The following is a 59130-nucleotide window of genomic DNA, read 5'->3' as shown; positions in this document are numbered from 1 at the left end:
TGAAGACAATTGTGTCCTTTTTCACAGCAGACGTTTTGCTCATCATAGAAGGAAGAGAACAGGTGTTACTGATGAAACTAATGATATCTCTGTTCTATTTAAGCATTCCTGGTTAATTAATTACACCTGTGCTTTGCCTGCAATGAGTATAACTTCCTGCTGTGAAAAGGACCTATTGTCAAGATGAACTAAAATCTATTTTAATCCCAAAGTTGTTTCTGTTTGGAAGATACCTGATGTACAGTACACCTGATATATGTGTATAATTTTGCCATCCTGATTTTCTATTATGTCATTTTGCTGTTTTGGTTTATACACACAACATGTATTGTAATCATCCTCTGCTGTTCTTCCTGAAGTCTCGTCTGTTTTTTCCCCCCGTAAGCTTTATCTAAATTGATGGTGTAGAGATAAAGGCTATTGTGTTTACGTATGTTTAAAATTTGATTTGACTTGGCACTTGATATGTATTGAAGATGTGATATTGATAAGCTGTAGTAAAACTGCTTTCAACTTCTTGACAATCAATCTGATACAGTATTGGAACGTGCATGCATTACAATCTAGCTTAACCTTCGTATTATCAAACATGCATTACCATTTAACAGTATAAGGTATTAGCATTTTATATTTAACGATGATCAACTAGTGTGAAAATGATTCATTTGGATCTAAGTATGAGTTTATGTATCCTCCATTTGGCTTTCTTTTCCTTTTTTCTGTACACCTATTAGGCTGTTATGTTTTGACAGATAAATCAGGCAGAATATTGCCTGCATGTGGTTTAATTTGTTCCCATTGGGAGGGTGTGTCCAAACTTTTGACTGGTGCTGTATATGTATATGATAATATCTCTGAATGCATCCAAGTGAACACAAAGGTTACATTCAAAGCTTTGCTGGAAATCTTGTAATGTTCTGTATGTTGTCAACAGTGAACTGATTCACCAAAGTTTCTGCTGTTCCAGCACCATGGACAGAGTTCTGCCACTGCCTGTGGTTTGTCAAAGCTCAGCTGACGGAGTTATTTCCTCATTACCTCATATTAGTTAATCATTAATAAGCATTCCTATGTTTTTCATGTAACCTTTACCTCTTTACACATTTACAGCATGGTCAATACTGTTGTTTATTGTGGCTGTTCGTGCCACCTGGCAACTGGATTGCTGAAAAGCCTTGTGTTAAAATGTATCCACCATCTCGTCAACCCGCAACGACCACATATCCCTTCCGGTGATTGACCCGAGACTGGCTCGAGACTTCCTGCCATTTCTCCTCTCTCTTCTCTGAGCTGGCGGGAATGTTGGAGTTGTATCCTGTTTTGCTGTGTGACCATTAAAACCTAGAGAGTTCAATATTAGCAACGCAGATTGCAGAGACAAGAATGTAATGTTAAGTGTGTTTTTTTGTGAATGCCATGAAATATTTTGATGCCATTCAACTTTGAAAGAACTTGGAAATTGACATCAAATAAAAACATTGTCCTGATTGATAGAACATAAGTCTCTGAAATTGCATGTATTTCATTCTGAATTCATCCACTAAGTTGAGATGTCAAAGCTGACTGAAGCAGACTGGAGACTCTTTTGGATGCAGAGCAGAGTGTTCTGCAGCCTGTCTGCGATACTGTCTGAAGTTGAGCTGCGGCTGCACTTGGGCCTGTTAGGAAAAGATGGCTGCAGGCGCTCTCTCTCTCCCCCCCCCCCCCGAAAAAAAAGTTGAAGGAGAAGTATGACAGGAATGAAATGAAATGAAATGAAATGAAGCAGGAAAACCTACTCCTGAAATCAGAGCCACATTAACACTTGAGTCTTATCGTTCATCAGTGTTGTTAGATCAGACCAGCAAAAGCAGGTCAGTCAGCTGCCGCTTTAATTCATTAGATGACAGATGAATTATCTCCCGAGATTGTTTTTCTTGGGCTCTGGCTCTGTCTGCCTGCTTGCATATTCACGCGTGCGTGGACGGTATGTACAGTAAAAGCAATCAGAAAGGAACATGGGGTGACAAGACCACATTGTACCTCTCTCTCACCCCCCTGAGCAAGGTTACAAAACACTGCATTCTTTCCACAGATCCTTATGATAACACAGGCTGCACTGCTTTTGAATAGCAGGTAAACTTATTATTGATTTCAGTCTTGAATTCCTGGATCATTCATCCATCTCAGGCCTCCTTTTGAACTCAGAAAGGTGTTTGCTAGTCACACACGGGATTTGTTTTCTCTCATATTATTCTTCCCGTAGGGTTTCTTTACAGTGATTTATTTGTTTACTCAGTACATTTTCCCTAAAGCAAACAGAGAAGGCATCAAGCCAGAGTCCCTGTTTATTTTAATAATCAAGAACCTTGAAAGAGTGACACAAGCAAATATCGTCATGATTCAATATTTAATTTATTCACTTCACACACTTGCACACAATAATTCTCGATACAGAGATGTTCTAATTCAAAATTGTCACTCTTGGTAAGTTGTCTAATATAACATTAATAAAATAAAATATAAATATATATGTATATAAAATATATTCCTAAAATGTCTTCTGGGTCACCCATGACAAAAAATCTTTAACTAAAATTATTTAACAAAAGAATAAGTTAAAAACATGTTAAGAATGTCAGACATTCCTGTACATGTATGTACAGTATGTCTCGCTCTTTTACATTCTTCTTTATCAGTGCTGGTCTGGTCTCTCTGTACAGTCACAGACTGTCCAACTCTTTGACGACAGGAGGCAAAAATGGCCACAGGCGCAGCATTCTCCAACCCTGATAGTAGCCCCCCTCGAAGCTGATCCTCCACATCTGCTTTCCATGATGCGTCTGCGGACCTCTGTCATGTTTTCCACCCTTTATATTCCCGGGTTACAAACAGACATCTTTGTGGTGCTTCGGCCTTCCTGTGTCAGACATATCTTTCAGCAGCCCTTTGTTTCTCTCCTTTCTGTCAAAGGAGCATCATTTGTTCAGGTGCTCGTTGCTCTCTTTCTTCCTCTCTCTCTCTCTCACTGCCTCAACAGCCACATTGTTTAGCGAGTGCTCTCTCTCTGAGCCTCGGAGGACTCGTCTTGGACTCTCTTGGACTTGCTGGCCACAGCTCTGAGGAAAAAGTCACATAATTAAAAAATATGATCAAAATGTAAGTGAAATCATGAGATCCCCTGTTTTTCTTGGGCAGTAGCAGTATATGTAATCATGATATTCAAAACTCACCTTAGGATGCTGAGTATGAGTTGACTTCTCTTCACAGATGTCTTTGGGGAAGTGATTTCAAGGCTGCACACAATGAAACAGTATAATTAACAAACAGTGACCACTTCCTTTGAAATAATCTGACATTGCAGTTTGACCGCTTTAAATGCTTTATTGTTATTGCTGCTGTTAAAGAATACCCCACTTACATCACACTCTCAATAACCCAAAATGTCCTATCGTTAGCACATTTAGCTCACTAAATGTTTTATGTTACAACATCAAAAAAACAATCGCTCCCACTCAGCAAATATCATTTCTGTTTAAAAACGCTTTCATGTGATGTCTCGGCCTGTCGCTCACTGTCTTTGCTGTTTCTAGGTGGTGACAATGTTTGTTTTCCATTTCCAGGAAATGTGAATTCTCCACTTTAGCTTTGCCTCCAAACTCCTACACACCTTACTCCTTGGTCCCTCACAGCCAATCAAAAACTGAGTTATGTGAACTTTGTGCACCAGTCTGAGATTATTCTACTCCCTTAAACCTCAGCTGTATTGCTTTCATGAACACACCTTAAAGGACAAGTCAAACTTATGGAATACAGTAACAAAGCATTAGGCTAACAATAGCACTTCACCACTCCTTGTCATCCACAAAGGGAAATAATAGCTGCAAACATAACCTCCTAACAACCCATGATGGAAACACAAATGTAGACTCATAAGGGCCTTTAGGTGATGCTTGACAGTCTGCTGTGGGTTTTGTGTGTGGGATGCAGCAGCCTTGACTTACCCGTAATAGCAGAAATTGGTGCAGGTGCGATCATCAGGGTTGGCACAGGTGCAGCGGCCAGCAGACCTTCGGAGTCTCCCGAGACCATAAACTGTTGTCTTACTGCGGAGAGAAAAAGAGACTCAGTGCCATGCTCATGATATAAACACAGACTTTGCTCTCTGATATGTTATGAACCACTGCCCATAATTAGACAGTGATAATGACAAAAGAGATGGTGCGCTGTCTTACAGGATATGATAGAAATAATTCTGACCTAGATGCTTATCATGATAAGAATTTCTGTATTTTTTTCACTGTACAGGTGAGTATACTGCATTTGTGGGTGTGTCCAATGCAGTGTTTTTTCCCATGCTCACCTAGGTGTATTGATCCAGATGATATCCAGGTGGCAGAAGTAGTGGCACTCAGAGTCCAGCGGGCTGCTGCAGGCACAGCGTTTGGTCCTCACTCTATGTGTTGCCTCCATGTCCTGGGGTTTCATTGCAGGAAGACCAAAACCTATCCGAGATGAAGAAGCTCTCAGTGATCCAAGGTTCAAAGCATCAACTCCAGCAAAGTCAAACCAACTAACTGCCTGTGCTGCTTTTCACTTTATGGATATGTCACATCACTAGTTTATAATATATAGAACGCACAAGTGAGAACATGAACAAGACTACAAGACTACTCATCACTCTTATATGTTCACTCTTGATATTTTACACTGAGCAAACAGGATGGTAATGCTATGGTTATGTCAAAAAGGCTCAAAGTCTATTTCTTTATGGTTTTAGATAAAAGCCTGCATGATATAGAGAAAGCACAGCCACATTCATACAACTTGTACTTGAGGTTTTACAAACTGTAGCTCATATAGCAACAGGAAAAGTCTCCTTGAGATAAAATGAGCAGCTGTTGTGTGATAAATGGTTCCTATTAAATGTTCTGTGCTCCTAGGGCTTGCCAAAACATGTGTGTGCACCGACATACAGTGATGACTGCTGCTGCTTGATGCAGCATAAAGATTAATGCAAATACAGTATGTGAGGCACAGTCTACACTGCTGTTTAACAAAAACACAGAGGTATAGCAATATGTTTCTCTCATCTAGCATAACTGAGAAAGTTGTTGTTGTTGATGCAAAGACGATGGACTTACAGCTTATGGCATGCACATCCCTCTAAAACAAGAAAAAACAACAAAAAAACAAAAAAAAGTAAACAGTAGACTTACCTTCCTTCATAGAAACCCAAAGAGTGATGAGAAGAAGAATGCTGGTGTAAAAAGACATAGTTAATGAGAGATCGATGGAGCTCTGCAGAGAGACTATTATCCAAAGAGTTACAGCTGTTTTCTTTATGTGCTGCTGCTCTGATTGTGTGCAGGTGCAGAGCTCTGTCCCTCTCTTTATACCTCACTCTCTCCCTCTGCCTCCCATGATATCATGGTAGAAGCTCCACCCACGGCTTCCTGCCGTGGAACCACAATGTACGACCCCAGGGTGTTCATACCTGTCAAACATTCCAGGAATCATTGCCACCTGTTAAGTGACCTGTTAAGTGACTGCACTGATTTGCATTTATTTGAATGAGGAATTGTCTCTTTCCTCTTGCAATACATGAGGTTTGAGGGGGAGGGAGAGAGACATAGGAGACAGGAAGTCTAAATGGGTTAGAGAGAGGACTTACCCACATGACAGAGGTAAAACCAGTGGGAACAGTGGGAACACAAGTGGGAGGAGATAAGAGGGGAGATACTTATGATATTCATCGGGTTTTCCCAAGGCCAGTTTCTCCATTGGAACAAAAATTAAATAAAATAAAGGTTAATAACTGATATGGAAATCACAAGACCAAAAGCTTTGCATTTTCAATATTAAACTAATGTGAAGCTCCTGATTTAAAGACTGACACGATATCGCAGGTATGGGTGATTTTTAAATGTAATATGAAACTGTATCAACTTTCTTTTTTTTAATTACTGAAGCTGTTTTGAGCTATAATGGATTAATAAATGTCCTATTGTAATGATAAAAAATGTATAGTACAACCTGTGGCAATTCAAATTAAAATCAGTTGACTAGGTGTGCTGTTCAAATTCCCTTCTATTTTAATGATAAAAAATCTGCATTGGACTGTCCTGAGTGGCAGAATGATAATCATTTTTGATTTGATTTGATTTGTTTGCACATACTGCATGCAAAAGTTGATATACACAGAAACAATGAAAAAAATGTGATGGAAGAGGTGCCAAAAAACACTTAGAAGGGCTTGATCATCTCTCTGATGCATACCTTACTCAATTAAAAAAGAAGTAAAAAACATGGGAACAAACAAACCATTTTAATAGTGACTGTATAATTTGTTTTTTCTACTGATTCATCGAGCTGTAGACCCAGAAATCATGTAGACTGAACTTTAGCAATGATAGTAGTATTCATTTTTACATTTATTTTATATTTCATTATTACTTGGCCAAATACGAAAGTAAAAGTTTTCCTAATATTGACAGATGATTTGTTGCAGTTAAACCAACCACTTATCTTAATGAGGTCTTTATTTAATAATTTAGCTATTTCATCAAGGTCTTTATGTAAGTAAAAAATTGTTGTGTCATCCGCAAATAATACCTTAGACAATTTGTTTGAAACATTACATAAATTATTAATTTAAATTAAAAATAATAATGTCCGAAGGACTGATTTTGGAGTTCACCACAAGTAAAGAATTAATATCATTGTAAGAGACAAACTGCTTTCTGTCTTTAAGGTAACATGAAAACCAGAGAAATGCAGATTTTTTTTAAATACCAAGATGGGAAAGTTTATGAAGAAATATGGGATGATTTACTGTATCAAAAGTTTTAAATAAGTCTAAGAAGATTCCAGCTGTGCTTTCCTTTCCTTTCTATCTCAAACTCTACAGATTTCATTCACAACATATTGACATTTAATATGCACACACTAAAATTTTAACTTTATTAACATTTATCAATAGATTTTGACTCCATGACAAACAGTGTAATGGTCACAAAAGAAATTCCAATGGCACAGTCAACTGAATTGATGCCTTCCTGATTGGTGGTGAAAGCCCACACACACACGCAGATAAGCTAACTGCTCTTCCCTGCCCACAGGCAGTGAAGCTGCTGGTTATTTCCCTCCCACATGCTGCACAGTATGCAGTTCAGACATGCCATAGCCATGCAAAAAGCCATCACTCATGTAAATGTAGTAAATGCACGCTCAGATTACCAGCATGGATATTATCTTTACCACAGTCATTATGCTCAAGCTGACAGGTTTAGTGTCAGTTATCCGATAGAGAAATGGACTAATGACTATGCAAATTTGGAGTAGATTATGATGTAATTGTTTGCAACTGTAAGCTCTGATTATTATTATTTTTTTACATTATTATATTTGTTGTGTGCATCACAATAATACACACAACATAATTACAGTGCTGATTGTAGGCCTGAACTAGAGGAGAAAGAAAGAGGCAAAAATAAAAATGAAAAAACAATGAAAACATAAAAACATTTTAAGACACATACACACATAGACACAAAGGTAGTGGGGGACCATTGTTCCTCTACACTGTAAAGAACTTACAGGACACATTTGGTGCACATTTACACTAAATGTTCGAACTGTCCCTTTGGATTGAGTCACTTAGATCACTGATGAATCTACTGGAGGCCGTCATGTATCCATAGAGCTGTTGCCATTTCCCTTTATTTTGGCAATGAGCCTCTCCAATCAAAAAAAAAACTCTACACTCTCTAAAACACTGTATTACTGTGGAAGATTTTTTCGACTCGGCTGCTCAGGTGATTTTTGTCCAGTGGAAACATGTGAGCAGATGAAGCAGGCAGTGTTTGACCAAAGATCAAACATGCATATGTGACTTTACAGTTTGTTTGTTCAGTAGCTCTACCTATGAGGATAGATAGAAACACATTTTCTACCTATTTGTCACTGTGTTTACTTAAAGATGCTTATAATCCACTTTCCATGAAACCTGATACCTTGACATATAGAACGCAGCAGAGAGCAGACAATACTTTACCTCCGAGCAGTGGGAATGTTCAGCACTCACAAAAACACAAGTGCCGATGAGAACAGAGGAGAGGATAAATTGAAAACAAAAAAGGAAAAGGGGACGGACAGAACAGAGCATAGGACAGTCTTTTAGATTATTTTGCTATACAATAATATACAACACAGTGTTTAATACATTCAAAACACATTTACACAGTGTGTTGTGTTTAAACTTTCATTCAAAGAGCGTAATCATAAACACTGCCTCAATCTATTTCTAGAACCTTTCTTCCCAGACTCTCAGGGGAAGATATAGCCAGAATTCAATCAGGATACTCCAGTATGTAAAACATAATCTACCAGACTTCCGGTGGGGAAGGGAGAACATGTTCCACTTGCATATTAAAGATGTGTGGAATGTGTGACACGGTGATGAGATTGCCACATAGCATCATGATAGCATCGATTTTTACAACACATTCTTGCACCAGAGGTCATAAGTTCAGTTCCCTCAGGAGCACAGATGTGCCCCTCTCCACAGGCATCACATCACATTAGGCAGCCCGGTCTCTGAGAAAATGGATAACAGTGAAGGATGCAAGTCAGAGGACAAGACAGTCTTTTCTTAAGCCAAATCCCACTATTAACACTCTCAATGTGTCTGCTTTTGTCCTAGAAGCAGGTGTTTATTTTTAATTAGCAGCGTTACCTCCTCAGTTTACTCCTTTGAAAATGTAATCTACTAACCCTGCACAGCTCTTTGCTTAACTGTTGTCAGCATGTGAGGGGCTTCGGAGGAGGAAGAGGGATCATTCACTCCAGACTATTTTTGATGTGGTGTTTCTAAAAATACAGGTGCCTCCCTGTAGCCTGTTTTGTAACATTTTCTGTGGAATGTCGAGTCACAGCAACAATCATCATTTGACTCCTTGTCAACACTCTCGCTGGCTGTGCCTGAGTGAGCTTTATGTAATCCATGTCTTGCTGTGTTTAATGTTGTTGTGCAAAGGGACCAGAGAGAGTGAACAAGAAAAACTGTTGGGGTGTGATAGGAGTGATACATTTTATATGAATATTGATTTATGAGTGGATGTGCCATATAAGAGTGCTTTGAATAGCCGATGAAATTACACTGGGTCAATGTATATCGTCAGCATAAAAGATATGAAGGTGTTATCAAAATCAGTCTGACGAAAGTTATAAATGTGTGTCTACCTAATAAAAATGGGGCGGTGTTTTCAGGAAACAGAGTTACAGAATGTAGCGAACCTATAAATAGTTAACGCATAATGATTACCATAGTTGAGAATTTATGGCCATGTTATTTGAGCTTAGGTTGGTTCAGATTTGATAAGATGAAGTTCTTAGGAAAGGTGTGTGAATGTACTCTCCTGACCCCAGTCAGCACTAATGCCAAAGAAACCAAGATGGCAAATGACACAAATGTCACTGTATGTCAGGTTTAAAAGCACATCACATATCAGCTGCATGGATGAGAAAAAAATATTTTGATGGATACCTGAGGGTTAGTGACTAAGTAAGGACATCTAGTGGTACAACTGAAGACATACAGCTGTAAAAGGGGAAAAAAAACCTATTTCAATTATTTCAGATGCTTCTACTGTGTACAAGGTGCAAAGGGTTGAGTCATTGAAAATTTAATATATACTATGGCTTTTGCAGTCATCAGAACTCAACTCATATAACCACCTGTGGGGAATTTTGGACCACTGTTTTAGACGGCAGACTCCCATCATCAAAACTGGTGTACAATCACTGTAGCAGAGCTCAAGTCTTGAAAAATCTATGCCAAGAGGCATTAAAGCTGTTCTGGTAACTTGTGGTGGCCCAACACCTCATCTGTAGGTGCATCTCTGTCCCAGTATTGTTTTTGTTATCTCTCCAAAGAGATATAAGAGATGTATAATCATATAATCTACAGTCTCTTATATGTCACATTATATAATAATCTTTCTTTAAAAATATGCATAAGCAAATAGTGTTTTAGAAATGTTACAGATCATCTACAAAATACTACAATTTGATTCACCAGAAGATACATCAAAGAAAGTGGGAATTGGAAGCCAATATAATAATTATAGACAAAGATTTGGAAGGGATGTGCTTGAGTAGTCATAAAACCACTAAAAGCCCAACTTAGAAAGAATTTGATTGGAAGACCAGAACAATATTTTAAGTGACCTCTACATTCACTTGGCTCATCACTATTATGTTGTAAAGGCTGTGGTCAAATTGGTGACCACACCCACATTTTTTGGGACTGCCCAAAAGTATTGGGAAGGCATACATGCTGAGATCAAACACTGATGTACCTTCAGAACTGTGTTACTTTATACTGGGAGAAGTACCAGCTGGTAGAGTTAAGAACTCTATTGTTAATTGTGAGTAACACGATTACTCTTTGATGGGTACAAAACCAGCCACCAAAACCAGCAATGGAAGGAAAGACTAAAACAAGTATACATGATGGAAAACATGACTGCAAATTTATGTATGAAAATTGACTTTTTGAAGCAAAACTCTATGAGATTACTACTTTAACTCAATCTGTTTTTTTTTTTGAGAACCCTGAAAAGAACTAAATAAAAATAAAATGTATTATTTTTATGTATGAACATATGTGCATGTACATGCAAGTACAATATGCATGTATGTGTCAACATCTTTTGTATTTCTATGTGGACACTCCTGCCAGAGTAAGAACACTGCCTTCCCATTTTCCCTCTATTATTTTTACTAATAATTACTATCATTATTTTAATTTCTCTAGTTAAAAAGTAAAGAAAGAAAGAAAAAGAAATGCTAAAGATGAGACATATTTAACATTCTAAGACAAAACCACTACTTGTTTTTCGTAGGAAGGAAACAAGAAAAACTATCTAAAGGGAGAACACATGAAATTTAAAGTTGTTCTGTAGCCACCAATCGCCACATATTATCACATGGAGTCACACAGTTCAACTTAACATATCACAAACTACCATTTACTGGAAGAACAAGGTAAGACCACAAAGTTCTACAAGAGATGTGACAACATACTGAAAAGAACCACACATAACAAGAGTGCATTACAAAGTAGTGCAATGTGCCACATGAGGTTCTGCCTCATAGTACAAGAACCACTAAGTGGGACAATGTGTATTGTTTGTGACTGTCTCTAGCCTCGGTCATGCACCCAGCAACAACTTGTGTTCTTCTAAAAGGAGGTAAACACTTGTGATCCAATATCCTGGACGCTGTTGTAGGTGTTTATGATGTAGTTTTGATATTTTCTTTATCCATGTTCTAACTTCACTCATCTCTTGTGGAAAACCAATGTTGTTAACAATCATTAAACATGTATGGAACAAGATGTCCTAAACCTCTCACTGTAATTAAAGAGAACTGTGGTACAAGCTCAATTTGAGCAAAAACTATATTTATATTACGCTATTGTACACAAAATGGAAGAAAGGCACAACCTCATGGGAGTCTGGTGCATTTTTTTTTAATTTTTTCAATGACTAGAAATTTTGCTGTGTGTGAAATCTGCAGGGCACTTGATCCTCCGGTACCAGCCAAACTCAATCCCTCATCTTTGTCACCAATTCAAGTCACAAAAACATCATGTAAAAGACACACATATGTAACAAAGAAAACGTCATTTTTTTTCCAATAACAAAAAAGTAAAAAAAAAAAAAAAACAACAACTTCCAAACAATGATCATTGTCATCAAATAACAATAAATAAGGAGCGCTCTTCCCTGTACAGAGATATATTCTAATCTAAAGTCTTTTGTAATAAAAAATAGAACTTCAGTGCATTTCCTTTCACACGTTTCTGCTGCTCCTTCAATATATCCTCGATGCGACTCTTGGTTACCCTGGCATTAAAGCAATGGCCTGAAGAACAGAAACAATAAGAACACCAAATATAAACCCTCCTTGACGACACAAAAAGCGGATATAAAATTTCACAGCCTTCTCTTTGTCAATGTGTATTGTACACCTCAAAACACAAACCTGGACAGAAAAGGCACAAGTAACTACAATTTGAGTAATACTGGACAAAATTTGGACAAACAAAAATGGAATTATTTTTGATTTAAGATTTTGGTCATTTACAAATGTATTCATATTCATTTTACATGTATTTAAACAGACATTAAGATTACCAGTATCAATAGAGATACAGGAGGGATATATTCATATATATATATATATATATATATATATATATATATTTATATATATATATGTATATATATGTATGTACATATATATATATTTATATATATGTATATATATATATATATAGATTTACAGAAACATTATTTTCACAAAGAAAAAAGTGCTTTTTTTTTATAACAAACCTGAATATTGCCAAAGAACAAACATTTAAGTTAACAATTGTATTGAAAACTGTATAAAAACAAAGCAATTAAAAAACAAGACTAGTGTAGCAACCAATAAAGCAAAAATGGGATGCATGATGCATCAAGGTGTAGACACTGTTAAGTTCTCTGGTCTGCTCTGGCAGAATCTCCTTTAGCTCCTCCCTCCACCAGATCACTTCCAGGTAGTGGCTCCTCCCCCTCTGACTGCTGTTCAATGACACGCGAGGCTACGTGGGCTGCTAGACTGAGGGGTGCTCTGGAAAGACTGTCTCTGACGCAGCGTTCGGTGGTCTCAGTAGCAGACCTGCGGGTGTGGGCGGAGCTATGTGAGCTGCCATATTGCTTTGAGTCTGTGGTCTCCAACTCCGGTTTGGAACATGTTAGTGCTGCGCTGAGACCGCACCGCCCTGACTGGCTGGTTCCTGCTTCCTGGTGCTCTGACCAGTGGTCTCCAGGAGTCCTAAGCCCTTGAGTTCTGGGGGTCCCGCCCCAGTATGATTCAAACCTGGCCAGTGACGGCCCCTCCATGGGGGGAGACGTTGGGGACGAGGGGGTGGTAGGATGGGACCTTGGTCTGGCCTGTACCATTTGGATCCCTCCAATGGGGATCATCAGATAGGGGACCTTGGCTTGTTGGGAGTGCATGGGAAGATGGCTGAAGATGTTGTCCGCTGCTTGGTGGCCAGGATAACCCTCACAGGTGGAAAGACGAAAAGCAGGTGGAAACAAGCTGGTTTCTGATGTTTGCCTTTCCCCTGCTGTACCACTTTTCTCCTGTAGGGTGAGCAAAGACTTCATCATTACAAATTATGAACGGTCAGCAGGGCAGGTACTGTGCACTGGGAGCCTTCACCGGAGGAAAGTGCAGAGAACATGCATTGTAATGTTGTCTGTTTCTATAATTAAATTTCTAGGCACAGATGCAAACTAATAAAAAAGACTTACTGGTTTGACATGACTGCCCTTTGTACTGGGGCTCTCCCAGGGCAGGTATCCAGGGGTCCTGTGCTGCAACCCGAGAGGAGAGGGAGGGGTCTGAACTTGTGATGACCGGTAGCAGCTGGGAGAGATGGGACGAAGAGGAGAAAGGGGTCTGATGGGAGATGGTCCTCTCTCAGGTGAAGGTGAGACATGTCGGCCAGGTGAGGACAGCTCGGTCCTGGGGGAGAGGCTGTGAATGGGCGAGGACAGCTCCAGGCGTGGGGAGAGGCTGCGGCTCGGGGAACAGCTCTTGCTGCTGGGGGAAAAAGCCCTTTGTGATGCCTTCCAGCCCCGCTGGGAGAACAGTGCTCTCCTGCTGCCTGGTGAGGTGGCTCGTCGGCTGTGCCAAACCCCCCTCGGGGAGGGCTCCTGACCAGGGCCCAGGGGCTCGGGCTCAGGGGTGCCCTGCTGAGAGTGTCTGCTGCAGCTGGAACGCCCCCCTGTTGATGGATGGGTGTCTGACGAACAGGAGGATGGCGGGTCATCATGAGATGCGGACTCCTCTTCCTCATCATCGTCGTCATCGTTATCGTCATCATCCTCAGACTCCTCCACATCGGAAAACTGATGTTCCTCCTGTTCTTCTGAGCCACACACACGTTCATCACTTCCTACTGAAAAAAAACATACATTCTTCAATTTACATCCCTTTACATTCATTTTGTAAAATTTAAAACTCCTGCACTGACAAAAATCCTCACACTGAGAGACATTAACAGAACAATTTTCAACAACAAAGGGTTAGGACAGCGTGCTGTATCTTTCTGACAAACCTCACCCACCACCCATCAAACCCATGTTATAAATAGACCGGAATTTAATTGAATAGCACCATGCCTCTATTCACAAACTATCTCAACAGCCTTGTGAATGGAAAGACGGTTTAAATGGCACGTCCTTGGCTGTGATGAGTGTAGTCTGTCAGCAAGAAAAGGACGGCAAGGGGAGGGGTAGTAGAGGAAGGTTAGGAAGCAGATTGTGAGGTGGCTGGCTTTGAGGCTCTTTTGTGGCTTTGACGGAGGGGCAGACGTAAGTGTTGGAATGTGTATTGTTTTATGCCAGCGACACATCCTTGACAACAAGGTATACTTGCCAGACTGCCACAACTACATCAGGAGACTGTGGAATGCTCTGTATTCTTCATTTATTTATCTTATACTTTTTTTTCCATGTTTCTTATGCAAGGCCAAAAGGGAGGAGAATAGTACATGGTGTTGCATAACCTGTCAGTGCTGAGCAGCTACAATTCTTCACAGGCAGAAGTTCATCCAGCTGTGTGCCAATATTTCTCTACAGTGGAAGGGAAATATGTGAGATGGCTCCCCATCCCCTCTTAAGTACCTGTCTCCTCACTCTCTGGCTCGTCCAGGGATGATTCAGATACTCCCATTGCCTGGCATTTTTTCCCATGAGCCTTTGACTTCATGTGTTTAGTAAGGTTCCCTTGGAAGGAACAAGAAAAGCACATTAAAACTGCCCTCAATTTACACAGGGCAAGGAAAATGAGGATATGTCAACAACAGAATGTTGCTGTAAAATGTCATCACCACACAAAAAGTAGAGGAAAGAAGAGTAATAAAAATCATGTTTGAAGTGTAAATTGTCCCCTTACCTTTGGTTTTGAAGGCAAAGTTGCAGTGTTTGCAAATGTACGGACGGACGTCGGTGTGTGTTCGGATGTGCTTCTTCAGCATGCTGGGCTTCTTACAGCGGATGCCACACTCTCCACATATGTACTTTCCCCTGCCGCGACCTCGCACGTAAACATACTCTTCATTAGATTTATACCTGAGACACAGGGAGACGGAGAAGACGTGAGCAGAGAAACAAACAGAAACATAAGATTTGGTCACAAAATCACAAATTAGAGTCACTTTAATATAGACCACTGATCTCACTCCCTGGTAGAATGTGGCAGCTGAATGTATACTGTATATCCAGCTTCTCCAATGATCAGAGATAACCAGATGTAAGATTTATAATCAATTGAACTAAATTGATTTGCACTATTAAAAATGCATTAAATATTTTTATGACAAACATCAGGTTACAGTTGGAATTGTGTTTCTGGCCTCTTGGTGAATGTTCATTCAATATTGGTCTCCACTAACTCATTTGAAAAATATCTGGCTGTTTAGCTGCCAAATGCTCCACTATATTCACTAGCTTTTCTGTTAGTCATGGTGCTGGGCAAGTTATGTACAGTTGATTTATCAGGGCTTTTTCCCTGAAAACTTGGAAACAAGGTTATGAGAAGGGAGTTTGTGGGCCGAAAAAACCAAAACAATGAACTACAGAGTGGGGTGATAATTGTCTGAGGCTTTGTCCCTGCGAGCGTCCCCTCATTTGACCTGTTGTTCTAATAAAAATATTGATTTGTGCAGCTTAATAATAATGATGACTGTGGATGTGGGTTTGTGTTTTTTTGGCACAAATACACGCACACACATGCACCCAAAACGCACACACGTACACAAGAGAAACTGGGAAACAAGGCTCTCTTTATGGAGGCGGGTTAGGGAAGCCCCACCAAAACCCCAGCAGCACTGAGTCCCTCGGTTGTTCCCTCCACTACACCCTCGGCACACAGAGAATACCAGCCATTCTGCTGTGTTCGGGTGGCCCTGCCAACAACAGCAGCAGCTAAAGAGAGGGAAGGGAAGCCTGGCTATGGCCAACAACCTAAAATAGACACTATATATAAAAATCAACAGCACATTTGGGTCTATTCTATAAAAAACATTGTTTATACACAATCTTGATGTTTACCAAAAGGCTATATGTGGACATAGTGGACCACAGACATTTTATATTTGAATGAATTGTCCTCTATGAAAAACTCCATCTGCTCTCACTACTTATGAAGAGACATACAATCCATTCTAAATTGTAAATATCCAATGTGTGCTGACTGTGTTTAATTACAGGATATGCACCACATCTACAAGAACCCAGTCTGTGAATGCTCCCTGTTGTACACCAGAACCAATAACAGGAAATCATAACAAATTGTTACACAAATGTAAAATAGTCTCAGCAGTGGCATTATGTTGTATTCATTCAGGAGCTGGCTACTGTTCACTGGCATGTATTTCTTGCCACTGCTAATAATATCCACCCACATCTCAGGCAAAACAAGGCAGAAGTTGCACTTCACACATTGAGCATTAAATCAGCAGCACGTCTCTCGATAAACTCAACCGACAATCTGCCCCCGCTTGTACTGTAGCTTTACGACCGCCATGGCAGATTGGTGTCGAGAATATCACTTCCAACCAGAGTGTGATTGATTGATAAGGCAGTTGAATTTAAAAGCAGCTGCAACTGAATGACATTAAAAGGCATTTCAATCACCATTTGGCAGGAAACAAGTTCGACACACCTAATCCTCTTGACAAACTCTGCTCAAAGGGAATGGTTATACTCTTTAACCAGTGCAGTTAAATTGTTATGACAAATCTGCAATGTTAACCACTTACACCAAGGAAATCAATCTGCACGTTTTAACAGAATCCAGAGGAGAGACGGTTCAGCTTGTGCTCTCTAAGAAGGATTAAAGCTGATGTTCCATGGACTTTTGCTGCCACCAAGAAGGAACAGCTATGCTTACTTAATTGTTGAGACAACTGTTATTGAGGAGAAAGCTGTCTGGATCCCACATTGTTTTCTTTAGCTACGTGATACTAATAAACTCTACAGACTCCAGCAACCCTCTTTCTTAAAGGAATCTCTGAAATTGGATCAGAATTCAATTGTGCAAGTAACTGGAACATAAAAAAAGCTGCATGATGCATATTTATATTTAAAAAAGTGTTGCTTGTTCTCCACAATAAAATGAGCGGCACACAGTCATGATTTCAAAGTGTCGACAAAAGGGAGATTGGGATAATGAGTCCTAACAGAGTCAGGGTACAAAGCACTCTGTTGTGTTCAAAGTGTGGTTAGCTGTGCTTATTTGCATGCATGAAGAAAATACAGGACATCAAGGGACGCAGGTATGCCGAGAGAGAGGAGACAGAGGAAGTTGGGAGGGTGTAGCATTTATTTACTTTGTATTTTTATATCCTTTCAGAAACACACCCATCTACAGTATACATCCACATACTGTATGGAAGAATGAGTGACATTAAGTGACAATGAAAGAAAGTGACATTTGGTTTTCTCTTATCGTACACCCTTCAGTGGACATGGATTTTGTTACTAACCAGCTATAGCAAATAGTACTAGGGTAGCACCACCTGTGTCCCCCATTTTTGACAGAGGGAATGAAGAGAAAATAATAATAAAGTAAAACTGGAAGAGCTGCCAGAGAGAAAGAGGCAGCATGAACAGAGGGAGAAGGGTGTTAAAATGAAGACAGATGAGCAGAAGAAGGAAGAGAGCTGTAGGCTGTTTATGGATGAAAATGCACTTCCTGAATATGTGTAATGTGTGGCTGCAAATGATAAAGACTAGTAATTAGTGCCTTATCTACTGTTAAGCAGACAACTCTTTCACACTCAATCTGTGTGTACATAAGCACAAAAACCAGGCCTTAATTTGTACGTGTTGACGCACACACACACACACACACACACACACACATATAAGCAAAAGCCCTCCCTATAAATCTCTTATATCTCCTCCTGAATATCCCTCTAAAATATTTCCATGTCCATCAAAAGGAAAACCAGTGTGTTCTCATTAATTTGGAACATTTTACTTTTCTCCATTACACTACAAATTCCATCTTTTCTTTCTCTTCCTTTTTTATTTCTTATCTATTTCTAGAATTCATAAAGTTCATGGAGTTCATTGAGAACAGAATCAGCTTCTGGGGAAACTTTCAGCTCTTAACACAGTAAACCTTGGAAATGAGACAGGCTCCACTGGAAAAGCTCACTCAGACATTTATGGAAAGCACACACAGAGTATGTGTATATGTGAATGCAGAGAAGTACACAAACACGTACAGGTTTGAAGACAAATACATTGCACCCCTACACGAAAATCTTGACTATGACTGTGATTACTTGCAGATTTCTTCATACTGTGACTCTGTCTCTTCTTATATAAGTGTAGAAAACAGGTATTAATGAGAGCCTCACAAAGTGAAGTTGGCGACAACCTTTTCCCCTTCACACATTCACATGCACTCACACACTGCCATCTCTGCAAATTAACACTTCTAAAACACAGAGATTCATGCCAGCAGTAAGAGGAAAAAGCTTGGCTACAGGTACAAATGAAGTCCCTGCGGGCTCCACTGCCTCCCATCTGTTACTGTAATTTTCTGTGCACTCTTGTCTGCTCTCCATAGTTACTGTTTTGCTGTCATCAGGCATTGGTTTGTGACAGAAGAACAGATTACTTGTGTAATGAGGCACTGCCATTATTCGCAAATATTGAATGTTGAAATTAAAAGATGTGCGTTTAAACGGTCTGACTCTCGTAGCTCTTACCCGCCTTCGAAGATGCGAACACGAGGGGCCTCACTCTGTTTGGAGGTGGAGGGTCCTCCCTCTTCTCTCATCTCTTTGTTTTCCTCCTTTTCATGGTGTTGCTGATCCTTTACTTCAGTGAGGGTGCTGGGTGGGGTGGCATGTACCTACACTCAAGACACACATAGGAAAATTCAAAACAACTTAAAATAAAATGTTATATTGTTAACTGTTTTATTGTTGAGCACATTTAACCTAATAGCTAATTCTATAGAGGTTTAGTGTCTCTTTAACAGAGTCGCCTATATCAACCTATAAATACAGTAAGTGTATATTGTGGTTATGTTTACCTCTGACACACGTGGGGTCCTGCTACTGGCAGGGGGCAATTTGCTTTGGGCTGGGATCGGGGCCATGGCCATGGTGTACGTCTCTGAGCTGTGCTTCTGTTTGGAGCACAGTAGAGACAAGGCCACCTTAGTGCTGAGGCCCGGCAAGTTAGGGTTGTGAGCACTGACACTCCAGGTAGAATAAACTGAGGTGCTGGGGTCCCTCTGTGGAGATGGGTTAGGTTTGACATAGTTCCGGTAGCACCAGTTGACTGACGTGGCGGTGTGGAGGCTGGGGTATGAAGGGGTGCTTGGTCTCTCAACCCCCTTTTCCACAACTAGCACCTCTTCCTTTTTTTGACTTGTCTTCCCTGTTGACTCCTCCTCCTCCTTTTCCTCCCTGTTAGGTTTCCGTTGTGCTTGCTCCTGCTCCCCCTCCACTTTAACAGCTGTCACCTCAGCCCTCTCTGATAGTTTCTTCTCTCCTTCTTCCAGTTTTCTCCCAGTAGCTTTACTTTCGTCCTCCTCTCGTACCTTCTCCTCTACATCCTCCTCCTCCTCTCCAGCCTTATGTTGCTCCCCCTCCTCTTCCTCTTTTACCCTTTTCTGGTGACGCTGGGCCTCTGTACTGAGCTCCAGACTGGCCGCAGGAGAGAGCATGCGTTTACTTCCTCCAGCCCCAAGTGGACCGTATCCCTCCCCAGATCCTGAGGCCAGCTCCACAGGCAGGGACAGGGGAAGGAGACTCTTGATGTCTGGGGAGGGGACCTTCAAATAAGACCTCTGCAGTTTGTCCCTCTCCACCTGGCCCATGATGACCATAGCTGTGCAAGAAATGGGCTCCTGTGAGCAGGTGGAGGCCAGGATCTGGGACAGGGTGGTATACATGGCACTAGCATAGGTAGGTATATGGGTCTGGAGGCGTACTGGCACCACAAAGGACACTGCTGGTGTAAGCTGCGCTAGGCATGTGGCGATGACTGGCCGTGGGTGGTGGTAGGAGACTGTTACAAGGGATTGATGGGTAAGAGCAGAAGACATGGAAGAGACAGAGGGTCTGCCCTCTGTAGTGGGAGGGGAAGGAACATGTGCACTAAGTCTTGGAGGAGCAGGCAAGTACAGAGCCGGACTAGCTCTAGTCCTTGAGGAGAACTGTGGAGGAACCAGAGCAGGAAGCTGATGGAGTGGTATACCCAACCGCTCTGCCATGTGGAGCTGTGCTGGGTGTACCTGTATAGGTGGGGGTGCTGTCTGTGAATGTAAGAAGGCTCTGTGGATGATTTGGGTGGACAGCACTTCAGAGATGGCTGTGGTGACTGGGAGTAGCTGGGATAGTGATCCTGGAAGGAATGCCTGCTGGCCTCTGGGCTGTAAAGGGAGCACATCCTGAGAGAGGATTCGTGGCTGTAACAGTTGCAAGCATTTCCCTGTGGCTTCCAGGCTGAACCGGGAGCTTGCCTCAATTGAATGGAGAGGAGGATGGCTGGAGCGGGAAGGTCCAGGCTTAGGACTCTCTGCTCTGGATGACATGCTGGCCCCCTCCTCTTGCTCAGGTTCCCCTAAGGTGGCATGCTTCACAAGGAGACACTTTCTCCTTTCCTTCCAGGAAGATGCAGACTGCTGAGGGGACAGGGAACCATAGTCAAAGGACTTACTTCTGGTCTCTGAGATCTGCTCTGTTTGTTGGGGGCTGGCTGGGGCCTGCTCTGAGGCTGAGCGCCTCATCTCCTTGTGGCTTTGGTGGTGTTGGTGGGAAGCGGATGGCACCATCAACATTTGGGAGCTTTGGCTACTGGAGGCCCAGACGGCAGGCTCCGATCTTGCTGTATCCTCAAAAGAAGTAGAAAGGCTTGAAGTGTGTGAGATGTTGCTCTCTTGACTGGGGCTGCGAGGCAGAGACACAGACTCAAAGCTCGACTCCCCAGAGGACTGGGCTGCTTCTGCCAGGCGGAGTCTCTTCTTCTTTGGTGGCAGCTTCTCTGCAGGAAGCTGGGCCAGAGTCTGGCTACGCTGAGGCCACTGGAACTCCTCCACTCTCTCTGCCTCCTAGGACAGATAAATAGTTTACCAATTTAACATCCTATGTGAGATGAAAAGAAATTGACTGCTCACCTGCTCAAAAATGTTTTTAGGACATTTAAGTTAAAAACAGAATTTAAATCAAGAAGGAAAACACCCTTAAGTCAATGCATGTTTCACATTTATTTAACATGAAACCTGCAATGATTTAAAAACCTTGCGTTCTGTGGGGAGGCGGATGAAACAGATGAACATTCAGTGATAGATAAAGGCAAGGTGGCGAAATTGAACAAAACATACAAAAATAATTAGCCAAATGCTCCTTTAAATAATCATGTACCTTGGATGAGGATGCTGTCACTGGTGGTGACACAGATGGCATGTCAGCATCAGGCTCCACAGTAACAAGGATCTCTGGCACTTGGATGTTGGGCTGGCGGATGAGGCGAGATGTAGAGGGTGATGGTTTTGGCTCGGGTTGTTGTGTTTGCTGACTCTCTCTGATGTCTGGTTCCTGACTTTCCATGGATATACTCTCCTGCTTCTCAAAAGAGCTTGTGTGTTGGATGACAGACACACCCTTTCTGTCCTGCTGCTGTTGTTGTTTTGGCTCAGTCTGTAAAGAAACACCTAGAAACAAGCAAAGTGATACAACACATTAGCTATCATATTATATCAGTATACTGCTTTTAAATTATGACATGTTTATGGATTTATGGAATATAAGTTTTTAAGATGGTGCCACGGATGGCTTCCCCTGTGTTGCACGCTAATATTTTTTCTGTTTTAAATGTGCAATACATTTCACTCACTAGTGTATATCTGAACAGGCTGTATACACTGTATGTATATAATGTAATTTCTTTTTTTTTTTACCATTCAATATTTATGTCAGCACTCTTATGGTTCACAGAAACGGATTCACCTGTATATTGTCATTCCTTATGTATATTTCTGAAGATTTAAGTGTTGTTATTCTGTGTAAGTACACTGAGAGCCACTAAACCGGAGTCAAACTCCTTGTATGTGTGAACATACTTGGCCAGTAAAGATGATTCTGATTCTGATTTCATTCCCTTCTCAGTAGTGTAGTGTAATTTCACACAGTAGCTTTTCCTTTGTTTTCTTTGCTTTACATCAGTGATGCAGATGCAGATACTGACTCGTTATGTATATATTTTAGTATTCAGGTTTCTCAGATATCAAAGGAACAGAAAAAAAAGTTTGAAAGAAAAGAAACTTATTTCTCCCACAGGATCATGTTATAATTTTATCTGCTACTGCAGGGATACACAAAAACAAACCTGAGAGGCTCTGGCTGTGCTCCGGTCTGCTTGGCACTGGAATGAGGCCTGCAGAGCTTCCTGACATGACTACAGACCCAGGGCTGGGAGGATCCTCCTCCAGACTCTCCTCTTTCCTCCTCTTCCTCACAGCCATGGCCAGCGCTCTAAACTTATAGTGCATCATCATCTGGGGGCGATCCTCCCTGCATGTTTTACTGGCATCCACACTCTCTTGTTCCAGTGTTTGCTGTCCTGGGCAGATGCCTCTGTGGGCCTCGTAGCCTTCACTGTGTTGGAAGCGGGACCCACATGCTTCACATTCAAACAGGCTCAGACTCTTCTGCTGTTGTTGTTGCTGTGGCTGCCTGGCTAGTTCAGTGCCTCTGGCTGAGGAGGAGGAGGTGGGACCGGTCTCCTCCAACATTAGCTCAGCTCCCAAGGGAACTTCTATGGCAGGCTGGCGCCTCAGCATACGCTGGGCATGACCAGCCCTCATCTCTGCTACCACCGCTTGCTGCTCATCGAATGACTGGCAGAGACGGTAACCTCTGGGAGACATGGTGCCAGATGTGGAGGGCTCTTGTTGGCTGGTAGATGATGGCATTGAGTGGCTTCTAAGCAGAGGCACTGTTGACAGATCCTGGGTACTTGGCGGATCAGTCTCAGGATTGTGGGTGTGCCTCAAACCGCTGGGGCCGGGGACCTCTCCTTTGGGATCAAATGCGTATGGATCTTTAGGGGCGGTAAATTTGGGTGACTCCATGCTGCTCTTCCTGGACAGAGAGGAACGTCTGGGCTTTACACTGTCAATCTCACTGGTGTCTACTACTGCTTCATTGATAGTGATGAGCTTGGTAATGTGTTCTATTACTTGAGTTTTGGGTACAGCAAAGGGAATGGTCTTCTCCTCCGTTCCTGAGGATGACGAAAGCGGAGAATGAGGCTGCTGCTGATGGGAACCACGCTGCTGCCCGCCCAGCCTTCCATATTTCCCTAGAATAATTTCTGCGTAGGTTTTGGCACTGGCACTAGGAGGACTAACTTGGGACAGATCAGTGCTTCCTGATCCTGAGAAGTAGCCAGACTCTGTGCTGCCCTTACTGCCAGGGCCTAGAGAAGAAGATGAGGTGGAGAGGGAGGAAGGAGGGTCATCTGGGGAAGCCATGGGGGCACGTTTCCTTTCACTAAGCCTCAGTGCCAGCCTCTGCTTGACAGCCTGGGAGTCTTCAGGCCTCTGGCTCTCCTCTGAGCCTCCAAGCAGCTCCTTAACACCTTTTCTCTGCTGGCCCAACATCTCCTTAGAGGAGGATTTTCTGTGTTGGCCTGTCTCCTCTTCAGACTCAGTGCTTTCTCCCTCTGCGGGTTCCTGTGGGTCTTCTCCAACGCCACTGCCCTCTGGTCCACTCAAACTGGGCTCATCACGACGGGACGCCAGGCCTGCTTTTATGCGATGGGCATGGGACTTGCGGTGTTTGTACAGGTTGCTCTTGGTCTTGAAAGAAAAGCCACAGGGGGCACAAGGATAGGGTCTTTCTCCTGTATGGGAACGAATGTGTTTCTGAAGAACGCTTGGCTTGGCACATGGACGGCCACAGAAAGTGCACTTATATTTCCCTTCTTTTTGGGGTTTCTTCTCCCCTCTTCTGGGTGAGCTGACCCCTTCTCTGCCCTCTTGGCTCGACTGAGATGGGACTCCGTGACCATGCTCACCCTGGGTGGAGGAAGTGGAGGGGAGGGATGAGGTTGATGAGGAAGCTGGAGAGAAGAAGCTGCCGCCTGAGGGACCTGGGGTGTCTGATTGCTGCCATGCTACTGCTTGCTGCTGCTGTAACCGAAGCAGAAGGTCAGTGCGTTTGGGTTGGCGATTTTGCAGGCGGCCCAAGGCTCTGTGTACAGGACGAGGATTAGGAGGCTGCTGGGGCTGCTGAGGTGGACAAGACCCTTGTGAGGATTCAGCTGACACATGCTGCTGCTCTTGCCTTCCAGAGCGCTCCCCATCAGCCGGACGGCTGGGCTCAGCCTCCATAGAGTGGGGAGGAGGCCTCACAGACACGCAAGGGAGGGCTCTCTGAGCCTCATGGGGCTAACCGCATGGCAGCAGGGAGGTCAAAGGCAAGGGATCATCGACAGACTGAGTTGTAAATCACAATGAAGGGCCTTTTTCAGTGTGGGCCTAAAGTTATTCAAGAGGACCAAACGCGGCATCATTAAAAGGTGCCCTGGAGCTGCATGGATGCAGGTAAACATAGATCATCTCTCTGTACAAAGCAGCTCTGCTTCTGTCCAGCCTCAGCCATTCTAACAGCCTTCCCAAGGTCTTCTCTGCATCTTCTTTGTTGGCTCTCAAGAGTGTTAGCGGTTCAGCTTCCGAATGGGTCTAAAGAAACACAGAGAAAGACAAACATTGAGTCATGACAGTGGAAACATATTAATGCATATATTAGATTCTCTTTTTTTTCACGGAGAGGTATGGTAAAGTGCTGTGGAAATATTAATGTTCAAAGTGAAACAAATATTCACCTGTTCTCTTCAATATGCAATTTAAAAATTGCATATTGAAACAAAAGCAAAAACCAAAAAGAGAGGTGATAAAGAAAGGTTTAGCTCTGTGTCGTCCCCAGAGCTCATTACAGCAACTTCAATAAAATCAAGAAAACACACAGGACCTTGTGAAGGTGACTTACACTTCTTGACATGCTAAGGGTTTCAAAGAAGAGTTATGTTGGTAGAGTAGAAGGCCAAAATCATTAGTGTCCTATTATCAAACTCCTCATTAAAATATGCTTCCACATATCATATTTTGACAAATAGGGTTATATTTCATGGTGTGTTATTGTAAGAGATGTGGGTGTGTGAGAGGGAATAAAACAGTCAAACACGTTTTGAGTTTTCCTCATAACTTTTTAGTGAAGACCGAACACAGATCAGTATGCTGCCATTACACTTCTCCTCTCAATCAAAACCACTCGCTGTCTGAACAGCGCCACCCAACCAGAGCAGCTGACACTAGAATATCATTCAAACACTGCAATCACCAAACATATGCAGACAAGATGACAGGCAACAATTCAATGAGAACACAGTAAACCCATGTTTAAACTTATGTTTACATAAGTTTTACCCATACACCACAACTTCACTCTTACAATATTGAGTGGGGTCAGTGTTGTAATGGGAACATTAGCAAGGTAATTACCTCAGCAGCATGTTATTGCTGTCATCTGTGCTGGCTTCACCTCTTAATAAGCAGATTGTGTGCAGTGATTAAGGAGACAGAGGCAAACCTGCTGTAAATCTATTTAGAAATGTTAGGTCAAGATGTTCTGTTAAAAAGACACAATGATCTGAGGCATCTAGTACTATGTGCATGTCCACACAGTGTACAAACACGTGTAAATCTCTTTAGAATTTAAATAAAAACTAAAAACACCTTTCAAATTGAGACCCCTACTCAAAACAGATGTATCTGATTCATATCTGACCCATGACTAGCCTACTCTGCAGGAGTCAGAGCAGCTGAGGGCCAGCCAGGCAGCATCCACAGCACTGGCACCAACAGAGGAGACCACAGTGTCAGGGCAAGGAGTCAAAACAAATGTTGGCTATATAGCCTATGCATATCTGATCTGGCAGTAAACCTAAAGGGGGTAAATGGAGGGGGCTGTTTTCTAGTGGATAACTGTGTTTAACTCTGTCTAGTGGACTACTGGGTCTACACCCCTCACACTCTACTATTATACAGCCACCAGGGTGCAGTATTTATAAGGGGCCAAGAGTGGTTGCTTGCTACGAAACTCATTGAGAGAGGGTACTGTGAGACCTTTTATCAAGATATATCTATTGTAATATTTCCCACTCACACACTGCTAGAGAGCTGCCTTTATGAGGATCCAAGTACGGCTGATCATGAAGACTTAGAGATGAAGGTACGGTGAAATCTCCTCTTTTATCAAGATGTATGTGCTGTAATATTTCCCCACTTAGTACAAATCCTGCACTCCGTCTCAACTCGAGACATGGGATTCTTGCGCTGCAGCCAATCAAAACATACTCTGGGAATGGATGGGGCCAATGATAACATTTTCACTGAGCAGCCATGCTCAACCGCTGACAATCCCAGCAAAAACCTCATCCAGAGTATCAATCATCGTCTGAGACATTGACACTACTCGCAGCTCCCCGACTCTGTCTGGAGATCAGCACTCACTGAAGGAGGATGCTGTGTGTGTTCACCTCATAGCTGAAGATCTCTGTGATGATGTACACAACATGCATCGCCTCTGACAGTCAAGAACATGCCCGGAGAGAGGATAATGAGGGACGGGGGCTTCGAAAGTTTCACATTGATACAGAGCAAATGCAGAAACTGACTGAGAGGAGGTGAGAGAGAGAAAATGTATAGATATAATATCATAAATATTCATAAGAAGTAGAGTAAGAAAGAGTGCAAGATGAAGTGAGAAGAGGTGGGGAAGAGAGAAAAGAGTGAATCAGTGATCCAGAGGCTGAATAAACAGGCCCAGGCAGAAGACTGCAGCTTAAGGTGCCAGCGGTGGCAAGGCAGCACTGACAGTTTTTTTTTAATGAGCCATACTTCTGCTCTCTCTCCATATGTCTAAAAAAACCCCTCTGCACAGTCAGCCTTCATTAGAGCCAGTTTACACTGGGAAAAAAAAGAAAGAGAATCACTCTTCCTCTTGGAAACAACTTGACAGATTCGCAGCTCCATCTCCACATTCCCCCACATCTGCTAAGGACCGATCATCTGTTTAGTGTGTCTCTCTCCAAGCAGACCAGTGCTTTGATAACAGCAGATTTTTTTTTACCATCAACAATCAGCAATTAGGCAGCACAACAAACCAAACCAACACCATTAAAAATCACTTCTCCGTTTTCATTTTGCTCGTGTTTCACTTTCTCAGCTGTACAGGAAGACTTTTGTATGTATATCTATAGCTTTTTCTGTCTTGAGCTATTGAGTTACATGTAGATAAGTTAGATCAGGAGGGAAAGGGGCTCACAAAGAGTTAAATATCAGATCCTGTCTGAATAGTGTTATTCCTCACACACATGAACATAAGAGAGGAAATTGAGATGACAATAAAAACATTAAAAAGTAGAGAGGGAAAGGGTTAGAGAGGCAACACAGTGGGAAAATATGGGTACAAAGTGAGTGGGTCTGGATGTGAAGAAAGATGATGTTGTGCATAGAAAATAGAAAGATTGAGCAGGAGGGAGAGCACAAAAAGCAAGACAAACAGTCCTCCTCAACCCCCCCCACCCGTAATAAATGTGGTTGGTTATCAGAGTCTAAGCTTAATGATCTCTGGCATAGCTGTTGATGCAGCCCTTAAACAGGACGATTAGAAGGTTTTAAGGTTGGGGAGAGCACTACTTACATTATTCATAGCAGCCTAGACTGCCAGCTCTGAGCAGGGGAAACACACAGTCAGGGCCTTGCCAGGAAGATGAGGGGAAGGAATGCCAGAGTCTAGCCTACATTAAGCCAAAACACACACACGCACGCACACCCTACAGCGCGCATACAGTGTTACAGTACGACTCCCCCAAGAGCTGTACCCGCTAACTCACAGCAGCCTTAAATCTACTCTGACAGATCTGACCAGCCAATCAACTGCACTGCCCTGAGGTGACCTGCCCTGGTTCTACTCAGGCAATCCTCCTGCTGTTGGACCAGGGGTTTTTCTTTCTCATCGTCCTCATTCCACAGACATGACTTGTTATCAACGGCGCCTCAAATGCACTGCGGGCTTGTATACACATTAATGGAAATCAGTTACTTAGATGAAAATGATATCAAAATAAGACGTCACACACACCTTTGTCTAACCTTATTGATGATGGTGGGGCAGGGCTTTTCTCTGTGCTCTATTTTTAGGTTGTGGCGCTAACAGGAAACCACTGATGCAGCTGTTATACAGTGCTATTTATTTATTTATTCTTTTGATTGAAGGTCAGATTAAAACCGCAAAGCTAATATTAGTAGACCCCCCCCACCACCACCACCACCATTTTCCCACCTCCGCACCATGTTGAATCATCGGTATGTTTATTCACAGAACAGTCTCATGGTATCTGCAATGATTTGTTGTGTGAACTAGTTTCTGGTGTCTGTGCCTAAAATGTGATTAATGACTGGTCCACAGAGAGTAGACGAGAGAATGACTGAGGAGTGCGTGTAGAAATGTGTGTGTATGTGGGGTATGTGTAGATATGCAAAGAGGCTTTGTCAGCAGAAAACAGGCCCTGATGCAGGTACCCAGGGGAGCCCTGACACACGGAAGAGCTCACACTCCATCTCCTTCACACACACACACACACACACACACACATGCTGTCACACACTGTCTCCTTCCGTCATCTCTGCTGCATCGATCAAGTCCGGCAGTTATTCTTCTACAACTGTAAATCCAATAAAACAACCATTTAGCTCAACTTCTGCTCAGTAAGTAGCGCAGGAGCTTTGCAGCAGTTTTACAGTTAAAACTTCATTATCATGCACAGGAGAGGACGACCGACAGATTTTGTGTTATTTCCTCATCAATATCTAGACGTATTCATGCAGCTGGTAATGATGGATAAAAATATGGGCTAAATATTAAATTACCTTGTGCCCCGAGAACAGATAAACCCTCTTAAGTGCTTTTTAAAAAAATGTGCTGTCATACCCCCACCCAAACACACACACACACACACACACACACATACACACAAACAAACACACACACACACACATCTCTCTCTCTCTCTCCCCATTCTCTCTTACTGGCGGTAGCCTGGTGCAGGTTCCCATGGAAACCAGCCTACTCTGAGCAACGGCAGATGGAGAGGGAGCTGGAGGTCTAAATTTATCTCCCAGCATCCTCTCTGACTACAGGCACACACTGGCAGCAGGAAGTGAGGAGAGGAAATGCTCGGCCTCTGCATGCATTGACAAGCTGGCATGACCCTTGACATCCAGCCCCTTTGAGTGACGACGGGTCGATGTCACAGCAGACGAACACATACGGTAGCGTCTGCGACAGCTTGAACCGCACTAGTCCTAATCTCAGTGAAGCGTTACAGCATTTGATCTTGCACAAGAGGCTCTGCAGCATTCTCTAAATATAAGGTGTATGGAAAAAACTTAAATCACAGTCCTTCCCCTGCTGCCACCACCACCACCAAAACACAGAGCTGTCAATCAAACTCAAGCCCCAAATCCTAGACAGTAACACTAACTAATCACAGCAGTTTGCTTTGGTAGTAAATGACAGGAAAAGAAACCCCAAAGACAGAACCAGACGCCAGAGAGAGTGTAAAACCTCAGAGACCAAGACTCTCGCTCACCCAGGGATATCACTTCTGTCAGTAGCACTAAGGAGGACGCCGTCTGAAAACACAACGCATACCAGAGCCCTCACTCATTCTCTCTCTCTCCCTCTCTCTCTCTCTCTCTTTCTCTCTCTGAGCTCAGAGCGGGATGCGTCTGGATTGCTGCACCTCTGAGGCGAGAAGGTGTAGAGAAGGATTTCACAGGGCTTTGATAAGACAGGCAGTTCACAACCGTCGCAGTGTTCACTTTGATTAAATACAAGCCAGTGAACTGCAGGTCAATACCGGCCTTTAAATCAAACACGGGAGGCTCAGCGGAGCCGCGTAATGCACACCTCGACGACAGGAGAAGATTGCACTGAGAGTTTTAATAATATCCCTGGTCCTCTGGTGACATAATCAACTGTAAAAACAAAGTGACCACAACTTTGACTAAATTGCAGGTTGCTGGGTTTTCCATCATTTTATTTGAGGCCAGGACCTTCACGGATGGAAATCATGTTTTTGTCGCCACTTAGTCAGTGAGTCAATTCAATTCATGTAGCCCAAAATTTGTCTCAGAGGGCTTTACAATATGTACAACACAGAACATCCTTAGACCCTCGATTCGGGTAAGGAAAACTCCACAAAAACACTAACTTTAATGGGAAAATAACAGAGGAGTGATCCCTCTACCAGGACAATCACACAATAAGTGTCATATATATAAAGTCTTGTACTGGAAAGGAAACTCTTTCCAACTTGAATTAAATTTGTGAAGTAAAATCCTTGTGTTGTGTGTCCAACACCTTCAGTGACACCCTTTGACATGATAAAACACTTGTTATCCTTAAACCAGTGAAAAAGAGCGTCTGACATTCACAAAGTGGATGAAGTTAAATCCTTCAAACACCTCTGGGTGTTAAACCAAAGTACTGAGATACATCACATTACATTAAATAGAACATTTTCAATAATAAATCATCAAATACATACACAATTCCATACAATTACAACTGCTACAAAAACTAAATAATTCTGTTTACTGTAGCTGACAAGTAAAGAAATAATGAGTGAAAGAGAAGAGGGGAAGACTGAGGAGAGTTAGACTAAGAGAGAGAAAGACAAAGATGGATTAAATAAGAGAGGAAGACAGAGAGTGAGAGGGGAGAGAGAGCAAGAGAGAGAGAGAGAGAGAGAGAGAGAGAGAGAGAAAGAAAGAGAGAGAGAGAGAGGGAGAGAGGGAGAGAGAGAGAGAGAGAGAGAGAGAGAGAGAGAGAGAAACAGACAGAGTTTAGATTACCTGACAGAGCAGTCTGGTCTTCCCCCTCAGAGACGCTTCACAGGCACTGTGAGACAAGCAGGGAGAGCCAGAGAGTGAGAGCGGATATGACTTTTTGAGTGGGTGTGTTGCCGAGAGAGGGAGAGAGGGACAGAGAGAAAGAGGGAGGGTGGGGGTGAGGCAAAAACAGAGTGATGGAGAGAGAGAGGGAGAGAGGAAGACACTAAAATGAATGTTTCCACTGTATAAATGTAAGGGGAGGAGGAAGATGCCAGCAAGAAGGAACTGAGAGCGATTCCCGTAGAATGAGTAACATCTAAAAATCATCACTGCAATGCAACCAAAGTTCATGACAAACCAAGAAAGTGAAACCAAAATCTATAGATTAGGGACAGGAACTGCCTGCTGATGTTTCTTGAACTTGTGCACATTCATTGGCAGTGGCACACTGCCCATAGATAGGATTACAAACAGGTCTTACATGGGGTTTTCCCCTGCAACACAGAGCCCTGGAGGCAATTCCCTGCAATTATCACCTCCTTATCAGCTAAGTTATCTTATTGTAGCGGTGGATGAAGAAAAAATAAAAAACAACAGCCTTCTTCCGAAGTGATAAACAAGCAGCCTACATGGCTCATTTACGTAAATCTCCCAGTCCCAGCCAGAGTGCCACTGTGCCGCATCTGTAAATGAATTCCAGAGTGGCATCCATTCAAGCAAGCCCCCGCATTACGCAGAGCTCGGGTTGGGCCTATCAGCGGTGCAACATGAGAGAGAGGGAGAGAAACAGAAAGAGAAAGAGAGAATTGAGAATGAACGGAGGTCCTGCTGTTCCATAGAGCTTTGCCTGCACTGGCAGAGCACAGGAAGTGTGAGTCACACACTCTAAAATAAACACACTCACACAGCGACGAGCCGGCACACAGAGCTAGTGGATGGCTGGGCTACTGATCAGAAAGCAGGCAGAGGGAACATGGATCCTCACAGGACAGCAACATGTGGTGGCCTGGCGGGAGTCACAGCCAGATGATGGGATGAGTCAAAAGAAAGAGCTGCTTCCCTTTTTGTCTAATTGCTCAATTACAGTACATTTCATTTTTGTTTTTCTTTTCAACCTCATTTAAGCTGTCGGTTTGCTCTCTTTATCAAATCTCTACCAATTAAGTTTTGTTTCCCTCTCGTCTTCCCCTGTGCTGTTCTTCTTGGATCGTCCAAATGCCCCCTATTCTTTCTCCTCTGCTCTGTGTTTCCTCTCTTATTTTATTTGGTTCCAGTCAATAGGAGTGTTGTTCAGGACTTGGTGATTACCCCTCGCTCCGTGTGGCTGCTGGCTTACTGCTGTAGGGACCGCTGTGCTGGCCTGATGCTGGGCTACTCTCACAGGCTGCTGGCTATGCTGGCCGAGGCACTGTATTGTGTCTGTCTGAATGTGCTCATTGTCACCCTTTACAGCACACACCTTCTATACTGTACTTCCCTGTGAGGGACTTTCACCCATCCATCATCCCTTTGTCCTCTGTTCCTCAGACTGAGGGGTTCTGACGGGAAGGTGGGGAGAGAGGGCAGAGGCCCGGGAACAAAACTGCCACTGTGGCGATGATTGACAGGAAAGTTGCTCTACACAGACGTAACGATTAGCAAGGCCGGGGACCAGGCTGCAGACACACAGTAGTCTGGTTAGAAGCTAGAGAGAGCTAGGAGGTGTTAAGTTCAACAGCCATGTAAGCAACAACACAAGAGATAACAATTTGGAGTATTGGGATCAACATGGGATGTGCAAAGAATGTGAAAGCAAGCTTTCATGATGTTGTAATAAACAGAGACCATATGCTACCCACTGGCCCCAAGCATGTCAGGCTCACATTATGCAAAGCTGTTCTCATTTACAGTAAACGGAAACAATGGCTCCCCTGTGGTATGGTCACATGAGGCAATTTCACGTATACGACACAAACCTACCTATATAATATAATGCAGAAGCACCTAAAATGCAAATATCATGCTTTAAAGAAACTTTTAATGTTGCTTTGGTTCAGCCACAGACTATAATTTAGACCAAATGAATGGTTTGTGCAGTTACACACAACCATACACATGACATATTTTTGGTCTTTCACCCCATAAACTGCAGACACAGGCAGTAAAAGGTGCAAATATGGGAAAATTCAGAGAGGGTTGTCTATGTTCTGAGGGCAGATTATTTCAGACGTGTGGTGTTCCAGTAAACTGACCCTCTTCTGTCCATATGACTGCGGTATTATGATAGAAATAAGATCCATTTAAAGAGGGATCCCACCTAGTGTATAAAAGCCACTGTGGCTCTGTATTGCTCTACCTGTTTACATTCATTTGGAAAATAACTGAGTGCAAAGAAGACATCTATATATTCAACGGGTGGACAGAAAAACAGGATGTCAAACCTCTAAATCTAGTCATTACGCGGGCAAATGTAGCTGTATCATTGCTTCGCCCTCCACCTCAAAATAAAATCTTAAAACTTGATTATTCCATACATCTTATGCAGTATCCTCCTGAGGTACAGCTACAACAAGTTTGGTTTGATAAGACAGCATGACAAGCGGAACATCTGCAGATGATTTTGACTGTAGCGCCCCAGTAGATAGTATTAAAACATTATTGAGCAGGAGAATGAAGATTTTAATATTGATACCAAAACAGTTTCTGAGGAAATAAATCTTGGATCTGACAGCAGTTTGTGAAACAAAAAGGGTGCTCTTGATTCACACGTGGGCAATGAATGGCCACAAAACAGTTTTTCAGGACTTGTGTGAGTCATTTTCACAAAAAACTGTTACAACTTAAAATTTAAATGTGTCCAGTATTTTGATGACAACATGCCTGCAAAACAAACAACGTTTGATGTTAGCATGATGTTAGCATGCTACTGTGCTAAATTAAGATGGGGAACATTGTTGTAAATTCTTTAAAATGCATCATGAACTTTGCCTAAATAAAGTACATCAGATAAAATATCTAATTCAAAATAATCAACATAATGGTTTAAATCAAGAGATAAAAGTAAGCAAGGAAGAATAAGCAAGGCTAAGAATCTAAAGCAATCTGTGCCAACTTTCAGTACACTTTTGATATTTTGTTCCATGGACACAATTTGGTTGGTACTCAAAATTACTGAGGTTCAACAACCAGGTTTAATGGTGCCTTGGTACAAAACTATAAATGCAGTGAAGCATAAAAGGCCAAAGGCTTGTCTTCAAATATACATAAGCACATCCATTTTCACACAAACATACTCAGACAGCAATATTATACAGCTAGAGGAGAGAGGACTTACACATGCAACCAACCAGCCAGCTAATGGAGTTGAGCATGCTAGTCTTTTGTTAATGCCGATCGATATGTATCCTCAGCAGATGTGATATCTGATCCTGTAAAACACTGAAAGACTGACCACCCTCTGTTTCACTCAGCATCTCTCTTTTATCGTAGGGGCTTTCTAACTCCTTCTCTGCTTCTCTCTTTTCTATTTCTCTTAGACACAGAGAAATGCAGAATTCTCCCCTTTGTGGCCACTCACTCCCCATTTACAGTAGTTCTCAATTTCACCCTCACAACACACTCTCATTATCTTTTCCTTTTCCAGGGCACTGAGGCATTAATAAAAACCACTGTCTTTATATGCAGCAAAGTAAACTTTACGTATATTATGAAGAAGGCTACAGGAAATCATGTCTCCGGGGTTGCTCTGGTTAGTGATTGTGGAAAGTAGCCTGGCCTGAGTAAAGTCCCTGACTGGTAAGGCATATCATATAATGACCTAATCTATCATTAGCAATTTGTGACAGTGGTGAAATGTCATGATAGTTGTACAGTATTAGTATTTTCTGAGTCTTAAGCATTACTGCCCAGAGGGCAAAATGGTCTTGTGACATGATACAAGTATGTTAGTGACAAAAAAAGTGAACTAACAAACACATCGAGTGTCTGTCAAAGAAACGTAATCTGCCTTTAGACAGCTCAAACATGAAAATGCAGCACGAGTGGTGTGCAAATGAAATAAAAGAGTGACAAAGCACGGAGAGCGGGAACGGATAAATATAGAAAGAGGAACTGACATTTTCAAAAGCTGTCCTCCCTGCACCCACAAGTTTCACTGATGCGTGGATGTCAAGATCACAGTGCAAATTCTCCCACGCAGCTTACTGTACCCGTCGTTCACAGTTGGCTGCTTTATATTTGCTCTCTCAGTCATGGCGCAACAAAAAAAGAGGAAAAAAAATGGGCTTGAAGCAAACCTTTGATGAGACGATAGTTTTCACTTAACATGATAGGAGAGAAGAAAAATAAACAACTGTCTGCTAACTATACAATGCAACAACTTATCATCGTGAGAAAAATATGCTCCTTGCTTTATACTGTAACTTTCATTAGATAACTACCTGCCGGACTTGAGCTTGAGGTTACATAGGTTAGAAAGTTTTGTGATTATTCGATAGTGAAAACATGATATTATCAGTAATTTTATGTACTATAGAATAACAAAATCTGCTTCTACATGTTGGCCATAGACAACTGTCATATGTTTTTTGTGATTTTTCTTTTTTCTATGAAGTCACCCGTATGGATTCCTCAGTGATGGGACAGCCTTTGCTAGTTCCTCCTTTCTGCAGCTGCTGTACTACATCCTGTGTGAGGCTGCAGCAGGTACAACGAGCGCTGCTGTGGCACTGTGCATGACCTGGCGCCATGCCTTATCTGCACACCTCAGTAACCTGTGACTTTGTTAATCTGAGCTGTTAAATTGGAGCTGCTCGTGCTTTTAGTGCTGCACAAATACAGACACGGGGGAATAGTCAACAGGTGAAAAGCTCAGCCTGAGTGTGTTCAAACACGGGGACCAGGCCGCAGAATGTTTCAACACGGCCTCCGCGCCCGGCATGTAAGGGGGGCACCCTTCTGATCAGGGAGTTTACTTAAGGCCAGTCTGGTCCAAGTAATTGCTACCTGCAGTGACAAACAACTCCATTCAGCTCGAGTGTTGGTTTACAGTTTCCTCTCCCTCCTCTCCTGCATAGCCCCTGTTGCCCATTCTGCCCGGTGCCACGCTGCATTAGTGGCCTGTCAACAGAGACTCTCAGGACGCATCAACGCCTAGTAAGCCGCCTTTCAAACCCAACACACATATACAAAAAGTGTGTGCCAGAACCTGTCTGTTTATATGTGTTTGTTTCTGTGAGCGCTTGAATGTGGAGGTGTGTGAGCTCATGTGTTAGAGAGAGCTGGAAAAAGTGCAAAACTGTGGGTGCGCCTCAATACTCTTATTTGATCTTTCCTCACTCCTGGCTTGAACTGGTTGAGGCGTGAGGAGCGAGGATAAACGAGAGCAGCCTTCATGGATTACTGGCCAATATGCTCTCTTATTGGATATCGGTTATTGATTGGACGCTGCAGCTGATCAGACTGATCTGATACATCACAACATCACTGAGTGGACACAGATTACAGATTTAACTCAAGTGTATCACTCCCAAGTTTTATATTCTATTTGTTTTCTGATTCACCATCTAGTTAAACATCTGTTGTCGGCCTGATCAACAAAAGAACCATAAACAACTTTTTTCATTTATTAGAAAGATTTTGCTTTTCATGATCTGTTATTTCCCCCATTAACTTTTGTTATGGGTAAAATTAAAGTCAGGGAGAGTCTGTCAGCAAGAAACACATTTTAAACACATTTATATTTTGTATCATTTGTCTTCATTTTCATTCAGTCACGTGAGGTGGAAAACTCCTGAGCGTCGGGTTCGATATGAGTTACATCATTTCAATTTTCCCTGAAACATTTAGCCTAATAAATAATTTCCAGTGTTCAAAAGGCACCCTAATCATATTCTGGGTCAATCAACAATGAATTCACAATCAGAATATCAATAAATACAGATGCAAATAATGAATAAATAATATAAATACTACTCTGCCAGTAGAAATGGTTCATGTGTCTCTGAGCAGGACACAGCACACAGTATAAATAAAGAATGTCGGTTTTTATTCATGTGCAGGTGTTTGTTAAACAGGTAACAGGCTACAGAGAGAAAACAGCTGCTCTGACAGTGATAACTGTGCCCCTTTATTAGTATTAGCACAGTACACATGTGTGCAAACACAAACTCCGTCTAAAGTCACTATAGCTGTTAAAGCTGAATGACAGCTGATCAGCTGTGATCAGCTGCTGCCGTCATCAGAAATGGACATCACTTCATGTGACGCTTCAGAGGAAAGGACGTCTCCTTTCTCTAAAAACATGTTTCCTCATTTCCTCTCTCCTTGTACGGTTTCCTTGCATCTCTTCATGAATTGGTGGGAGGGACTAAGATGCAAGGAAAGGACGCAAGTGAGGGGAACGTGGATGCAATTTAAGGGAATTGAGATGCACCTAGAGAATAACAAGAGGGAAAGATAGGACATTTTATGTCCTCAGCACACAGCTCTGACCCACAGTAGTGACTCTATCAGCCATCTGAGACAATCGTATGAAAGGCTATCAAAAGCGTGTGCGGTGTGCAGCCGCTATATCTCGAGACTGCAGCTCCAGGGCTGAGTTAGACAGCTCATCAATCACACATGACAATCAAGTGCAGCTAAGACAGTCTTTTAGTAAACTGTGTGTGTGTGTTTATGGAGTTGTGAAATGCTGAATCAACTGAAAACATGAATACATGTCTAACATAAATTGTTCTGAAGGCTGCTTACTATATGCATAAAGGTTTCTATATTTCTATTAAAATAATTGTGTACAACAATGCTTTAAAATCTGAGCACAATCCCTCATCCACATGTCCAAATGTTCACAATGTTTTTCTTAAATTTACCATTAATTACAAATGAACAAATGAAACCAAAAATTTTCCGCATGAACAGACACCATTAAATTTATGTGAGAAAACTGAGTATGTTTTTTCATAATTTATGGCTGCAACATTACATCAAAAGAAAGGTTCCAGATGTTTTGCTAATAACTTCATCCTCACACATTTGTCTATATGGAAAGTTTGGGATCTTCACTAAAATTTAAAAAGAAGTTCTTTCAAGTTGGTATATGCTCGTCCACACAACATGAGCTGGTAACGATGGATCCACCAAAGGTTTAATGAGACCAAACATGTTAAATCATCATGCTGCTTTCTTATCTTTACGGTAACAGTTGTCAACAACAGAGAGCTAAAGAAACAGTGCCTTGCTGTACTGTAAACACAAGGTCGAGAAGGATTAAGATGTCAAGATCAGTGTCAATACCTTCACGCTGCTTAGTAACGACAGGCCAGGAACAAGCAAACATACACTGGCGTCCAATTTTTCCACCAAAAGTCTCACTACAAGGAAATCGAGTTGTGGTAAAAGGCTTTTTGCAACAACCAAAAATAATAAAGCAGCCCACTCTACTGCAAACCAACTGGCCCACTTTGCCTTACCAGACAGACAGAAATGTGTCGCTGGCTGTACTCATTGTTGCTGGGAGGTGCAGTCTACTCTGGCCACTGGGGAAGGCCACACACCACCACAACGTCTGGTTCCAGGCGACACTAACAAACCCCATATTCCTGCAAATACACACTGCTTCTGATTGAGGTAAAATTTACAGTATATGACACACACACATTGTAGGTGAGCATTTTTCTCTCTCTGACGACCACCCGGCCTGTTCAAATAGCTTTGGACGGTAACCCAACCCGAAGGGTCACGTGACCCACGTTAGGGGAATTAGCGGTGCATTCCTCCAGCTGTCATCACCTCATGAAGATCTGGTTGGGAGAAACTTGACTCCAAAAGCCGACTCGCCACCTCTCTTCTCCTCCTCTCCCACCTCTTCGGAGCTGCATCCTCCTGCCTGTGAGCCCGATCATTTGAATACAAAGCAGAGAAACAAAGATGTCCTTAAAATAGAGATGCTGTGGCTTTCAAAGAAGCACACTGCAGAGGCACAGCGAGAAAAAAAAAAAAGAGAGAGGAAAAAAAGAGAGCGAGAGAACAAGAGGAAGAGAGAAAAGACAGTGAGAGGAGCAGGCTTATGGCGAGAAAGTGAGACACTGTATTGATGTAGTATAGGTGGCTGGATACATTGATTTCCTGTTAGTTCTTGCCCGGTTACGTACGGCTGATTTGTCATCCAATACAGGTTGAAGCGCTGTCTCTGAGCATGCCCTAAGCTGGGCTTTACTGGCTTCTCTGTAAGGATATACACACATTGGATCATTATGTTACCTCAAAGAATGTATCCCCACTGGGAATGTTTACTGTAAGAGCTTTCTGTCATGTCAGGTTCCTAGATAACGCTGCAATCTGAGTGTTACCTCTGGTGCACAATTTGCTCACCTCGGGACTGCAGATTGGTTATCGAGCAGTCGCATGATGAAGCAAATTGTCTTTTATAAAGCAGAAAGTTCCTATCAGTTCTGATAATAAGGCTGATACCTGTTTGTACTTGCTGCAAAATACCCAATAAAATGCACTCCTAAAACCACATGGCTATTAATTTAATATTATGCTAACCATAAATGACCTCATCTCACTACCATCTCATACAGGCACTTAAGAGCTGCTTTGCAAGCAGGGTTGTTAGCTACTTTTCAAGAACTTTTAATGATTATTTCATCATTACTCACTAAAATAAAGGGCTTCTGGACATTCTACCACTTTATATAACTGTTTTTCTAAGTTAAATGAGCCACCCCACTCACACTATTTTTGCCCTGATTTTGGAAAAACAAAATCGTTGGGCATGACGCAAAGCTCAGCCTCTCATATCTAATTGTTTAAATGCAGGTAGTCACATCAGGATACAAACAAGTCAATTGCACCAACATGACGAATAATATAACAGAATATAAGAATATAAGAGGCGGTAGTATCTATTTAGAATGTTGTAGAAACCAATAAGTCTCTAAGTTCATGAATTCAATGATGAATCTTTTAAGGACACCTGAAAAGTTGCACATAGCCAGAATATTTGTAACATAAATGGAATGAGCAAACTTAGCTAATATTATTTACATAGTCCACGTTTCATATCGCACTGCCTTGTAGTCTTTTGTTTTTGGTCTCCTGATTAATCTATGTACTTATTTTTATTCATTTTTTGTTTTGCATCTGGTCGTCATAACACAACGCTGAGATGCGTCAGATACACACTACTAGTCTATGTTCATCTGTGTGTGTAAGCACAGTATATACTAGTAACAGATACATATATCTACAAGTCCATAATATATGTATTAATGTTTGTTGAACAACTTTTCAAAAATGATGTGTTTGAAAGTCAAATAAAATATAAATAGCAACAACTTTCCTCTCTCTTGTGCAAGCAAATATTTAGGACAGGAACACCCTTTTATGTATCCCAGGACATATTTTCTCACACTGTTCCATTTTTTTGTTGCTGAAATTTCAATAGTTTTCATGCTTTGAATTCACTGCCTCTGTGGTCAGCACGGTCCAGTTCACCCTGCGGCTGCTGATTCAGCTGTGCCTCCAGAGTGCACCTCTCATATGGATCTCAGAAGGAGAATTCTCAAAATTCACTAAATAAGAATTGAATTGAAGCTGACTTCGATAATAGTATGCAGAATATGAAAGGGTATACTGTATCTTCAAACCGTCAAATAGCATGTACTATTGTACAGATAACTGTATGAGGTGGGAAAGTTCACTTTCATACAGTCTCTTGTTCAAGAGATTTCTTGCTTTGCTAATGTACCGGTCAACTAAGAGGAACTGAAACCACACTGATGTTTGCCCAAGCAATAGTATTATGAGGTTGGATCCCAGTTTCTTTACAGCCATTAAATAATATGTGTACATAAAAAAGTGGTTCATCAAAACAAAATACTGACTTCATTTTTTTCAGGGGTCAAATTCCTCCTCTGCACACAGCCCTTCATGATAAAACACAGACTGTGCATTCTGACCATATATTCACATTGCAAGCAGTTTAATCAACAGGTCACTGTTCATTTTCTAGAGAGATGACCAGTGAGGGAAACCTGGATGATGATGATGATGATGATGTGACTAACAAACTTGTCAACTGACTTTTTGTGGTCAGCAGATGCTGATTCAGTTTCTCCTGACAAGTACCAATCTGGGTTTCCCTGCTCCCCATAACATTAATTAAAAAAATGTATTTCATTGTTTTTTTTTTCACATATAAATGGAAAGATAGAAAAACATGCCAACATCAATATCAAAAATGCACAATAATGAATAAAAGAAAACAATGGTACAGCAGTCCTAAATAAAATTAGAGCTGAGACAATTGATCAACCAACTGATCATCAGAAAGACAGTGTTTTTGATAGTCTATTAATCGTCCAAGTCATTTTTGAAAGCAAAGATGCCTAAAAGTACTTGTGCTAAATGGGAATTGATGGTATGATTTAGAGAAATTTCTTTTTTTCAGTTAATTTTCAAATAATGAGATTTATTTAGTGATTTGAATCAAGCTGTGTTAAGTGAAACATAATGTAACACTATTTCCTATTCAAAACCACAACACTGATGTAATCTACTGCAGACCTCACACTAAACACTACTGGTCATCAACCAAATTACACACAGTACAACGCCACTAGTGAAGAGTTCATCAGCAAAACAAATCTACAGCCCAACAAAAGAACTTTCTGGGAGAATAGAAATTTGTTTATAGACTGTTAAAATAGCAGATGAAGAAGTCATAAACCTGAATCCACAAAATATAAACAAATGGCAAGACGTGCCCTCCAGTGAACTGCTAAACTGAGAGGAAATCTAATCTAAAGACCAAGAAAATCAAATCGGGGGACTGGCAAGTCTGTTAACTTTCACTGTTGAAGCAATCTGACTACAATCTTAAGAAAACTAAAACTGTGCATTCCATCAAAGTTTAACTGCATCTGAACAAATCCAACTAAGGAGGTACAGTAAGGAGCAGCTGAGGTTTGTGATTCAGAAGATGTGGAGAAGGAAGTGTGAATCAAGATGGCCTCAGACTCACTGAGAACACTGCCTGGATTTTATAGTCAGGCAAACATACTGTATATATGCACATACACACTTCTACATACACATGCAAACACTGACACCTACCAAGAACATAAACTGCCACATTCACATGCAAAATCACATTAGGCAAGTCTTGGCACACCCTGGCCTTGCTGACCCACAGTTTTCACTTTACTCATTGTGGTCTGGCAAGACTCAATAGGCGTTTGGTTGGAACGGACGTCATTTCAAGTAGGCTGTATAACAGATGATTGACAGGTCTCTCAGACATCAACATGAACTCTACCTCTGTTTACTGTAAGTAGCAGCCTAGAAGGTTTCCATAAGAGAAAAGTCCTGTAGAAACATTAAAAGCAAGAGCTGATTTGGTGTAAAACATGAACACAATTCCCCTGTTTTGCTTTATTTTGGGTTTGTTTCAAATGAAAAAGGTTAACTAGTGGATGTAATGGAGCCTGAGGTGAAGGACGGCCAGGCTAGACTATGACACAGCATGTTTTTTTCTTTTTTAGCCCTAGCCTGATTTATTTTTTTCTTTTCCTGTGACTTTTCTTCTTGTTGATGTCTTCCACTAACTACTCTAGATCCCCAGTAAAAAAAAAACCATTGGATATGCCTAAACCTGAAAAGCAACATTTTTTTTGATGTGATATAGTAACTGAGTCACCACTGAATCTATTTGGCTCTGATGTGTGAAAACAAGACTAGGCTTTTCAAACATTAAATGGAGGAAATAATCACATATCATGCTGAAATGGCTGTGATGTATGAAACAACTATCAGAAAATTTCTCACAGCTGCCATCCACTCTTAACTCTGACGCTTGATTTTTCAATCCCATCCCAATCCTAGTTTAACCATATACAGGGGTCAGTATGCCTCAAAGTTCTTGTCGACATCGTCCACTAACCTTTCCAACGACGCAGTTGGGACGACTGCATCCAACAATTTTTGTAACTTTCTCTTGAACGTCTTTCTCAAACTCTATTTTTTTAAAATTCTTCACTCAACTATGTGACTTTTTGGATGTGCAAACATATGAAACACCATGAATGCCTTTGAGAAAAGATTGTTTGTTTGAACAATTGACACGTCTCACAAGTCTCACCCCTTTCTGTGATGTCAGGCTTTTTTCCCTACCTCCCCTTCCTGAGTGTGGCCCTTTCAAACAGCTATGAACACTTTTTCCTTCCCGATATGATTGAATGACACATCTGAGCTATTTATTTCAAGCATACCTCAGCCATAAAAGTCCAACGGTTTTGTGAGGTGAATTAAGTTCCCGAAAAATGTTGTTGTCATTGGAGTAGTTGTTCACTATGTGTCAGAGTTTCAAGAGGCAGTGAGTCATGTCATCTTGCAGTTCCCATAGTTCACTGTGAATATTGACTTGAATCTCAAAGTATCACTCAGACAATAAAGGGATGTCCCATTAGTGTGTGTGTGTGTGTGTGTGTGTGTGTGTGTGTATGTTATGAATAACTAGTGCTTTACCACGTGTGACAGCCAACTGGCAAACAAATGTCTCTGGACTGGATACACACAAAATAATTGCAAAATCATTCCTATAGTACTTCACTGATACAGTATGAGAAAAAAACATTAAACTCATTATTGAGTAGCTGCAACAGAAACTATGTTGCTATATCATATGATACATTTCACAAGAAAATTAAAGTTGGATACTTAGTGACAGAAAATATTGTGAGTAAATATAAGAATACCTAAAAAAAATAGTGGATTTAGACTTAAAACATAACTACATGAATAGCCTACCACCCTCAAACAAGAGTTCTAGTGTGATTTTGGAAGGGTAACATGTTTGGAAATCTTTATACGAGCCTGTTTGATGACACACAGACCGAAGCAGTAAAGACTTGGAGGATGAGAGGCAGAACACAATGTTACACAATGTTCACCATGAAAAACCGCACCGAGGATAATCTGATAACACTGTAGTTACACAGAAAAGCAATAAACAGTGCATTACATAGATTGATGGGATGAAACACTGATACAGGAGTTTCTCTGCGAAGTTAACTGCAGTTTCTGAGAACTGCGTAGTGCAGTACTCAAGCAACAAAGAAGAAAATGTTCGAACAAAAAAAAAATACATGCCCTCGTTCCATTCTTGTACATTTACCACCTGGGCAATAAGATAACAACCTATGTGTTTCTGTAACGCTGATAACACGATGGCCAACCATGCAAGCAAAAACATACAATTATGGCCAATGAAAGAAAGGCTATTGCTGGCGTAGCAACAAGGGACAGCTCACTCTCACAAGACCAGAAAAACCATCCATCTCGCGGGCTGACAAAGAAACATTATACTTTCTTTCACACAAAAACAAATCTCTCCTGGAATCCAGCAAGTTAAACTAAAGACTTACAATCTTGTTAAACTTCCTGCTATGAAGCGAATTTTGAAATCATGTAATCACACACAGGGCATCTTTCTTACCCTGGCAACAATGTTTGCGTGTGTGTCTCACACACTCTCTTTCGCTCAGAGACAAATTGATTTCACCATTCTACACCCTCCAACGCCCCTCCTCCTCCTCCTCTCTCCTAAACTCTGCCTCTCACTAGGGTTTCACTAGTGTTTCTCCTAATCTCCCTCTTCTTGTGTAATTCAGGCACTCCCACAGTAATGGACACCCTACTCAGGGGCAGTGAATGGGAAACCACCCCTGCTGCTCCAGCTACTGTACTCTCATAGAATCCAAATCAGCTACACAGATAGCTAGTTTGGAGGCTGTTCAGATGACAGAGAAAGTGAGAGGGTCCTGGAGAACAAAGAGAAGAGGTGTCGGGGGAGCTGAACCCTCTGTCCCCCTCTGTCACATGCTACCAGCCGAGCCGTTCCTGGTTTCCCTATGGGTACGGCTGTCAAGAGTGAAATATGTCTTCCCGCCCTGAGCCAGAGATGCACCAGGAGCACCATGTGCCCCTGTTACTCCGCCACCTCCTTCTCCTTCCCCCGGCTTCTTCGCTGGCCCGCCAAGCTGTCAATCAGCTGACACCAGGGCGAGGGGGTCCTCAGAGGACGAGCGCAGTGCCATTAAGCATATTAGAGTCGCAGAGTGTTGATGAAAAATCTAAATCTGCAGTGACTTAGCTGGGGTTGCTCCCCATAGCACTGTGCTGACAGTGCAAAGCTGGAAAAAGAGGGAGGAGGTGGGGGACTACCTGGGTGCAAACAGTGGGACTGCTGACTGTTTGAGGTTGTTGAGGACAGCAGGATTACATAATAGAAAACACTGTAACACCTCCGACTGAAGAAGAGCTTCCTACAGCGTTCTGTGTCCTTTTCCCCCGAAATGTATGGTCCCGTATCTTTTAAAGTCTTACAGGTTATGGCTGCAAGTCCTAGTTTATAATGATTTATAATTACCAGTAAATTTAACTTTAATATTATGTGCTGCAGATCTCATGTCCCTGCATTGATGGATGGATTATGTGATGGACTTTCATGTGTTAGCCTCAACTATTTGCCTTTGCTCTACCTCTTTACCCAGCCACTCAGCCACAATCCATCCCACCTCATCCACCCGAAAGGTGATGAAAACCTTGGTGTTAACATCCAGCAGCAGAGGATAAACATGTAGCCCTCTGACGAGCGGCACACGCTTTTTTTTTTCCTGTCATCTGTTTATTTTCTCAATTACAATGGGTGAGTCTGTGTCAGCAGCTCTGGGGTTTTGCTCTGGCAAGAGGAGGGAGCAAGGGAGGATCCTCTCCTGGGGTGCAGAACTTTCTAGAGGAAGCATGGCACAGACGATGTGTGTGTGTGTGTGTGTGTGTGTGTGTGTGTGTGTGTGTGTGTGTGTGTGTGTGTGTGTGTGTGTGTGTGTGTGTGTGTGTGTATGTGTGTGAATGCCACTGAAAAACACCCTGTGTGATCATTGCCGTAAGTGGAGCAAGGTGTAGAGGGAAAGAGAGGAATGTTGAAGCTACTGTGTGACAGAACATCTGCATTATCAAAAAGGTTTTCTCTATCTTCCATCCACAACTTCCCTAAAAGAGGGATCCATGCTGAGTAGCACCGTCACCTGATTCATCTTCAGCTGTTAATCCACCGTGACAGTGTGACAAATGTGACAGAAGATTACTTCACTGATGTTGCAGTGCTATGTGAGTCTTGATCCTACTCAAGATGATTCACCTACTGTCATGCCTTTTGTGTGACTACAAGTGCGGTGGATGAACTGAACAGTAGTAGCAGTCTGTCACATCACATTTCACACAGGCACCTAAATAAGCGAAATACGGGGTTTGTCCGGAGACCCAGTCAGTAAAACATATTCGCAGACTAATACTAAAATGAGTAGTACAGTAACAGTCCAAAAACTTCTAGTCCCATGCAGCGCAGAGTTCAAAGAGTCATACCAACATGTTTGCAGGTTTTAGCTCATTAACAAGTCCAAGCCATGCGAGAAGCTCGAGGCTGTACTTAGGCACTTAGCTGTGCTTGAGCTAATAGCTAATATGCTCACAATGACAATACTAACATGCTTGTCTTTAGCAGGTATAATGTTCGCCATCTGAGTTTTGCTTGTTAGCATGCTAACAAGGCTAATGAGAGGCTAATGGGAATGTCATTAATTTTGCATGTGATTTGTCATAAAGTATTGGACAAATGGAAATTTAGACCTCATGACAGCATTAAACAGAACTTTAAGGGATCACCAACGTTATAACAATGGATCATGAGGAGAACTTTGGGATCACCACATTTATCAGGATAAACCCTCTGGGCACAATGAATGTCTGTACAAAATTTTATGGCAATCAATCCAATAATGATTGAGTTATTTCAATCTGGACAAAAGTGGTGGACCCACCAACCACCCAATAGACTGACAATGCCATCCCTAAAGCCAATAGCATGGCTGCTTAACATTTTTGAATGAATGCTATTCACTTTTAGAAATTTTTATGTATTTTTTCTACATTTTTTTTGCTAATAGATATTCACATTGTAGCTACAGAAATGAATGAAAATCAATCAATGCCTGGAACAGCAGTTCAAAATCTGTAACATAGAGCAGCATGGCTTGAAAAATGTTGGTGACGTACTAAATGGGCTAAACCACTGATATAGTCCTTACACTGGGTCTTTGTTTCTTGTATCCGCTGTGACAGTGCAGTTTTCTCCGTACACTTAGTTAAACTTACAATGCAGTGACTCAACAGATGTGGACCACTGAAATAAGCCCCTGATTGGCCAACTCCTGCTTTCTGCTTCCTCTCCTTTCTCCCTTCTTTCTGAACTGTTACCATTTTCAAAGTCCCTACACACATTAACTATCCAATAGGAAAATTCCCACATATTTGCTGAATTTAATTAGCCAGGTGCCAAATGCTTCTCAGAACTGTTACACATCAGTATTTAACAGGAGAACTGATGGACTTTGTAAACTTTAGACCAATCCTTGATGATTCTGACTGGTTTAACAAAATCAAACAACCATGAACATTTTTTATCTCTCTCTCAAAATAATAGTTGTCTATGAAAAACCTTTCTACTGCTTTAGCATGGTATAGATAGATAGGTCTAGCAGTGCAGGACTAGAATATGACAGGCACTCTGGTTTTATTGAAGTACAGTGGTAGCCTGTGTTCTATCTAGACCAAGCTAGGAAAGTTGTCTGTAGGAATGCTCATGCAAATATTGACCTTCAATTAGGTCAAACAGACGCCCTCGCTTAGGGGCTGCAATATGGACGCATCAGCAAAACATCATACACACAAACAGTCACAAAATATATATAAACATGTAGAGCCATACCTGCACAGTGCACACAAACACATTTGTGTAAATACACCTTCGTTTGCTGTGTGAACTGACATCAAATGGAAGACAACTGCAAAACCGTAAGCCTTTAAAAGGTAGTTTTAACCTCAAACAGGATGTCAGCACAGCATCAGTAACATCACAAAACCACAACAAAAATCAACAGTTTTAGCCTAACATAACACACACACAGACAGAAATCTGTTGAGTTTTGTGCCCTTTAATTGGGTGAGAAGCAAATGACCTTCCCAAGTGATGGCAGTCGACCACACTCTTGCATAATTAACAGCATCTAAAATTAGGTTTTTTTTATATGACCTTACCTGACAATGTCAGGGCGCAGCTTGCCTACAGGGACTCTGCGGTAAATAACAAATGTACATATGCATGCCCCCTACACTCACACTACTCATACAGACCTACTTTTTTATTATATATCTCATTTCAGATATTAGACTATTTAAAGTTAGTTTCCTAGATCATATTGTAGGGTATGAACCGAAAGACAAAAAAAAAGAGTATGCCAAGCTCCTCGCAAGCCAACACATTTCATAGCATGAAGGCACGTCAGGTGAGAGGGAGCGTTCCTCAAGCCTGAACACAGTACACCGCAGACTGACAGCACCATGTGAGAGACAAAACACATCTGGATTCTACTGAAGGCTGCTCCACAGATTTTACAGGGCTTTTAAGGAGTGCAGCTGAGGAGCAGGTCCAGGGGTTAGTTCAACTGCTCTGCTCCAGTGACAGTGACACGGCAGGGGAGGATTGTGCTGGAGCATCGGCTGCTGCCTTGATTTGCTCGGAAGATCCGCGGCAGGGTTGGAAGGATTTTCCCCAAAGCCCTCTTACCCTCCCGCAGAGTAGAAATCCCCTCCAATCCTTACTAGCAGTTCCAGCCAGAGTTACTGCAGGGATGCCTTACATGCTGAGACAAAGGACTAAAGAAAGGGAATTTGAAGAAGGAAGCCAATATAGGGACATCAGTATCATTAGAAAAGTATATTAATTAAAAATGTATAGTATACTCTCACTCTTCCACTCTCACCTATACATGTATATATTTTTACAGATTGCTATGGGACCAGCATAAGACTATACAGATGGGGACAGATATAGATGAGAGATGCAGAGGCTCATGGAAGATGAGGGGAAGAGGTGCAACAATGGAGGCTGCAAAATTAATGTCAAAAACACATTTCAGAGGAGGTAAACCACAAGTTATCTTTGCAGGTGTTAGCCATTTTTACACAAATCAGTGAGGTGAACAAACATCTGGAGATAGTGATCTGTATGCAGCTGCAGCATGTGCTGTGGGGTGTGGTCAGAGGGTGTCTTAGGACCCAGAGAGAGCAAGACAGAGGAAGAGTGAGAGATTTGGATATCTAGTCGGGAAATATAATACCTCGTCTGCATCACCGATCAATACACACACCAGGCGTGCATCTATGGTTTATCTTTCAAGGCAGCACAGAACCTCAAGGAGTTATGTGCCCATCCTCCTGAAGGGGAGATTTAATTCCTTCATTCAAATCTGAATATCCAGTGATTGATAAGCTACTATGTGTGCCATCACTTGTTTCAGCCTCTCCCCAGTATTACACAAATCTCACCAATGAGATCTTGGCCAAGCCCTTCCCAGACATACCTGTGGTGTGCAGCACAGAAGCTTACAATCACACTATTACACAACACTGGCCACTGTGGAAAATGAACACATGCACAAAAACGCCCTCACTGTTGATACAAGGGGAAAACACATAGACTATAACGTATACAGAGGAGAACAATAGAAAATGTAAATCTTGTCGGACACATTATGAAAATCCCAGAACTTGAAGACTTGGAGTTATAATAACAATATATATAATAAACTCGTGGCCTATTTTGAGGGAGGATTGCTGCTAAAAACAGCAAACCCCTTGACATTCCACTTGGCAACTGTGCCAAAGCAGGTAATGATTAACTCTTATAAAGGGAGTGTTTGAATGAGTAACCCCTGCAGAACCTGCGCTGCCTGCCCGGCTGTACATCACCATCCACATATATCATTACATAACCCAGGCTGGCACACATGGGAGCGGGCCAGGCAGTCACACTAATACACATACAGTACAGAGTCTGCTCCCTGGCAAACACAAGGATATTCTATCTCCATTTGAAGGGGCAGCCAACAACAACTGGGCCTGGACGAGAGGCTGAGTTGAGGCCAGACACTGATAAACAACAGCGCACCCCTGACAACAACACATACTGACCAAAATGATACAAAAGCAGAACCATGACATGGACTATGGATGTGACCATAAGACTAAATAACAGAAAACATTCAAACTTCTTCATAAAAGATCTATTCAGAATGCATTACAATGCCAGCAATAAAAATTATTAGGCCAGTGGGGCATTTGTGAAGATACCAGACTGGCTCCTGGCCTCCATATTTGGTTGTGAGTGTGTATTTTGTGCATGTGTGTATCCAAGGTCTTGTTCCTGGTTCACTCTGGTCTCCCAGCACTACAGTGGGTCTATTCTTCTCGGGTGCTTCAGAAAACAGGATTAATGACCAGCAGCAGGGACATGAAAAGGTTGTGTCCACCAGCCACCAGGATTTTACGGCCTGGGTGTGTATGTGACTATGTGTGTGTTTATTTTCCTTGTAGGAGACTGATAACAATGCCACTCTTCTTACGTGCGCTCCCAAAGAAAACAAAACTTAAACATGCTTGTACATGCCATTTAATACTTGGCGTAATCTGTCGAGCCGACAGTCATACGTGAAGTGGAGCAGGCTGCCAACAGCGACCTTGTTCACTTTTTCCACAATATTACAGACATCACACCAGTCATGTATCACCTAAAAAAATCACATCAAGGGCTCAGACTAAACTGTCACTCTTTCTAGAGAAAAATCCCTTGATCCCATCAAACCTTTTTATCTGTCGGAGGTGTGTCTGAAGGTCTAGTGCAGCAGGAGCCCCACGCGACCCTCTCGCTGCTGATGGCATTTCATGCGTCTAAATCAACACGTCGCCACCTGCAAGGCTGACTGAGTGTGTGAGAGAAGGAGAAGTGGAGAGCGTATGCCAGGTGAGTATGTGTGTGTGTGTGAAAGCAGCGATATAGTGTTTAAGTGTTGAGTGGCTCTGTGTTAATTGGCAGAAAACTACCCTTTTCCATCTGGAGTGTTTCTTGTGCCAGGGAGAGATATAGACACACACAAACCTGTCTGACTAACTGACTGAGGCCTTCTGTAATCAGTGTCAGAGCTGACAGAGAATTAGGTTTCACTTTTATTGTACCTGAATAAGCTCATTGCGCAAGTCCAAAGCTACAATGCTGAATACCGAAGCTTTTTGTAATGAATTGGCACCGTCAAACTGTTGACTGGTATGAAAACAGGTCCTACAGCTATACAGACAATAACACATTCACTTCCAGCTTTAAAACATAGTAATTATTCTTAACAAGCCACCTTCTAACATTTCTGCCAAGTTACAATGGTATAAAAACATCAAAGTAAGTCTGACTCGTAGCTTTTATCCCCATACACGTTGAAACCATAAATGGCAGTAATCCCTAAAGCCTAGATTTTTTTCAACGATCAAATGCTTTATGATGTCAAGCTCGTCGAAAATTTGCAAGCAAATGGAGCAGCGCTCTCCTTGGGTGCCTGCTGAGCTAGCGCCTTTCTTCAGCCAGCACCACAAGTGGTCTTGATCCAGACCAGAGCGGAGCACTGTAAGGCTGCCACTTTGTGCTGATTCAATAAGAAATAATTGCATATTGGCCTCTCTCCACTCATCCCCCTTCACCACCCCAGCCTGACACTTTACTGTATTTCTGTGCTGTAAGTTACAATACAGGCTCAGAGCTGGGGAAGGACACTGCAGCATTGCCGCTAGTGTTGTTGTTTTTTTTTTTTTAACATCAGACTTCCTCTGGACTGAATGTGAAGCTGCATATATCAGGACCTCAGCTGCCCCTCGCTTTAGAGCAAAAAGCTGTGTAACCATTGTGGTCTTCATCTACAGAGAGCGACACATTTCAAGCGGTAACCTTACCTCACTTCCTGTCAAACTGGCAGAAGAGACGCACATAGAACAATGGCTTTGCCTCATGTCAAACTTAAAATGTTCTGATTAATTCACCAGATGTAATATTTCTTTTATATCACTGTACTTATAGACAATGGGGCCCTGGGCACAGACATGTAAAAGGCCCCCACCCTCCTATGTAGGAGCAACACACCCAGAGATAATATACAAAATGACTAAAAACAATTCAGCTGTTCCAAAGAGTCTGATCAGGATCAGGGGCTAAAAAAAACCCATGATCATGACATTTCTGGTTTTTAACTGAGCACTTTCCAACCAGAAATATTAACTGTCACTTAATATTAATATAATATAGTATATTAATATGAACTGAGGCTGTGGCTCAGGGGCCCCCTGAACCCTTGGGCCCCTGGACCTGTGCCCACCAGGCCAATTCAGTAATCCAACCATGAGACAGACTGATAGATATCACTCAATACTGACTGTGATTTCTTGTTACTATGTTGTTTAGCACTGTGGTTCTCAAACTTTTTTAACATTAAGGACCCCTAAACTGACACAGATGGAAGATTTTGTCCCAGGGTCTCCCATCTGATAGGATTTTTGCTTTTAGATGTTTTATTACAGAAAGCGTATGAAACCCATGACCAAAATAATCATACATTCTGTCATTGTGTTACTTATGGATGCAATTATAGTGAAAATAAATTATTCCCCCTTTCTCTGGGGACCCCCTGGAACCCCCTCAATGACCCCTGGGGGTCCCCAGACTCCTCTTTGAAAAGCAATGGGAGTACATGGGACTGTGAGCAAACTATTTTGCATTGTAAACATGTCATATAACAGTCAAACAGCCGTTCATTGAGTCTGTATGCAAATGTTTTTCAACAACAATACTGTCATTACCTTAAAATGAAACCTGAGCAGAAAGTCTAAATAACACAGAGATTGAAGATGAAGCAGTATCAGTGTTACTAAGTGTACAGCCGCCAAAACAAACCCGTTTTGGTCAACTTAATCCATCTACCATCTAACAGTGAATCAACTGAGTACAAAAGCATGATGTCATCCTCTAAAAATCTGGCAAGTGTAGGTGTAGTCCATTACAAACAAGTTCACAGGCCTGATCGTGAATCCTACGTTTTTTACGTATCCTGCGTGCGTGTGTCTGCCCGCACTGTTGCTCTCTTCAACTGGTTTGTTATTCAGGACAATCGGGGTGAATGAAGGTACACGATGAAGCATATGCTGTCAGCTGTATGTGCAGCGCCCCCGCCGCTACTTTACTCACACTGCTGCACGTAGTTTGGACCCGCACAGTCCCCCCCAAAATCCTAGAGTGGATGCTACTGAGGTCCGTTGCATGCATCATCACATTTTAATTTATAACACAGACAACTTCATGTCACTCTCTCGCTGTAAAAACACGAGTGAGATCCTGCCCCCAACTTCACACCACATCACTCCCTCTCTGTGACAACCGCTGCAACACAATCGAAACTAAGTCATAAACAAGCAATGATATGAGGGTTAATATTTACCAGCTTGCTACAGTGCGGGCGCTGCAGCCATTTATCCCGTAGCGAAAGGGCCAGAAGTCCGCATTTCCTGGATTATGATGCGCCGGATAGAGCTGCTCTCGGTGCCCGCGTTTCTGTGGAGGCAGAGCCGGAGGGGCTCGGGGTGCTTCCAACTGTTGTGTCAGACCGGACAGCGATGCCACATTCAGCTGATCGCCACAACAAAACAACATCTCGCCCTACGCAAAACACACTCCGCGGCTCCGCACCACCCCGCACGGCAGGTCCGGTGGGCGCCGCCCCCCTCTCTGCCTCCGCCAGTGGGCTGGTGCGCCGAGCCCGCCTCATGAATAATCATGAGGTAGCAGAGGCAGCCATTGGTTTAGAGGAGCAGTTCCTGGTTAATGCTATTAATTCTAATTAGCCAGGCAACCCTCATGCAGTTGCTTAAATGAGAATGAGTTCAGGTCAGTAGACTGGCTGAGGTAATCTGAGTTTCAGATTTCTTTCAGATTCTGCAGCAATATTTCATCTGTGTGTGCAGCAAGTTGCACCACCACACACGCACACCTTCCTGCTATACCACAAGAATGAATAGTCTACCTAAAGTGATGCTGACATAGCATCACACAAGAGCGATGTAGGCCTAACGGAGGTCAGGATCTGAGACCACAAATCAATTAACTTCCCCTGGATGACTGTGTGAACTGTCAAAGGGTCACACGGGGCAGTGTTTTGCAATTTTTGCACACATCTCAGTGCTCTGACAGCATTTCCTGCTGATCTGATGACCCTGTCTGTCTGACCTCCCTGTACTTGAGGGACCGAGAGGGGTGGGGGGGGAGAGGGGGGGGTTGTTGAGGGTCACATACAGTAAAGGTCATAGAAAGAGAAGCAGTCCTGGTGGCTGTGGCTGCCGCAACGGTACCCTGGAGATCAAATGGAGCTGTAAAGGCCAGTGGACATCAGAGCGCGCAGATGGTGGTGACTGGCAGCCTCTTTTCACCTGACTCACCTCACATCACTGTCAGGTGCACAGGGAAGCCCATGAGGGGATAAATTTGTCCTTAAATACCCTGTAAGGACTATAAAACATCCAACAACTGAACGGCATGTTTCACAGTGACTAGTAGAGGAGAAACTGATGTAGAGCAAGTAACATTACGTCCTCTCTGCACATGAGTATACAGTTAGTCCCACTCTTTTGTGTCTCATATTTTCAGAGCTGTCTGTGCATCTGCATCCAGCATGAGCTAACTCTTTGTTCCCGGTGTTGAAGAACAGCGCTGCAGCAAAAAGGAAGAGGAAAAGTGGGAGGGAAGGAAGGTGGGGAGAGGTGTAGAAAAAGAGGAGAGGAGAGCAAAAGAAAGAAAGGCAGTGGGAGGAAGTGAGAGACAGAGCAGGAGATGGTGGAAGGAGTGCAGGGACACGCTGTGGTGTGAGCGCTCCGTACTGCTACAATATGACTCTGACAGGCTTATGTAACCAGACTGGCCTGGCATTTGGCTCACAGCAGACGCCGGCTGCGCTGACTGTTATATAACTGCATTTAGCTGCTCCTCTGAGCCGGGGGGGGCGGGGGGGGGGGGCATGCGCACAGGAGAGCCCTACAGACACACACACACACACACACACACACACAGACTTCCAGCTTAGGACAGAGTGACTGCATTACAACGCAGCCAGGGTTCACCAAATAAATGAACAGAAAAGGGATCGAACGAAATGAGAAACACCCTTAAAGTTCAGTGGAAGTTCATCAGGTTATTAGTGCCTACATTTCACTTGCTGGAGAGATGAGTCTGACAGGCATCAGCATCTTCACTTCCCATCATCCAGCAACAAGTTTCCCATCCTGAAAAGCCTAATTGGGGCTTAATGTTGGGTAAATGTTTCCAGTGCACATGCAATATGCCAGCAGGGCACAAACTCAATTAGCTCCCCTGCATGCAGCACATAATTTAATGGGCCTGGATCCCACTCTTAAAACCCAATTACACCTCAGATAGGCATTTCCAGTCATTCTGTCAAAGAGGTGGTCAGGGATGCACAGTCCTCCCACAAAACAATGCTTATCAACATCAGAATCAGGAGCAGATGATTTGTCGTGATAAGAAAAGCCTGAAACAACGCTGAAATATTGTGATATCTATGGTGACTTTATTCTTGATTCAAAATGCAGCTAACCGCTGACATTTCCGAAACGAACGTGGGAAAAGAGAAGTGAAGATTAAGGTCAGGGATAACACTGCAAGTGATAATCATTGTTTCAGTCAATCTGCAATTAAAAATCCCAGGATGCCTAACCAAGCATGGCTGCAGAGCTACACTAAGTGGTTCATAATCAGCACATTACAGCCTCTGATCTCTTATTACAGCGACAAATTGCATCTGATGATAACAGAGGAAATGAAGGTGGGATTTATGACACTGGAGCCAATGGCCAAAGATGGAATGTGTCTTAAATGTGTCCTAGGAGAAAAACCAAGTTCACATTTGTAGGCTACACCTGATGATAACAGGGGAAATAAAAGTGCGATTTATGACGCTTAGCTAATTTGTTCTCAGATGCTGTTGGCTGTGCTCAGTTCAATTTCAAATGGGACTAATGGAAGAGTATAGTGCAAAGAGTTATTTAGTCTCATGAAACTAAGTCTGGTAGTTATACACTGTAAATGCTTTGATCAATAAAGAGAAATGAAGAAATAAGATTTATGTTTAAAAGAATGAGGGCAGTTCTTTCAAGAGTAAAGACTGATATTATGTTAAGATTAAAACATTACTAAAATAATTTAAAATATAAGATCAAAACACCAGAGATGGTGGCTGTCTTGTCCTATTAAGAGGAGTGACATCACATAGTGTGTGGTGAGTTTACCCAACCTCTGTGCATTTAACAATGATGATTGCACAAGACTTGATATACCCCCCTTCCTCTCCTCCTCCTCCTCCATGTGTCTGACCCATTAAGTGAAGCCATGGGTCAGGCCACTATGCTACAAAGAGACAAGACAGGACTTCCACTTTGCAAAACATTCACGCAATGTGCGATGTTCCAGCTTCTCGGCAAGTCCAGTGCAGGAACACTGAGGGGGTCAAAGAGTTTATACAAAAGCACCAGACCTCCAGCTATCAGTACTGAAATGTTAGGAGTGTTTGTAATGGCACAGAACACATTTTCATTATATTTAAGCTATTGCTCTAGTTTTTGAACAATTTGCATCATTGATTTTTCCTTCAATGACTCCGTGTGAGTTTGGTGCATTACTGCATAATATTCTCTGCACAGTGTTCACTTTTCATGTGAATTCCTATTATGTATTTGCACTTTACATACATCCCCTCAGTTTTGATATAATCTGCATTTCTGCCCGTGTGCCAATACTGTGAATTCATTTGATTGATTGAATATTATTTCATAGTTCTACACTGTCTCCTCCTCTACCTGTGAAGGAAGTGAGAATTTATTTTCATTACTAAACTGTTACACAATTCACCAACTCAGGATTGTCATCGATAGGCTGAGCAAGGGGTGGTGTTGGGGGTGGGTGGAAGTCGACAGGAGGTGGTGTGTCCTGTACAGTTCTAGACAGTGCCAACTGGACTGAGTGACTGTAGCAGCCAAAACCAACAGGCCCCGTCTGCCAGCCGGGCAAGAAGGAAATAACACAGCAGAGGCCGCAAGCACTGGCACACAGTACTCTGTCTCTACACCAGCACAAGGGACAGGTCAGACATGTTTATTGCCTCAATTTGCAGTGGAAAAGGTGAAATCTTGTCATTATTATTTGCTGGGCTTTCAGTTTAGCTTTGGAATTCTGTCATAGGAAGCAAAGGGTCAAGACATCAGTGGCTGACTTGACTGTGTCACTGTTCACACAACTGCTGGAAAAAGGGCATTTCAGACAGAAACAGTGTAACAGTTTATAAGCAGCCAACAGGGAAACCCAGCAGGGGCATTGCAGCGTAAGGCAAAATACTGAGAAAACCCATCACACATAAAATGCTTGCATCATAGCAATGTCTCAAGCATATGGTTTGCTTGTCTTGGGGTGTCAGTCACTGCTTCACTCTGGGTATGGAACATCTTGTGATGTGTTTACTAGCTCATCCTCAGTCCCCAATTCTGGTGCCTCATGACCCAAATCTGTGGTTTGCAGAACAGGAATGAAAGGGAGCGCTATCACACTACCTGCACCCTGGTGACACACTAGAGATAAGGAGATGTTAAGTACAATCAACAGCATTCATGGGGTACCTAAATCAACCTTAATGTTAACATATTCATTACCTTACAATTAATTACTGTACCTTAGTAAATAATGCTTTTAACAAATATTTAGCTTTATCTAGTGTAATTATTAAAATTATGTTACTCTATGTTAGGTATGAAATTCTTCATAGTACACTTCTGTAAAGCTTGAAATGATACGCCATCAAAGCAAAGAGAGAGTGAAAGATTTCCATCTTTATTAAAAACAATGTTTATACATTAATTACAATATCAATTCATGTCATAAGCTCGTGCCTTATGGCATGCAATGACTGACTCACCACAATGTGTATGGCAAGGCATAATAAGCACACATCAGCATTAGTGATAAATTCTTTTTGAAACGCAGGACTACAAAAAGGCACTTAATAGTGTTTTTAAATATTACATGTTATGATACGACACTGGCAATTCAGCCTTGATGATTCTTCTTAGTAGGGTGATAGTGTTAAAATGTACAGTGCGTTTAAACTGTTTTATAAAGAAAATCAATACAAAAAGATATTTCAACTTAACACAGCACTTCAAAACTCCATTCACAATTCTCATCTGCTGTCAGAGAAACAGGACATCTGATTCATTTGTGTGGGAGTGGAAATGCTGGAACATAGACAAAGGATAACATTTTAAGGATTGTACCAAAAACGTGTTTTTCACAAGTACAAAATATACTGACTTCATTTTAACTCATTCCATTCATACTGATATTGAGGTAACTACTATATAATGCATAAATTTACTGTACCACCATAACAACCATCAACATACTATGTACGTCAATACCATTTAACATCAATTATTAATCATTTCTGAAATGCTTTGTTGTGGTTTTGTACATCGTAATATTTAAAAATCCTTTTATTCCTTAAGTTAATCACATACTCTGCAAAATTCTTGAAATAATGGCTTTTGTGAGAGCACAGGTGGTGGAGAGGTGGAGAGCACACGATCACCTCCTGAACCGTACCACACTGCACATTGCATGATGCTGACTGCTATGGATCAATAAACTGTGTGTCTCCCTGCTGCAAACTGACTGCTTTACAGGTAGAGATTGTTGCCCGTGGCTGTACAAGGCCAAACACAGTCAGACATGGAAAGGTGTAGCACCAGAGATAAATTACCTTAGGTTGGAGTAGACAAGGAAGAGCTGAGAGAGGGTCTATTAAGACTCTCGAGGTGCAGTGACGTAGTTTTGCATACAGCCTGCAAAAGGGAAGCCCTGCAGGGCGTGTCATATTAGTCTTATCTAACTCTCGCACTCCCCTCATGCTGGGGCTCCTAAAGAGGTCTCCCCTCACTGCCCCCTCGCACTAAAATAGTCCAGCTAATCAGGGGGATTCCAGACCTGGCCAATCAGAGAAGTCTGATCTTGTTGGTCCTCAAAAGGGAATCTGTAACTGAAACATCTGAGGTATTGAGAAAGTGCACTGT

The 59130-nt window shown here is 42.2% G+C and overlaps 2 protein-coding genes across 10 annotated transcripts; both read right to left on the bottom strand.

Annotated features, from left to right (window-relative positions):
• Window positions 1–2375: 2375 nt before the first annotated feature.
• Window positions 2376–5357, bottom strand: LOC121906058 (endothelin-2). Its single transcript, XM_042424730.1, has 5 exons — window positions 5199–5357; window positions 4343–4484; window positions 3984–4085; window positions 3213–3275; window positions 2376–3098 (listed from the first exon to the last, which is right to left on the bottom strand). Exons 1-5 carry the CDS (start codon window positions 5254–5256, stop codon window positions 3029–3031), a joined length of 435 nt encoding a protein of 144 aa, XP_042280664.1. The 5' UTR covers window positions 5257–5357; the 3' UTR covers window positions 2376–3028.
• Window positions 5358–12364: 7007 nt separating this feature from the next.
• On the bottom strand, window positions 12365–53712 carry LOC121906143 (transcription factor HIVEP3). Of its 9 annotated transcripts, none has more exons than XM_042424843.1 (10): window positions 53445–53712; window positions 38803–38899; window positions 22458–24816; window positions 21494–21783; window positions 19156–21180; window positions 18827–18972; window positions 14998–15173; window positions 14727–14828; window positions 13350–13999; window positions 12365–13178 (listed from the first exon to the last, which is right to left on the bottom strand). In XM_042424843.1, exons 3-10 carry the CDS (start codon window positions 24463–24465, stop codon window positions 12522–12524), a joined length of 6054 nt encoding a protein of 2017 aa, XP_042280777.1. In that variant the 5' UTR covers window positions 24466–24816; window positions 38803–38899; window positions 53445–53712; the 3' UTR covers window positions 12365–12521. The 9 variants fall into 9 exon arrangements, with proteins under 9 accessions (XP_042280777.1, XP_042280776.1, XP_042280774.1 ...); XM_042424842.1 differs by lacking the exon at window positions 38803–38899 and adding an exon at window positions 31057–31146; XM_042424840.1 differs by lacking the exon at window positions 38803–38899 and adding an exon at window positions 31057–31102.
• Window positions 53713–59130: the final 5418 nt, after the last annotated feature.

This window comes from Thunnus maccoyii, chromosome 10, assembly GCF_910596095.1.
Source record: "Thunnus maccoyii chromosome 10, fThuMac1.1, whole genome shotgun sequence".
Classification (NCBI taxonomy): domain Eukaryota; kingdom Metazoa; phylum Chordata; class Actinopteri; order Scombriformes; family Scombridae; genus Thunnus; species Thunnus maccoyii.
The sequence above is the reverse complement of the archived record's forward strand: the minus strand, read 5'-3'. Positions and strand labels throughout refer to the sequence as shown.

What these genes read in the sequence shown, in the direction of transcription:
- LOC121906058 (XM_042424730.1), bottom strand. Translation starts at nt 5,256, where the DNA reads ATGTCTTTTTACACCAGCATTCTTCTTCTCATCACTCTTTGGGTTTCT. An exon ending in TTGGGTTTCTATGAAGGAAG is followed by an intron (nt 4,485 to 5,198) that starts GTAAGTCTACTG and finishes CATCTCGGATAG; the next exon opens with GTTTTGGTCTTCCTGCAATG. An exon ending in CTCATACTCAGCATCCTAAG is followed by an intron (nt 3,099 to 3,212) that starts GTGAGTTTTGAA and finishes CTTTTTCCTCAG; the next exon opens with AGCTGTGGCCAGCAAGTCCA.
- LOC121906143 (XM_042424843.1), bottom strand. Translation starts at nt 24,465, where the DNA reads ATGGAGGCTGAGCCCAGCCGTCCGGCTGATGGGGAGCGCTCTGGAAGG. An exon ending in GCACAGCCAGAGCCTCTCAG is followed by an intron (nt 21,784 to 22,457) that starts GTTTGTTTTTGT and finishes GCTTGTTTCTAG; the next exon opens with GTGTTTCTTTACAGACTGAG. An exon ending in GTTCGCATCTTCGAAGGCGG is followed by an intron (nt 15,174 to 18,826) that starts GTAAGAGCTACG and finishes CCTGTGTCTCAG; the next exon opens with GTATAAATCTAATGAAGAGT.